Raw genomic sequence first — 72,089 nt, forward strand, 5'->3', positions numbered from 1 at the left:
AGACAGGTGGCTGAAGATCAGGAACACCGGAGCCTACTTGAAGGTGAGACACTGATCACCAGACTAGGTCACTTGCAGAGTCAGGAACAGGCAGGAGTTGGCAACAGGCTGGCAGTGAAGTACACAATCGGAAAGCAGGCTTGTAGTCGGGGGCAGGCAGAGGTTGGCAACAGACTGGCAGCGGAGTACAAGATCGGGAGACAGAACCGTAGTCAGAAGTCCAAGACGCAGGCATAATCCAAGAGAGTGGTCAAAGGAAGCCAGGTGTTCAGGATCAATCAAGAAACACAGCAACAGGTACACAGGAACAAGCTGAAGACAATCCAGCACTGACATCAGGTAAGCTCTTCATTTAAATAGGGTTCTGTGTGCCATGATTCGTTGGCGTGTGCGCACACACTCCTGTTCGCTTGGGTGCGCCAGTGCGCATGCTTGGTCCGGGACTCGTTCGTTCTTGCCTACGAATTGACATGCGCACATTCGTATTGGAGGAACGAAGATTGACGGCTGGCATACAGGAATGATCGTTTGTTACGATGGTTCTCTGACAGTTGCCCAATTTCTCCAATTATGGCTAAAAAGCAAAGATCCATATAAATTAGCTTCAAAAGTTCCACCCCTAGCCTCATACTTATGAGATATTAGATTCATACAAAATCACAATGACTATAGCGCTTTCACAATATGGATCAATAAAAACATAACTACATTGAATCCCCTTATCATTAATTCAGGATTCCCATCCTTCCCCACTCTTCAAAAGAAATACAATTTACCCCATTCTAAACTCACCCATTATACCCAAATACAAATTTACCCCATTCTAAACTCACCCATTATACCCAAATCATTATACCCATTATTGTGAAAAAGCAATTGAACCTCAATTGCACAAACTCCGCGCCATGTGACAAAATGAAAAATAAAAATAAAAATTATAAAACGTAAAAAAGGCTGCACCCTATATAAGTGAGGTGAAAGGAAAACACCTTCTTAAATAGTGATTTAGGGGCGCTCTTAATAGATTACTCTAATAATGTAAATTACCTGCGACAAAACAATACTCAAGGTTAATACACAATAAAAGGTGATAACAATAATAAATATAACTTCTAATCGTGATCCGGTGACCATAGAAAAAAATATATATTACAACATGAACTAATTGAAATTCAATCAAAAAAAGTCCCAATATATGTGTCTTTGCAATTTCTTTGATGAATAATCTCAAATCCACCAAGTGAAAAAAATCTTGTAGACTGTGGTATAACAGCAGATCCAAAGGGCTTGCAAATACCTCCACCGAGAAACAGCACCACACCACTCGTGAAGATACAAATCCAAACTGCTTACCAGATTTGTTTGACCATTTTAATTAAAAAAGTACGTCAAACAGCGCCTGTACAGGTAGATGCCTGTTCATATGAATGCTGTTAAAAGTAACACAGGATAGTACGTCCCCCTTCACAAACTCAGGCGGTATATATAAAAGAGCACAAAAAGATCCATAGCGTAATACAGATTTTAATAAAAAAAAAAAAAAAAAAAAAAAACAGCCAAATGGCTTCTTACAATGTCATGTGCCTGACCCGGCACTGGGGCTGCTCACCTTCAAAATACACACTCCGATCGGTAAGTATATTCCTTCCGTAATGGTTGGTATGGCATGCGTTCCAGGCCGTCAGACCGACAACCAGATAGCCGAAAATGGCGTCAGAGGCGTGACCAGAGGCTGTAATTATTAGAGTAATCTATTAAGAGCGCCCCTAAATCATTGTTTTTCATTATACCCATTATACCCAAATATATTTTCAAAATACTACTCATTACAAATACACACACCAGACACTCCTTTTGAACAAATATGCTTAACCTCCTCAAGAGACAGAGGCCTTCTTTCACAACTATATAGACACTTGAATTCCCTTTCTTTGCCTGAATAATCAGCACCGATGATACACTGGGAGGCTGAATTGGATTCGTCTTATACCATGTGACACAGCCCCATTGTCACTATATAAGTGGCCGCGCAGCGCGGCCCTGGCATTCCGGCCGGAGAGATCGTCGAGGCAACATCTCCTGGAGAAGAAGAAGAAGAAGAAGAAGAAGAAGAACGGAAGGCGGCGGCGACAGCGGCTACAGAAGACCGGGCCACCGCCTGTAAAAGAGCTATAAGAAGGCGCGGTGGCCCGGCAGAAGAACCGAAGAGGGGGACAAGACCCCCGAAGTCGGGAGAAGAGGCCGGCGGCGGGGAGGAAGAAAGCCGGACTCCTCCGCTAGAAAAAGAGCTACAAGAAGATAGCGGAGGAGTCCGGCGAGAAGACCCCCGAAGACGGAAGACCCCCGGAGCTGTGCAATAAATTATTTTATCTCGTGTGTTGTGTTTTTTTTTGGTACTTTTATTTTACAGGTGAATGGGTAGGGGTACATTGTACCCCATACTCATTCACATAGGGTGGGGGGCCGGTATCCAGGGGCCCCCTTATTAAAGGGGGCTCCCGGATTCCAATAAGCCCCCCGCCCGCAGACCCCGACAATCAACGGCCAGGGTTGTCGGGAAGAGGCCCTTGTCCTCATCAACATGGGGACAAGGTGCTTCCCCAAGGCACCCCCCATGTTGAGGGCACGCGGCCTGGTACGGCTCAGGAGGGGGGAGGGCGCTCGCTCGCCCCCCTTTCCTGGTCGGCCGGGTAGCGTGCTCGGACAAGGGTCTGTTGTGGACTTGGGGGGCACCCCCACGCCGATTTTTTTCGGCGTTGGGGTTCCCCTTTAAGTCCATACCAGGCGGCGGGGCCCGCGACGTCTCTGTCGCGGGCCCCGCCTACCTGGATACCCGCTCAAAATGAGCAGACTTTTCTCCGGGTGGGAAAAGTCCGCTCATTTCGAAAGTACAGCGGACTGGCACACACACGGGCGGACTGTCCGCTCAAACCAAGTTTGGACGGACAATCTTACGGAAATTCCGTAAGACTTTGTTCGTCAGACTGTCCGCTGGAAAAGTCAGCTGAAGCCCACACACGAGCGGACTGTCCGCTCAAATGTGTTTCGGCGGACTAAGTTGGGCAGACAGTCCGCCCGTGTGTACGCGGCCTGAAACATTATGTGTATGGCCAGCATTAGGAGTTTCTGCCCCACTCATAATGTTGGGCATACATGTAATGGTATTTTTTTTTTGTTCAGCCTGTGGGCTGAATGAAAAAAAGAATCTCCCTTCATTCACCTCAATTGATGTGGATGAAGAAATCTCTGCCAGAAAAAGGTGTATGGCCAACATTGTAAGCTGAAAGTGTTTGTTACCCCAACACTTCATATTGCTGATATGTGCCTGCTGCACCATGTACTTGTATGAGAAAGTATATTGCTCTCTTTGTATTGCTTACTTTACGTGAAATCCCCGGTGTTCCTGCTAGTCCTCTTGCTTTCCTATTAAAAACTGATCACACTAAGCAGGATAGCTCATCGTGGTCAGTTCTCTAGCTGTTCTGGGAATTCAGTGTACTCTCCTGCAATGATCAGACTTGTTCTGACACCCCCCCCCCCCCCCTCCCACTGCACAGCCATTTACTGTCAAGCTCAGTGGGCTGCTGCTTCTCCTCCCTCAGCTCTTAGGCAGCTAAGAACAGAGGGGATGTGATCACTCATAAAAAGGGAAAAAGGTACTTATAACGTTTTCTATACAAAAATGTTTTGCCTTTCATTTCTATTTTAACCTAAATAGGTTGTTTTACAAGGTGATTGTTTACAATCACTTTAAAGCATAGCTCACTTTTGTTGATAAAAAAAACAACCCTCTGGGTGATCTATGATCTGGGTGATCTATATACAAGGATTATAACAACCTTTGTTGCAGATTCCTACCTTTTGTTGTTCTGAAGTAATCCATGTGTGTTTGTCTGTGCCCCTGTACCAAGTGGGTCTGATGGGAGTGGTTTCTTAATTAACTGTCAGGTGTGCAGCTGTAGGGCACTAATGAGGAAAATATTCTGGGCCTGTATCCCTTTAGATGTGCTCCTATTGGAATTATCTCTCCAAAAATTTAATTTTTGTTGCAGGGGATGCTTGAAATCTGACTTGTATCTTAGGGAGACTTCTGGGAAAAAGTGAGCCAATCACACAGGCAGGAAATTATGTTTCTAGTGAGTGGTCAGTACACACTCTGTGTACAGAATTACTTCATGTAGCCATATTGCAATGCATTCTCAGAACATTACAGTGGCTTCAGATTGAAAAGGAAAGCAAATTTTTAATAACATTCCAATTACAATATGATAAGTCTTGCAATTATATGTGCTATATTATTTTTTCTTTATTTGCCATTTTTTTCCCCACGAAAGTGGAGTTACCCTTTAAGCCACACATCCACTCACTCTTTTAATGTCGGGCATACACAATGCCTATGGGCAGAACAAAAATAAAAACAGATTTCTCCATCTCCATTCACATTGATAAATGTGGGTATATAAATCTCTGTCAGAAAAATTTTTATGGTTTGTACAACATTAGAAGTTTCTGCCACACATCCAACCACTCTTCTAATGTTGGGCATACATGTAATGTTCTTTTTTTCTAGAACCTAAAGAACCTGAAGATTCCTCCATTCACATTGATCGACATGGGTAAAGACATCTCTGTCAGAAAAAAGTGAAAATGGTATATGCCAAAGCATAGGAGCTACCACCAACTGACCACCCAACACCCCTAATGCTGGGCATATATGTTTGTTTTTAACTGCAGATGGAGAAATCTCCCCCTGCAGTGCTGCAGGCACTGAAGTATGTATTCTGAGAGCAGCACACTGCTGCTCTCAGGATACACAGATCAGTGCTGCAGCTGACTAGTGTTCCTGCAAAGTAAACAACAACAGTTGACAATTACACACTGTAACAATATAAAATTAACTCAATAAAACAACACCTTTTTTAACCTATTTTCTAAACATTTTTTGCAATTTAACTTTTCAGAATAAACTTTCCGGCTTTTGATTATAGGGTCTCTCAAAATGTGATAGTCCCTTCTTTTGCAGAATTGTATGGGCCCCTGTACTGTGCTGTTCCCTAGACTAATAGCCCATTATGACATGATAGTGACAGAGGCAGTTCTTAAGGCAGACGCCAAGTTGGCCAGGACAGAAGAGACAAACAAATGGTGTAACGCCTTACTCCGAGTTTACCACAGACACAACATCTATTTGGGGTGTCTTTTTGTGTTGGGGTAGGTGGGAGGACAGATGGAAAATGCCTTCCATGTAGCTGCATCTGGATTTGGGCTTTGGGCCACAGTGCCTTCTAGATACAAAAGGGCACACTTGCAAAACAGTTGTCCACATACAAATGGTACCCCATATTGAACAAGATTGACAACAAATCCCACACTATCCTACCACTGCTCCCCATGTAGTCCGGCTATCCAGGGGGGTTCCACTTTTCTTTTCCCTCATTAATTCTAAAGCTGTATGTATAGTTTGTGTCCTTCTGAGCAGAAATAATACTTTGGTCCACAATCAAATTTATAGTGGTCTTTGGTGAAAAACATCTGGGGGCATCAAATTAGGATTTACAAGCACCTCTGGGGGCTATCATGGGTTCTATGGGCTTGAATTCTTGGTGGCTGTTATTATTCTATCAATGCTAGCCACCTCACAAGCTTGTACTGCACTGTTGGTGCTCGTTGATTCTCTATGAAATACTGCAGTTCTGGTGTCTAAAAGGTCAGGATGTACTACACTGCTGGTGCCTGCCATATCACCAAAAAGTAGTGCAGCATTAGTACTTGTGCCTTGCCACATTAGAGCATAATTATGCATTTATATCACTTCAGCAACTATTTTCAGTGAACATCAACCCTCCCAATGACCCCCATGATCTTGATGAAACAGGGAATGGTTGGAGTAACCCCAAAGGAAAAGAAAGGGGTGTCTTACTGCATGCACAGGTCAGACACAAGGCCACATAGCCTTTGACATCTTTCTTGTAACTAGGTCACCAAAAGGAACAAGGTAAAAGTTCTTCTGTCTTGGAAACACCAAAAAGGCCAGAAAGTTTAGAGTTATGAACCAACCTGAGGACTTCTACCTGTACCAATACAGATACATAGAGATGATGTGCATGAGCCCAAAAGCTATTCCTATACTTAAGGTTAATGTCCTTAAGAGGATGATGGAGGAGTGGGTCATTCGCCTACCCCTCTTTGAGGAAACTCAATAATGTTTTGGAGCTTGGGGCCCTTAGGAAGTTCTTTTGAAGCAGGATTGTATATTCAGAGTTGCCTTCCTGGAGAGGTTCAGACAACATCGGCCTTACCATACCTTGACCTTGGTATTAGATAATAAAACTGAACCTGGAAAAGAATAGAGACCAACGTGCTTGTCTAAAAGACAATCTCTTGGTAGAATGAATGAATTCCAAATGTTTATGATCAGTGAGAACATTAACAGTATGATTAGCCCCTTCCAGCAGATGCCTCTATTTGGAAAAGGTTTCCTTAATTGCCAGAAACTATTTATTCCCAGTGTCATAATTCCTTCCAGCTGAAGACATTACACGGGAGAAATAAGCTCAAGGTTGAAAATCCATCTTTTCTCCTCTTTTCTAAGGAAGCATAGCTCCTATGGCAGAGTCTGAATTATCCACTTCCAGCTCAGCATCGGAATATACCAATATTGGTGCAGAGGTGAAAAGAGTCTTTATGTAAGGGCTTACCTAGGTTGGAGTCAATTGGCACTCACCCTTGCAAATAAACACAGCCCATGCAAACAAAGAGATAAGCTACCTGGGCTGTGAATCTGTGCACGGGGGCTTGAATAGTCAAGGGATAGTCGAGGTAAAGCTACAGTCAGGGATTCCAGAAGTCAGGATAACAATAAAAAAGCCTGGATCTGAAGCTGGGATCAGTCTTGGAACACTGGAAAAGAAGACAGGAACACTTGGAAAACATGAGAAAATGAACTGACCAAGCCCTTAGAGTGAGACAGGGTTTTATACCCAGCTAATTAGGTAACCTGCCTCAGCTGATCCAGGAGTGACAGGTACAGAGTATCGTCCACAGTACTTCATACTAAACTAGGCATGGCTGGAAAGCAGACCAAATAGAACTTAGGTGTGGCTCAGAGGTAAAGAAGCAGGAGCAAGAACAAACAGTCACAAGTTCAATAGAACCCAGAGCCACTTGGGTGTGACCATGCAAGGCACAGTAGGGACTATGACAGTTCCCTCCCCTTAGGAATGCCCTCGGAGCATGGAACAGCCTTATTTCCTTTGGGCTTTCTTTGTTTTAGAAGTTCCAGCTGGGGAGACTTTTGTCGCTCGCAAGGCTCTTTTAAAAATCTTCAGGTCCTGCTTATGGACTATGGTGCCATTCGAGGCATATGTACAGTCAGGAGGTAGAGGGGACCGCAGGTACCGGAACATCAGACTGGGTAGCAGGCACTGGGACGTCAGACTGGGGCACAGGAACTTCAAGCTGGACAGCAAGCAAAGATTCAGGGGTGGCAGGAAGGATCCTAATCCTACCCATTTGCTGAAGCTTTGGCCAAGGTGGACAAGTTGGGCAGAGAAAGATAAGGTTCCCTCTTACTCCAGAATAGAAACAGAGTCCACAGCCTCTCCTCCGCTCTCTCTCTCCCTTAGACAGCTTGGACCAGATGGACCTGATCTCCATTGGTTCCACATCAGCCAGAGTAGGAGTGGGTAAAACCTCGGGAGCGTCTAGGCTTTGAGGGGTTAGAGCTTCATAACTTGGCACAGACTGGGATGGCTTGGAGTCGTATTTGTACAGGGTATTCCTGTCCCTGGGTCCCTGTAGGCCACGTGAACTACGAGCAGACTTGGTAACACTGTTTTTCTTAGAAACTGTAATATAAGAGTCCAGAGCAAACATGGAAGTTTCCCAGCTGTCCAAGACTAGACTCTTCTCCTGTAATAACTGAAAAGCCCACATCTTGATTAGCCCAGTGAGTAGATGGATGCGCAAACCTTTATAAAGTCAGAGGCATAGGTCCTAGGCTTAAGAGAAAACAACAGCTTGCAATTCATCCTAAAGTTCAAGAATGAAGCACAATTCCCATCAAACTTCTCGGGCATCACAACAAACGGTTCAGAACATGCAGGTTCCAGGGTTGGGCATACTGTGCCTTTAAACAAGCGGACTTCTTGCTGCAACTCAGCAACGGTCTGGCCCAGGCTGGAGACTTGCAGAGCAAGGGAGGTGAGCATCCTTACATCTCTGCAGACTTCTTGTTGATAAGTTCATTATGTAAGGGCTTACCTAGGTTGGAGTCTATGGCGGAGAGATGTACGCTCACTGAGGATGAGCTCAGGCGTGTTCACATGGTCCATGTGTAGAGCCCGCCAGGCAGTCGGAGCAGCACTGCACTAATCACAGGCAGTGAGACATTGCCCCGATGCGCGGCTGCAGAGATCAGGCAATGTCTCACTGCCTGTGATTAGCGATGCGCCGACTTCCTGGCAGGCTCTGCATGTGGACCATGCTCTTTCCTAATGCTCACCCTTGCAAATAAACAGAGCCCACAGTAACTAAGAGATAAGTTACCTGGGCTGTGAATCTGTGCACGGGGGCTTGACAGGAATAGCCAAGGGATAGTCGAGGTAAAGCCGCAGTCAGGGATTCTAGAAGTTAGGATAACGATAAACAAAGCCAGGGTCTGAAGCTGGGGTCAGTCTTGACACCAGCTGAAATAGAAGAGAGGAACACATGGCAAACATGAGAAAATGAACTGACCAAGCCCTCAGAGTGAGACAGGGTTTAATACCCAGCTAATTAGGTAACCTGCCTCAGCTGATCCAGGAGTGACAGGTACAGAATATTACTAACAGTACTTCATGCTAAACTAGGCATGGCTGGAAAGCAGGCTGAATATAACTGAGGTGTGGCTCAGAGGTAAAGAAACAGGAGCAAGAACAGACAGTCGTGAGATACCACCCTGAGCCACTTGGGGTGTGACCAAGCCTGGCCTTCTGCAAGACACGGTAGGGAACGTAACACTTTAGCTTACTAACGGCATTCTGTGCCTCAAATAAACACTTTCATGTGTAGAGAATTTTGATCGAACCAAGTGCCACGCGTGCTCAGATCAAATTCCTACATCAAAGCTATTGGCTACTAGCCTGAATGTAGTCCCATCGTAACGAAATTATGTCATCACGTTCTGAAAGATCGGATTTTTCGCCAACTTTGGCCGACCGTGTGTATGCAACAGTTTCGGACAAGATCCGACGGACAAAATCCGACGGGCAAACTCCGACGGATTTGGTTGTGGAAATCTCCGACCGTGTGTACAGGGGCTTACATAACACATATATATATACCAGATATGAATGCATAAAAACTAAAAAAGAAAAGAAAAATATATACAACATGCAGATTGAAGATTATACAGCAAATTCACTTAGTATACATTCTGGAAAGATCTCTAGCTCAATTGGACCCTCTTCAGGAAAGATATACCTTATCAATGACCCAAAACGGTAAACTAGAGGGATACTTTGCATGAGATTGCCTAAAATGTAGTGACACACTATGATATTTATAGTTTTTAAAGATGTTTTTGCACATGCTCAGCTGAGTAACTTGTGAGGTAATGTTATTCTCTTTTGTATGGGGTATTTCGTCCCACATAAATTAAGACGCATGGACATTGTAGTAAGTAGACAACATGTGTGGTATTACATAGTTACATATGGTTACATAGTTACATAGTTGGTAAGGTTGAATAAAGACAACAGTTCATCCAGTTCAACCTGTGTAGGTTACATGTTATGAATTCTGAGATTTCATATTAAAGCTGAGTAACTTGTGAGGTAATGTTACTTTGATTCCTTAAATTATATTTGGTAAGTTTACATGCCTTTTTGCATGCAAATAAACCTTTTCTATTAAAAGCTCTACTTATCTTTGCGTCATCTGCAAAAATGGACATCGAGCTATTTATCCCATCCCCTATATCATGTATGAATAAATTAAACTGAATTGGTCCCAAGACAAAGCCCTGGGTTACCCCACTTACCACTCCAGACCAGTCTGAGTACATGTTATTTATCACCACCCTTTGGACACACCCCTGTAACCAGTTTTCTATCCAAGAACAGACCTTATGGTCCATGCCTACAGATCTCAGCTTGTAGATTAAGCATTTGTGGGGAACTGTATCAAATGCTTTTGCAAAATCCAGGTACACCACATACACAGGTCTCCCCCTATCTAGATGGCAGCTCACTTCCTCGTAGAATGGCAGGAACAACCCTTCGTAAACCCTTGCTGATTACTACTAATGATACTGTTTTGACAGTAATGATGTTGACATAAGGTCAACATTTGCATATCAGTAACAGTACTGTATGCTTAATTCACATGTTTTTTGGCAAACAAGGATTGTGAGGAAAACTAATGGAGAGAAATAATGAAGGTTCACTTTAAAATATCCAAAGCCAGAAATCATAACATAAAGAGAATAAGACTTGTTATATTTTACTGTGGAATAAAAGCTGGAAAAGAACCCCACTGAACTGAGATGTTATCAAGGAAAATATTTGCCTGCATAAACGACAACCAATAAATATGATAAGATGCAGACCCTGCATAAAAAGGCATTTTGTTTTTGTCAGTAAATTGTCAGGCCTTAAAGTTGGACATGTTGCATGGGCATCATCAAATCCTGCCAGCCAACCGTCATATCACTAAGCCATTTTCCAAAACACGTTTGGTTTCTTGAAATTGTTCTCAACACCAAAATAGGTCAAGACTGAAGAAAATCATTCCAATACTGGTTATAGTCACTCATGTGTGAATAATATGGATGAGATTAAGTTATAGCACAGATATTTAAGAATCAGATATGTAGAACAAAGGAGCAATATTTATAGAAATCTAATTTTTTAGTGTGTGTTTACAAAAATTTTGATTAAAAGGCTACAGAATAACTTGTGGATGCTTCTAAAGTGTCAGACTTTAAAAAAATGAAAAAATGAGGCAGTAATACAGCTCTTCCATGAAAATTCAAGGTCTGCTATAATGACAGCTCCCCTCCCCCACCCCCTTAAAGAAAAACTCAAAAGATTTCCAAAATGCAGGCATTGTATAAAAAAGGAAAATACTTACCTGGATTCTGGCTTCCACTCCTCTGTGTTTTTAACATACCCCACTGCTGCCTCCCAGAGAAATTGCACTTGCAACCCAGCACATTTTTAGGAGATTTTGAATGCTGACTTTCCCATGAGGCATGAGTGAGTCACAGAGTATGTCACTGGGGCCCCAGGATGTGGATGGAACCTGGGGTTAACATTTTGGAAGACCATCAATCTCCCTTTAATACCTAATTCTTATTCTATCGAGAAATGAAACCTCTTAGGCCATTATGCGGCCCACCCCCTGACAGAGGTTGGGCAGATGTCTCATTGTTTATTGTCTTTGGAGAGATATCAGTCTATATACTGTATAGCAAACTTTCTAACGTGAAAAGCGTCAACATCTGATCAATTTGTGCTTTTTTGTGCTATGATGTTTTTAACTTTGGTATTCATCAATAAAGTAATTGACGTCCTTACAGAGTGTGTGGCCATCAATCTCCTTTTTGTTTTTGCTGTTCTCGGAAGCAAGCCTGGCTACTGGACGTGTCATATGGGCTTTATGCCCACATACCTTGAGTGGTGTTTACTCTTGTTGAACTGCTTTATTCCAGTCCAGTATGACTTTTCCATATATTCAGGCCTGGCAGGAGAGCTGTTATCATTGCCCATATAAATAATGTTACTGTCTTTTAGTTCTGTATAGTTATCTTCAAAAGGCTGTTCTAATTTTCCAATAACATTGGTTACTGGTAATTCAAACCATAAAATACAAAAATAGCTACTTGATTCCTCTAAAATTCTAAATGGAAAAAAATCTGATGAAAACCTTGTTTACCTTAATAGGAAAAATCAGCATCTTGCTCCCGAACATTCCAGCACCCAGGCTTATGGACTGAATTCCAAGCAACGATATGATCAGTCAGCAAATCATTACTTTTTAACTCATTCTAGGGTGATAATAATATTTCCTTCATCTTATTAAGCAAATATTTTTTGCGAATCTGTTGTAAAGCTATTTGCCTGGAGATCCTAACATTAATAGCCTTTCCTGTTTCAGTCTGACTACAGTAAGCCACTGCTTTGCAATTAGCAGCAGCGAGGTCAGTTTTCTGTGTACTCTCCTTTAGTTGCCCATTGAGCTGTGCATGCCTCCTGGCGAAGAAACTTTACAATTCACAAAAAAATTGCTTCTTAGAAAAACTGTAGGGCATGATGCCAAACATATAAAAATAGATATTTGGTTTACATACACTTTAACTTAGGCAAAGCAGTTATGGAGAAGTAAATCAAATACACAATTGTCATTCACTTTCCTAACATTGTCTCTGTCAATGTCTCATGATGCTCACAGGCTATATTATCAGACGATCATCTCAAATATGGTGGTGTAAAGGCCCTGTTTACAGCCATGATCCCTACTTGCATATGTTTTTTTAGGTGAGCCTTTATCAATGTGTATCCCCCATCAAAAAACGCACAGCAACATACTGTATACACCTTTGGGCACCTGCAATTACCCTGTGATGAAAAAAAGGGTCACATGTAATGTTTGATCATTAAAGGGGTTGTAAACCTTGATGTTTTTTCACCTTAATGCATCCTATGCATTAAGGTGAAAAAACACATGGCAGTGACTGGCCCCCCAGCATTTTAAATAACCTGAGCCCTGGAACTTGACCCAAGTGGGGACGTGCTGTCTCTCTGCCCGGCTCTTGGTTGGATAGATTGATAGCAGTGCAGCGATTGTCTGCCGCTGCTGTCAATCAAATCCATTGACGCGGGCGCTGGGGGTGGAGCCGAGTCATACATTTGGTGGCTATGGATGCGAATGCTGGACTCAGGAGTGTGCCCTCAAGGTAATCCCCTCGGGTGAGCCCTTCTCTTAGGGGATTATCTGATGTGGGAAGGAGCCACAAGAGCCGCCGGGGGACCCCAGAAGAAGATGTTCGGGGCCACAGTGGAGGTAAGTATGACATGTTTGTTAATAAAAAAAAAGAACCCTAATGCCTCGTACACACTATCTGACTTTCCGCCAACAAAACCATGGAATTTTGTCTGAAGGGTGTTGGCTCAAACTTGTCTTGCATACACACGGTCACACAAATGTTGGCCAACAATTACGAACGTAATGACACCCTAGACATACTATGTGTTTGTTCAGCTTTTTAGCACCACCCTTTGGGCTCCTTCTGCTAATTTCGGGTTAGTAGAAGTTTGGTGAGTGTAGATTCGTGTTTTTCTTTTCGTGTTTTTCATTTAGTGCTTTTCAGTTTGTTTCTGAAAGGCCGTTCGTCGACCAGACATGTTGCGGAATCACTGTAATTATTTTTTGATTATGCTGTTGCCTTGTGACCATTACTGGTATTACTTGCAATATTCAGAGAGAAAAAAAGGGGGTTAAGAGGGTGGGACTTTACATGAGCCACGTAGTAGCAATTGAATAAATAGGTGGATATGTGGAAAAAAATATTTATTGGTACACAACATAGGTTTACTTCCAATCTTACCCATATTATGTACCATATTTATCGGCATATAACACACACTTTTTTCCCCTTAAAATCAGGGGAAAATCGTGGGTGCGTGTTATACGTCGATTCCCCGGCGATTGTGAGCTGCTCTGTGGCTTTCGACCATTCTCTGCGGCTTTCGGCTTTCCGACTGAGTGCGGCCGAAAGCAGCCAAGAGCGGCCAAGTGCAGCCGCCGAGAACGGCCAAGAGCTACCGAGTGCCACCGAGATACACAGGACATCCGCTCTGTATTTTGGCAGGGCCATTTTTAAACGGCAAGCCTGCAACGACACTGACAAGGCTGCAAATGACTGACAAGGCTGCAATGCAAGGCTGCAAATGACTGACAAGGCTGCAAATGACTGACAAGGCTGCAGATGGACACTGATAAGGCTGCAATGCAAGGCTGCAAATGACAATGATAAGGCTGCATTGATGGGCATTTAAATGTTAATTTTTTTTGCTTAAACTTCCCTCCTAAAAGTTTTTTTCCTTAAAATTCCCTCCTAAACTTGGGATGCGTGTTATACGCCGATAAATATGGTATATCTACCTATGTTGTGTACCAATAAATATTTTTTTTCCACATATCCACCTATTTATTCAATTGCTACTACATGGTTCATGTAAAGTCCCACCCTCTTGCCCCCATTTTTTTCTCACAATATATTGATAGGGATGGAATCACAGGACCTTACCAGGCCCTGGCTTCATTTACAGTCCCAGAATACCTCCTTCTCCTTGTATTACTTGCAATATTCATTTATAGAGCTGGAGGAAATGTTAGTGAACTACAAATGCAGAAATCACCTAATTTGTGTTCCATTAATAACTACAAGTCTGCCAAGTTGGACGTTGGTACTTATAGTTTATTAATTCATGGTTATCTCCGAATGAATGCCATAGCTCCGTAAGATGAACTACACACAGCTGCTACTGTGGGAAAGAGCCATTGCTTGCTGTCAGAGTTGGTTTGAGGGAAGAGTCCGTTTGGCACTATGTTGCATGTTACATCCTAGATATACCGGTAAGTGTACATGTAAAATGTTCTAAAGGGTGGAGTTAGCCTTCAAGAAATGGAAAAGTGCACAGAGAACTGCATGCAAACCGAGAGTTGTCTCCTCATGAAGATGCCCACTGTACCACTCACTGTAATGCATTCTCAGATGTTAATGCCCCCTAAGTTTGCATTTACCTTAAGCTTGACAACTGCACTAATAAAATCATACAAATAAAGGTTCGCTCTATTTCCAAAATCAGCTTTGTTAGTGTAGCACTGACCCCCAAAGGAGCGGCTGATTTTGTTGGGCTTACCGTTACCTTCTTGACCTTGTGGTTGTCTAAGCCCTTGTACACACGGTCGGACATTCTGACAACCAAATCCGTTGGATTTTGTCCGACGGATTTTGTCCGACGGATTTTGTCCGACGGATTTTGTCCGAAACTGTTGCATACACATGGTCGGACAAAGTTGTCGGAAAATCCAATTGTACATAACGTGATGACGTTATTTCGTTACAACGGGACTACGTTCAGGCTAGTAGCCAAAAGCTTAGTAAAAATGATTTGACTCATGAGCTATGGCATGTTATTGCCATCATCCCGGAAATGATACATATAATTGGATAACACCTCAAATTTATTGGGATTTTTAAGGCAATATAGAAAAAAATAATACTAAAATATATATGAAAAAATATATAAATTTTTATTACAACTATCAAAAGATATTACAAAACCACAATGATCCATAAAATAACAGTGTTGTGCTAACATATGTATATGGCATAGAATGTTACTACATGCGTAGACTCTATCCAGCAAAACAGGCTTTTTTCCTATGCGTTTCGAAAAATGTGCATTAACAATTTCTTCTTCAGGGAAGCCAATGCTATTTCTGTACCAAAAGTAGGCACTATCTCCTCTTTAGGCGACCGTTCCAGAAACGGAAAGACAGGCCAAGAGAGGAGGGGATTGAGCCACAAACGTGGAGACGGTATGGATAATGGTAATATGGATCTGTTTGCAAGGTCACCGCATTCAAAGCCCTGGAGTCCAAATGAACTCAACAAAGGATGGGAATAAAAGATTCCTTTGCACAAATGTCCAATGGCCCATCAAATAGGAAGATATTATGTTGTATAAACCTCAATCTTGTCTAAAAGACCGCCATAACGAGGTTCAATCGTTTCCTAGTTTTATACGAATATCACCGAATCTGGGGCATCCAAAGGACATAGGAGAAATTCCCACGGTCCTTTGGATGCCCCAGATTTTTGTTAATGCACATTTTTCGAAACGCGTAGGAAAAGAGCTGCCTGTTTTGATAGAGTCTACGCATGTAGTAACATTCTATGCCATATACATATGTTAGCACAACACTGTTATATTATGGATCATTGTGGTTTTGTAATATCTTTTGATAGTTGTAATAAAAATTTATATATTTTTTCATATATATTTTAGTATTATTTTTTTCTATATTGCCTTAAAAATCCCAATAAATTTGAGGTGTTATCCAATTATAAGTAGCCAAAAGCTTTGGTCTAGGAATTTGGTCTGAGCATGCGTGGCACTTTGTCTGTCGGAGTAGGCTACACATGATCGGAGTATGTCCGATCGGAGCATTTTGTCGGAAAATTTTACGGACAAGTTGGAAAAGTTGGTGCGTCGGATACTCCGACGGAAACAGTCCGATGGAGACCACACACAGTCGGATTATCCGACAAAACGGTCCGATAGTCTCCGACCGTGTGTACAAAGGGCTTATGCTTTCCCGAGGAAGATGGCCCAAAGAATTGTAGAAACTGACACTGGATCCACTTTAAGGATTTTTATTTGCAAAAAAGGTAGACAAAACACAGTCTCCCAATGAGGGTTAGAGGGTTTTAGGTAGAAAATTTAGGTACTCTTGGAACTACTCAAAATAGGAAGTCTCTCACTATAGAAATCCAGAGAATAGCCACTCACAGCTGGATCCTCACAACTACCCGATAGACCTCCTCTCACTAGGCCTAGCAGCCAATATAGTGTTTCGATAAAGTGAAGCCTCTGCCACAGACTTGCATATACAGTGGGGATCGAAAGTTTGGGCATCCCAGGTAAAAATGTGTATTAATGTGCATAACGAAGCCAAGGAAAGATGGAAAAATCTCCAAATGGCATCAAATTACAGATTAGACATTCTTATAATATGTAAAAAAAAGTTAGATTTTATTTCCATCATTTACACTTTCAAAATTACAGAAAACAAAAAAATGGCGCCTGCAAAAGTTTGGGCACCCTGCAGAATTTATAGCATGCACTGCCCCCTTTGCACTCTCAAAGGTTTTAAATGGCCAGACTCATCTGACCTTGCCCCAACAATCAGCACCATGGGTTCGTCTAAGCAGTTGTCTAGAAAACTGAAACTGAAAATAGTTGACGCTCACAAAGCTGGAGAAGGCTATAAGAAGATAGCAAAGCGTTTTCAGATGTCAATATCCTCTGTTCAGAATGTAATTAAGAAATGGCAGTCATCAGAAACAGTGGAAGTTAAAGCAAGATCTGGAAGACCAAGAAAAATATCAGACAGAACAGCTCGCAGAATTGTGAGAAAAGCAATTCAAAACCCACATTTGACTGTACGATCCTTCCAGAAAGATCTGGCAGACACTGGAGTTGTAGTACACTATTCCACTATAAAGAGATACTTGTACAAATATGGTCTTCATGGAAGAGTCATCAGAAGAAAACCTCTTCTACATCCTCACCACAAAAATCAGCATTTGAACTTTGCAAATGAACATATAGACAAGCCTGAGGCATTTTGGAAACAAGTTCTGTGGACCAATGAGGTTAAAATAGAACTTTTTGGCCGGAATGAGCAAAGGTACGTTTGGAGACGAAAGGGCGCAGAATTTAATGAAAAGAACCTCTGTCCAACTGTTAAGCATGGGGGTGGATCAATCATGCTTTGGGGTTGTATTGCAGCCAGTGGCACAGGGAACATTTCACGAGTAGAAGGAAAAATGGATTCAATAAAATTTCAGCAAATTTTGGATGGTAACTTGATGCCATCTGTGAAAAAGCTGAAGTTAAAGAGAGGATGGCTTCTACAAATGGATAATGATCCTAAACACACCTCAAAATCCACGGGGGATTACATCAAGAGGCGTAAACTGAAGGTTTTGCCATGGCCTTCACAATTTCCTGACCTCAACATTATTGAAAATCTATGGATAAAAGAGCAGTGCATGACAGACAGCCCAGAAATCTCAAAGAACTGGAACACTTTTGTAAGGAAGAATGGGCAAAGATACCTCAAACAAGAATTGAAAGACTCTTGGCTGGCTACAAAAAGCGTTTACAAGCTGTGATACTTACCAAAGGGGGCAGTACAAGATATTAACTCTGCAGGGTGCCCAAACTTTTGCAGACGCCATTTTCTTGCTTTCTGTAATTTTGAAAGTGTAAATGATGGAAATAAAATCTAACTTTTTTTGACATATTATAAGAATATCTAATCTGTAATTTGATGCCATTTGGAGATTTTTCCATCTTTCCTTGGCTTCGTTATGCACATTAATACACATTTTTACCTAGGGTGCCCAAACTTTCGATCCCCACTGTAGAACGTTTGAATAAAGTCTCTGCCACAGACTTGTTGTAGAACACTTGTAGCAAAGTCTCTGCCACAGACTTGTTGTAGAACACTTCTAGTAAACTGAAGGATGTAGACAAATTTAGAGAGCCCTCATACGGTACCAGTATGAGTGTAGATTCACTTCACTCTTGCAACTAAGCCTCCAGGCTCTTTCTGAGAAGCCAGTCTTCAGCGTAGCCTTCTCCCGAAGAGTCCTCCCCTGGTTGCTTCCTCAGTTGCTGGGCCTCTGCACAGATGAGACGGCACCGGACCACCTCCGAATCCTCCCTCCAGTTACTTTGCCTTGGGCTAGCCAGCCCTGAGACTCGGAATTGGATGGATCCGCACACCAGGCCATGAGAGCCATGGGGGCTGGTCAGGAGGACCAGGATCAAACAGACAGAAAGATCTTCTGAACCGGAACCCAGAAGCACGTGATGTCAGTACCTTAAGTACCTTCCCTCAGAATGCACAGCAGAATGACACTCCCACTGGGCTGGTTCAGAGAAAAAGTGGCATTCAATGTACCCAGCTGAACTGCATTTTCACACTTGCCAGTGATGACAGTGCCACCTGTGGCCAAGCAGAACACAGTGCAATCCAGCTAGATTGGTACTGAAACCATAATTTGGTATAATTAAACCCAAAACCAAACTGCGGTTCTAGGAACTTTAAATAAAAAAAAAAAAACACATAGCGTGTGCTCTTCAGGAGCCGGTGCTACATTAGGAATCATAAAAACGTCCTGTAACTTTGAAGGTTACTATAAATATACAGTATTTCATTGCAAAAATGCAATTACAGACTTTTATTGCGTAATTCAGTAAACATATTGGATTTTATAAATTCAGCGGTATTGGAAAAAAAGAGCAAAAAGCCAGCGCACTGTAAAACACAACTGCTTTCCAAAGTGTGGGAATAAATGCTTTTCAACTAATTGAACAGTGATGAGTGTGTGGGCTTTGAACTGTACAAATTACCAACGACCTCTGTTTGGGATAACATTTTCCAGCCTGTACACAAAAGAATAAATATACATAGCAAGGAACACTTAGAGAGGAGAAACCGTCTATCTGCACGAGTATTTCGGGGAAAAATATAATAACATCTGTGGCCTGTTGTGTAACTTGGCTTGTCACAGCAATGTAGGGGTAATGGAGAGTGTTATAGTATTATATTATTAATGATTTGCATTGATGATTCTAACTATTTTCAGTTGCATGCTTCACAAATGGAAACCGCTCCCATCTCCTCAAACATTTAGACAAACATTCATTATAACTTGCCCCCTACTGAATTTTACTGTGATGGCTTAATGCTGAACACTAAGCAGGCATAAAAACACAATTTAAAGAAATCATGTATTCATTAGAATAATGAAATATAATTTTAACCACAGCTAGTGAAAGTGCCTGTATTTAAATTGGTATCATTCTCTTGTAATCCAGCACTGAGAGATGGAGGGACAGTGAAAGTGACACATTTAGTAGGATAGAGCAGCCTTTTTTAACCAGGGTGCCTTCAGGTTTCTTCAGGGGTGTCTTGGCAAAATGCCTAAAATTGTCCAAAAATTGTATACATACCAACGGGTGGATCAAGCCCTCCTTTTAGTTACATAAAGCCACAGGTTTTCATTGTGCACCATTATAAAGTTCTAACAACCAATATCAATCAACATCATCTGTTGATAAGGAGTAGGGAGGAGGCCGATCTGGGGTGTTTGCGGCAAATTCAAAAGCCATGGTACACCCTTTAAAAGTCTATGGGAGAGATCAAAAGTGCTAAAAAAAAAGTTTTAAAAAATGCTGTTTTTTCAGGAGCAGTGATTTTAATAATGCTTAACCACCTCGCGCCTGCCCTATAGCCGAATGACGGCCGTAGAGCAGGCGCTTTCGCCCGGGTGGCCGTCCCTGGACGTCCTGTTGTTTACTTCTGCAATGTGTGCCGCCGCAGGCGTGCATCGGGGAAATTCTGTGTTTGCTGTGTCCCCCGGGGACAGGCAAACACAGATCGCTGTAAACGGCCAATCACAACGGCCGTTTACAGCGCGATCGGCGTGTCCAATGGGAGATGATCTCATATGTGAACATACGAGATCATCTCTCAGTGCCACTCTCCCTCCTCACACAGACAGAGTGTGAGAGGGGAGAGATGAACGGCTGCAGCAGCCGTCAGTGTAAAAAAAAAAAAAAAAAGTTAAAAAAAAGTGGTCAACAAGTTAGATGTGTAATTTATGCTCCTAGAACACGTGACGGCGCTCCCTGCATGTTGGGCCTCTCTATGTGGCCAGGCTGTGAAAAAGTCCCACACATGTGGTATTGTAATACTCAGGAGGAGTAGCAGAATTTTTTTGGGGGTGTCATTTGTGGTATACACATGCCATGTGAGAGAAATAACCTATTACAATGACAATTTTGGGGAGAAAAATAAAAAAAATGAAAAATCTTAATTTTGCAAAGAATTGTGGGAAAAAAATGACAACATCAAAAAGCTCACAATGCCTCTTACTAAATACCTTGGAATGTCTACTTTGCAAAAAGGGGTAATTTGTGGGGTATTTGTACTTTCCTGGCTTGTTCGGGTCACAAGAATTGAGATAGGCCACCAGTACATCAGATGTGATCAATTTTGTGCGATTCGAACCACAGCTTGTAGACTCTCTAACTTTCACAAAGACCAAATAATATCCACTAATTTGGGTTATTTTTACCAAAGATATGTAGCAGTATAAATTGTGGCCAAAATTTATGAAGAGAAATTAATAATTTGCATAATTCTGTCACAGAAACAAAGAAATATGCATTTTTTTTCAAAATTTTCGGTCTTTTTTCATTTATAGCGCAAAAAATAAAAACCCCAGAGGTGATCAAATACCACCAAAAGAAAGCTCTATTTGTGGGAAAAAAAGGACAAAAAATTAATTTGGGTACAGTGTTGCATGACTGAGTAATTGTCATTCAAAATGTGAGAGCACCGAAAGCTGAAAATTGGTCTGGGCAGGAAGGGTGTTTAAGTGCCCAGTAAGCAAGTGGTTAAAGTGAAACAATAAAAGTGAAATATTCCTTTAAATTTCATACCTGGGGGTGTCTATAGTATGCCTGTAAAGTGGCACATTTTTCCCATGTTTACAACAGTCCCTGCACAAAAGGACATTTCTAAAGTAAAAAAAGTCATTTAAAACTACTCATGGCTATAATGAATTGTCGGATCCCGGCAATACAGATAAAAGTCATTGAAAAAACAGCATGGGATCTCCCCGCAGTCCATTACCAGGCGCCACCCGGGTACGTAAACAGGTGGCCACGCCCCCCTCTGACGCTACGGGGAAGCAATTGGGAAGTCCCCGTTCATCAGAAGGGGGAGTCACCCAGGTACATCACCGCGTGGCCCCACCATCACTTATAAAAGAACTGTCATCCACGCGGAAATGTCATAAGATCTTATTTATTTTATGTTTCTGGCCGTTAGCAGAGCCATAGAAGAAGATGAATGGACTGGTGGGGATTTTTTTTTTTTAATAAAGGACTTGTCATAAGGTGTGTCTTGTTTTTTTTTTTTTACATTTTGACACTTTTTTTGTGAAATGGTATAGGTACAATGTACCCGTTAACATTTCAAATGGGGGCGGGATCTGGGGGTCCCCTTGTTAAAGGGAGCTTCCAGATTCTGATAAGACCCGCACCCAGAGACTCCCACAACCACCGGGCAAGGGTTGTGGGAATGAGGCCCTTGTCCCCATCAACATGGGGACAAGGTGCTTTGGGGGTGCTACCCCAAAGCACCCTCCCAATGTTGAGGGCATGTTGCCTGGTACGGTTCAGGAGGGGGGCTCTCTCTTGGTCCCCCTCTTCTCTTACGGCCTGCCAGGTTGCATGCTCAGATAAGGGTCTGGTATGGATTTTTGGGGGGACACCTATGCCATTTTTTAGAAAAAAATTGGCGCAGGGTTCCCCTTAATATCCATACCAGACCTGAAGGGCCTGGTAATGGACTGGGAGACCCCCATGCCATTTTTTCAATGACTTTTATCTGTATTGCCAGGACCCAACAATTCATTATAGCCGTGAGTAGTTTTAAATTACTTTTTTTTCTTTCGAAATGTCATTTTCTGCAGGGACTGTTCTAAACACGGAAAAATGTGTCACTTTACAGGCATACTATAGAAACGCCTCAGGTACCAAATTTAAAGGAGTATTTCACTTTTATTGTTTCACTTTAAGCATTATTAAAATCACTGCTCCCAAAAAAAGTCTTTTTTTGCATTAATACATGTCCCTTTTCTGCATTAATACATGTCCCTTGGGGCAGGACCCAGGTCCCCAAACACTTTTTATGACAATAACGTGCATATTAACCCTTAAAATTAGCACTTTTGATTTTAAAGGGTAGCTCGACTAAAAGGTTGAGAAACACTGGGAAAGAGCACTGTGAGAATAGGGGGTGCTGCTGTTACTTCAGAAAGAAATCTTCAGAAAGTTTAGTATCAGATGAGTATCTCTAAAGCCTGGTACACGTTGCAAGTTTTTTTCATTCAACCCAGTGGGTTGAACAGAAAAAAAAAACCTGATGGATCAGCATACCAACACAAGCAATGTGTTGGTCAATTCTGACAGGGGCACCCCGTCACCCCCGCCAGAATACACTAATCAGAGCTCACAGCCATTGGTTTTTCAGCATGTTTTTTCACCAAAAGCCAGTCATTAGACCAGACTCTGTAAACATGCAGTATATATACAGTTGTGTGAAAAAGTATTTGTCCCCTTTCTGATTTTTTTTTTGGCCTATTTGCCACACTTAAATGACTCAGATCATCAAACACATTTATTATTACACAAAGATAACCCCAGTAAATACAAAATGCAGCTTTTAAAGTGGATGTAACACCCAAGTTCATCCTTTCTGAACTACTGCCATAGGGGTTATCTGTAAGGATACACATGCCTCCTGCATGTATCTTTACCTGTCTCTTAGGCTAGTGCACAAGATATGTAAATCACCTGTCACTCACAGCAAGGGGGAGGATTTGACAAAGTTTTTCTCTGTTTGTCAAGATTTATCTCACTGAACAATAAAAGAGGATTTCTCAGAGATGGAATAACTCTTTGTGGCAAGACTAGGCTCAAATGATAGGAAATCTTATACTCTACATTATGACATAACAAAAAAAAAATACATTTGGAGGTGGACTTGCTGTTGTGTTTCGGATCATTGTTCTGCTGCATAACCCTTGTGCACTTGAGCTTGATGTCATGAACTGATGGCTGGACATTCTCCTTTAGAATTTTCTGGTAGAGCTCAGAATTCATGGTTCCATCAATTATGGTAAGTAGTCCAGGTCCTGAAGCTACAAAGCAGCCCCAGACCATCACGCTTCCACCACCACGTCTGACTGTTGGTATGATGTTCTTGTTATGAAATGCTGTATTTATTGGTTTTATGCCAGATGTAACGGGACACACACCTTCCAAAAAGTTCAATTTATGTCTCAGTCCACAGAATATTTGTCTAAACATCTTGGGTATAATCAGCATGCTTTTTGGTAAATGTAAGATGAGCCTTTGTGTTCTTTTTGGTCAGCAGTGGCTTTGGCCTTGGAACTCTCCCATGGATGCCATTTTTGCCCAGTCTCTTTCTTATTGTTGAATCATGAACACTGTTATTATCTGAGGCAAGTGAGGCCTGCAGTTCTTTAGACATTGTTCTGGGTTCTTTTATGACCTCCTGGATGAATCATTGTCATCTTCTTGGATTAATATTTGTAGGCCGGCCACTTCTAGTAAGGTTCACCACTGTTCCGAGTTATCTCCATTTGTGGATAATGGCTCTCCCTGTGGTTCACTTGAGTTCCAAAGCCTTAGAAATGGCTTTGAAACCCTTCCTAGACAGATACATGTACATTACTTTATTTCTAATCTGTTCTTGATTTTTTTGTTTTTATCGTGGCATGATATGTGGCTTTTTGTGATCTGTTAGCTTAACTGACTTTGTCAGATAGCTTCTATTTATGTGATTTCTTGATTCAACAGGTCTGGCAGTAATCAGGATTGGCTGTGGCAAGTGCAATTTTACTCAGCTTTCCAAAAAATTGTGGTTAATCACAGTTCAATCATGATTCAGCATGGGAGGGGGCAATTACATTTTCACATAAGGCCAGGCAGGTTTGAACAGCTTTTTTGCCTTAATAAATGAAATAATAATTTAAAAACTGAATCTTGGATTTACTCTGATTATCTTTGTGTAATATTAAAATTTGTTTGATGATCTGAATCATTTAAGTGTGAGAAATATGCAAAAAATAAAATAAAATCAGGGGCAAATACCAAACATATATATATATATATATATATATATATATATATATATATATATATATATATATATATATATATATATACATAATGTTTGTGTGTGTGTATTTATTTATTTCCATTCTTCTTATCCCAATATATTTTTTTATAATTTTTATAATATTGCTGAAGGAAGCTTGTTTGTCCATTACAGAGACCCTGGGAATGCTGAGCCGCAAAGGAGCGGTTGGATGAACAGTGTTCAAACTGTGCTGGCTCTGTTGTATGCTCTGGGCCAGCGATTCCCAATGGTTCCACAATTGTCAATTTCTTATATGAATTTCTTATGTTATAACACACTGTATATTTGTTTATACTGTAGGTGTTTGTAATATATTACATTTTATTTCATTGCATGGGATTCTATCTGATTATAAGAATCTGTTTTGGTGAATTCTATTTGTTTTTTATTGGTGGTTATACCCTTGCACTGTTAGCTTATGGCTGGAGTACCTGTAAAGCCCAATCAACCTGCCCACCCAACACCAATTGGAGGTGAAGCTAAGAGATTTAGAGTTTGGGGTGCAGCAGACATTAAGCTCCAAGGAAGCAGGGACACCCTCAAAATGCATCAGCTTCTGCAGGCATCTGTTGCATCATCATAAGCCCACCTGGGGGCAAAAACAGTTTTTTTTTCTGATATATGTGGTTTATTTTATACGGTATAGTTTTTGGGACTACCCACCTAATTGTAACCTTTGAATAAATGATGCTTTTGAATAAACAAAACTAGCTTGGTACACTAACTTTAAAAATAAACTAGCTTGGTACACCCTCTGAACCTTTCTGTAAGACATAAGGCCACAAGAGCCTTATGCAAAATGTTCTTTTGCAGAACACAATATAGTAGAGTCCCATTCAAGCTTGGATACGAGTACTCTGTATACTAGCAGCACTAACAATGCAGTTCTCATTTCTGTAAAATATAATAAATCCAAAAGGGAGCAAAAGAGCCCAAGTAATGACCATGACTGGTGGGAGGAACTGGGAACTCAATTTAACCTACCAACATCTACTAATACAGGTCTGAAATTTCAGACAAACTGACATATAAAAATGTTCATAAAACAATAATATTTAAAATAAAAACAATTACTCATAGTAACATTTTTACCACTTACTATTTTGGGATTTGCTGACTGCCACGGCTTCGGGGTCTGTTGTCAAAAGAGAAGGGTTATTTGGGTAAAGAGGAAAATAATTTGAGAAGAAGAAAAAATGATAACATTCCTGTAATATTTTCAGCAAGATGTTGGTTTATATCTATCAAACAATCTCCTTGCAGCAGTACCACAATATTTATATGGGAAATAATTCAAAGGGCCAGTATTTTAAACTACTTTCAAACAGTGCATTTCTGGCCATAATATCTTGGTGTATTTTTAGGTCTATATTTATGAAAAAATATTAAGTTGTGCTAAGGTCAGATCCTATGCGTTAGTTACACGTTTTCCTAAGATAATGTAATCACTCAGGGAGTATCTTTAGCAAACTCTACATCATTGGACTTGAAACATAATCTGTACAAATAAGAACATGTTTGCTTTTTTTGTTTTAAAAAAGAATTCATTTAATTCTGTCACTTTCTCATGAACAGGGATGCGACGCACAGTGTGTATTGTAGCACCCGCTACCTTTCCCCCAGATTACGGTATGTTAACTAAGGTTTCAGACTGTAGCTGATAGGATATTTGGGCATTATTTTGCTGAAAAATAGATTTTACTATATGGTGTGCATAATACATAAACTGTATGTGGCAGGGACTTTTACCTGCCTGCCAGGGGGTTATATTGTATATTTCCATTCAAAAAAATATATAAATCTGTGTGACTTCTACCAGAAATATTGTGGGTTTAGGCTATTAAAGCGGTATTAAACCTCAAAACAAAAATGTATTATATTGTAGCTTACCAGTTCTTAAAGAGGATCTGCTGTCTGCTCAGATAATTTGTAATAAAAACATCTTTGCCATACTGAAGCTTCCCTCCAACCACTTTGCATATTATTTTATATTATAATTAATTTATATTTTTTTATTTCTGCTGAATATTTGGTAAGTACAGTATGACAATATATATATATATATATATATATATATATATATATATATATATATATATATATATATACTCTGATACTGTACTTACCAAATATTCAGCAGAAATCTCCCTCCACTAAAGCCTCGTACACACAGTACGATTGTTCGCAGGGGATTACCTGTTGACAGACTGTTGTCTAAAAATCTTACCGTTAGTACACTCGTTTTGACAATTGTTGTCAAACTTTCGGCCAACAAATGAAGGATTACAGGCTAGTATATTTTCGGCAGACAACGGTTTGACGGCAAATTTTCATATGGTCAGTACACAAATCCGTCACACAAAATTTAAAAAGTACAAACACGCATGCTCGGAATCAATGCTCACCCAACACAAAATTAGCAAAAGGGGCCCAAAGGGTGGCGCTCAGGAGCTGAAATTCCTCGTAGTACGTCACTACATTCGTGTTTGTTGCATTACAATTGTGTACTGTTAGTATGCAAGACAAGATCCTGGCACACGCCCTTTTGACAAAAATCAGATGCTCGGTTGGCCAGTCTGGCTGCAATAATTTTAAATGTGGGCAGCTGAAGCTGCTATTGCCTCTGAAGACGTTTATGACGAAACGCGCACGACGGAACCACGCACACGCCGTCACTTCCAGGAACTCGATTGAGTGGAACGCAGTTGGAGCGCACACTGCTCGTTCACCGATCGGTGTCCCGTTTTTGGAAATATTGATCCGAACCCGGATGGGTGCTTGCTACAGTTGACCTGGAGCCTTTTATCTTTAATGTTTCAATATATGTTTTATCGGCTGGTATAGTGTCTCGCGGCACATCTAGCTGGATGGTGTTTGTGTAATTGGTTTTTATATTTTTTTAATAAACGTAAACTGTTTTTTGAACTTATTACACTATGGGAGCCATCCTTTGTGTCTTATGAGGACTATGCATGTACACATCTGGTATACATATAAAAACGGGACGCCTTGCATGCTGTATAAGTGTATAATCCCTGGAACTGTTCAGAGCGGAGCTTGAAGCAGGGGGAGCCGGCTTGGTCCAATCAGAGGGAGTGGAATTACATGCACGATACCCCCGTAGGGGTGCAAGGAGTTGGTGAGTAGGGACCTTTGAGGGGGAGCACTGAAGTCACTTGGAGACTCCACGAGCACAAAAGTCATTGAATTTATTTGGACACTTGTACATCAACGTATAAATATTTTGTATGGACTACATATATTTGCCAGCATATATTAAGTGTTTACTTACACTTTATTAGCGTTTTGGATGTGGGCAATTATTTAGGCCACTGTATAATTTTGACCATATTATATACAGCTTTGCGTCATACAGAGCTGGTCATGATTTATGGTGGGATTTTTGTTTCTTTTCTCTCTTTTTTGGCCTCTTTGTGTTTTGTTTTTGTTTTTTGCTATTTGTAAAAAAAAAAAAATGTTAAGGTTCTTTTAGGGTTTTTTTGCTTGAGGTGTTTTTGCTTGAGTTATCTTTCATGGAATGTCACTCATTATATCACATATATTGCTGCACTTTTAGGATACTGGATATAGTACCATTATTAAGTCTATATATATATATATATTTAGTATACATCACTTTAGTCATTTTCAATAGGTAAGAGTTGGATGGCACTGAGTGTTTAGGTGGCATCATCACACATATATACATAATTATAATTATTCTTTTTTGTTACCCCTATCTGAATTAACACATGGGTGTCTTTTGCATGTAAACCCTAGGTATGCCTGGAGAAAACTAACTCACATTATTGGTAGCACCACTGACCCCACTTTCACGTTTTTCAGCTGAGGCTGCTGCCTGTTCACTTCCTGGATTTACACAGACACACACATACTGTATATAAAGAAAGACAGACATACTCATACCACTGCTCTGCAGCTTTCCTTGGCTCTCCTATGACTCATCCCTCCTCCACTCTCCTACCCCTCTCCCTTGCTGGCAAACTCTCAGAGAGAGAGAGAGAGCTGTGCATGATGTCATAAGCCTAGGCTAATTACAAAACAAGAAACAGGAAGTGTGCTGCATAAGGTATTTACTGGCAGAAAAAAAAATGTTTTAGTATCCAAAGTTAAAACAACAAGGGCAGAAGATTTAATAGATGGAAAGATGAAAACATTACTGAAGGTCCGCTTTAAATATGGTCACTGCAACAGTCTTCCGTTTTTATTTTATTTTTTTATCTTATTTTCACCTGATGAGTAAGTCTGTAATTGATCAGCTTCCTTTAATAGACCAAGCTGTAAAGACAAAGTGGCAGTTAGAAAGTTGAAAATAAACAATTTACCACTGACAGGTGTGCTTACACTGGTCAGCTTTTATGAATTTTTGTAAAAACCTTTATCACAAAACAAAAACCGTTTTTCTGTAAGGCTCCATTCACATTAGCGCATCTCCAATTTTCATGTGACTTTGGTCCAGAGAATGTAAAGTAGGATCAAAGTCACACCACAAGTTGCTTCAGAGTCACACTGGAAATCGTGCGACTTTGATCCTACTTTACATTCTCTGGACCAAAGTCACATGAAAAGTCGCACCAAAGTAGTGCAGGAACCTTTTCAAAGTCGCTGTGACTTTGAGTCGCACTGATTTGAATGGGTGCCATTTAAAAGAATGGGCTATGACTTGTCATGCGATTTTGATGTCGAAAGTCACACAAGTGTGAATGCAACCTAGTTGCTTAAAAAGTGTTAGCTGGAGTTTAGTTTTTGTGTGTTAGTCAAGTCCATATAAATCTGCTACTGCATCTTATGCCGCGTATACACGATCAAACAATCGGGTGGAAAAGTCCGGCAAACTCAAGTCCGCTGGACAATCCCCCCGTGTGTAGCCTCCGGCAGACTTTTTTGACCCGAAAGTACGGCGGACTTAGAAAGTAGTTTTGCACTCCAATCTTCCCGCCGGACTCGCATTTCGGTCGGACAATCCGGCCGTGCGTATGCCAGTCCGCCGTACGTTTTGAAATGAACGGAGAAAAGTCCGCTCATTTCGAGTGGGTCTCCAGGTAGGCGGGGCCCGCGAAGGAGACGTCGCTGGCCCCGCCACCTGGTATGGACTTTAATGGAAAAAATCGGCGTGGGGGTTGCCCCCAGGTCCACATCAGACCCTTGTCCGAGCACGCTACCCGGCCGGCCAGAAAAGGGGGGGACGAGCGAGCGACCCCCCCCTCCTGAGCCGTACCAGGCCGCGTGCCCTCAACATGGGGATGCTGTGGGGAAGGGGGCACCCCCCCACCCCAAAGCACCATGTTGATGAGGACAAGGGCCTCTTCCCGACAACCCTGGCCATTGGTGGGGGGCCGCGTGGCCCCCCTTCCCCAAGGCGCCCCCCATGTTGAGGGCACGCGGCCTGGTAAGGCTCAGGAGGGGGGGCGCTCACTCGTCCCCCCCTTTCCTGGCCGGCCGGGTAGCGTGCCAATGGTTCCTACTGCTGCCTCTCTGTCCTGTGTGGAGAGAAACAGACGAGCACTGCTAGTGATCTAGGGATTCTTTTAGGGTTTCTGTTGGCACAATGAACTTGGATAGGGGTAGGGAGCATGAGATACCCCGATAAACTGAAAGTGAACAATTTGAGAACTCCTTAACTCCTGGCTGCATATCTGCCCACTGAATATCCAACGGGATTCCTATGCTGTTAGTGAATTTGAAAGCTACACACAATCACTTTCCTTCAGCATTTGGAAGTCATTTACTCTGGTTGGAGTTGGGGTCACTGGTTGTCTCCTGCTGATATCCACCAGGCTCTTCCTAGTAAGGAAGATGTAGACTTGCATCACCACAGGACCACAGCTATCTAATGATCAAAGTGGATCCTTGGACAATTGAGCTGCAGATAGGCCCCCAACTAAGTGTAGCTGGGACCTTGGGGTCTTCTTCAGAACTTCCTTAAGGATCCTGCATCAGGGACCCACTACTGCAGGACTGGACCCAGGAACACTGCACCTTGCTGCTCAGGCCTCAGACTATTTATGGGCTATCCCTCCACCTTCTGGGCGCATCTCCCCAGGGATTGGCTGGAGTTCCATAAATTTCTGGGCTGCCTATTCTGCTCCCCCTCCCACTATACTTGTGGAAGCCTCCAGAGGACGGGGGGGAGCAGCAAAACAGCAGCCTGCAAAACACTGGGCAGCCAGGAGCAATAAACCCTTGCTCCATGGATTACAGAAGAGCTGAACAAGATTTACCCAGCAGCCTACTCTAGCCAGAAGGGTGCTACACATGCTTGATACAGTGCCTTGAAAAACTATTCACACCTCTTGAAATTTTCCACATTTGGTCATGTTACAACCAAAAACATAAATGTGTTTTGTTGGGATTTTAGGTGATAGACCAACACAAAGTGGAACATAATTGTAAAGTGGAAGGAAAATGATAATTGGTTTTAAATTTGTTTTACAAATAAATATCTGAAAAGTGTGGCGTACATTTGTATTCAGCCCCTTTACTCTGATACCCCTAACTTAAATCTAGTGGAACCAATGGCCTTCAGAAGTCACCTAATTAGTAAATAGAGCACACCTGTGTGTGATTTAACCACTTCAGTTCCGGACCAATAAACACCTTAAGGACCAGAGGTCTTTTTGCAATTTCGCACTGCGCTGCTTTAACTGGTAATTGCGCGGTCATGCAATATTGCACCCAAACGAAATTTGCGTCCTTTTCTTCCCACAAATAGAGCTTTCTTTTGATGGTATTTGATTGCCTCTGCGATTTTTTTTTTTTGCGATATAAATGGAAAAAGAGCGAAAATTTTGAAAAAAAAAGATATTTTCTTCTTTTTGTTATAAGAAAAATCGAATAAACTAAATTTTAGTCATACATTGAGGGCAAAATTTATTCAGCCACATGTCTTTAGTAAAAAAAATGTCAATAAGCGTATATTTTTTGGTTTGCGCAAAAGTTATAGCGTCTACAAACTAGAGTACATTTTCTGGAATTTACACAGCTTTTAATTTATGACTGCCGATCTCATTTCTTGAGGTGCTAAAATGGCAGGGCAGTACAAATCCCCCCCAAATGACCCCATTTTGGAAAGTAGACACCCCAAGGAAATTGCTGATGGGTATGTTGAGCCCATTGAATATTTATTTTTTTTGTCCTAAGGGATTGAATAATGACAAAAAAAAAAAAAAAAATTTTTTTTACAAAAAGTTGTCACTAAATGATATATTGCTCACACATGCCATGGTTATATGTGAAATGACACCCCAAAATACATTCTGCTGCTTCTCCCGAGTACGGGGATACCACATGTGTGGGACTTTTTGGGAGTCTAGTCGCGCACGGCACCCCGAAAACCAATCACCACCTTCAGGATTTCTAAGGGTGCAAATTTTTGATTTAACTCCTCACTACCTATCACAGTTTCGAAGGCCATAAAATGCCAAAATAGCACAAAACCCCCCCAAATGACCCCATTTTGGAAAGTAGACACCCCAAGCTATTTACTGAGAGGCATGTTGAGTCCATGGAATATTTTATATTTTGCCAAAAGTTGCGGGAATATTACAAACTTTTTTTTTTTTGCACAAAGTTGTCACTAAATGATATATTGCTCACACATGCTATGGGCAGAAGTCAAATTACACCCCAAAATAAATTCTGCTGCTTCTCCCGAGTACGGGGATACCACATGTGGGGGACTTTTTGGGAGCCTAGTTAACTAGCTACCTAGCGACACTAGCGACACTGATGCAGCGTTCAGAAAAATTATCGCTTAGTGACACTGGCAAAAGGGGGTGAAAGGGTTAACTAGCGGCAATCAGGGGGTTAAAAACATTATTGGGTAGTATATCGGGGTACCTAGCGATATAAAAACCTGGCGGTGAACCTAAAAAAATAACTAGCTACCTAGCGACTGTAGCGACACTAATGCAGCGATCAGAAAAATGATCGCTTAGTGACACTGGCAAAAGGGGGTGAAAGGGTTAACTAGCGGCAATCAGGGGGTTAAAAACATTATTGGGTAGTATATCGGGGTACCTAGCGATATAAAAACCTGGCGGTGAACCTAAAAAAATAACTAGCTACCTAGCGACACTAGCGACACATGCAGCGATCAGAAAAATGATCGCTTAGTGACACTGGCAAAAGGGGGTGAAAGGGTTAACTCTAGGGGCAATCAGGGGGTTAAATCTTTATTGGGGGGTGATAGGGGGCTACCCTGGACCTAACACTAACTGTCCTGACAGTTTTTACTGTCACAACTGACACTGAATGCATTGATCAGTAAAGAAATGATCAATGCAATCAGTGACACTGTGACTGGGGGGGGAGGGGGGGCGGGGGGGGGATCGGGGGGCGATCGGGGGGGGGATCGGGGGGGGTTTGTGTGCCTGTGTGTACCTACATGTCAGTGTAGTGTTCGTGCAGACTTACTTTTACTCTTCTCCTCGTAGTCCGGTCAAAAAGACCGCCCCGAGGAGAATGACATCACTTCCTCCTTCCTGTGTAAACAATACACAGGGGAGGAAGCTTCTCATTGGCCAGGAGCGATCCAGAGGGGGTGGCCGAAAACGAACGGCCATCCCCTCATCACGGAGCGCTCCTGGACCGAATCGGACCGCCGTAACCAGCGGGAGGGGGTCCGATGGGACCCCCCACCCGCTGGAAGGCAATCACGTAGATGTACGTGATTATGCCTGCCTGTGCCATTGTGCTGACGTACAATGGCAATACGGCGGTCCTCAAGTGGTTAATCTCAGTATAAATATAGCTGTTCTGCGAAGTCCTCAGAGGTTTGTTAGGGAATCTTAGTGAATAAACATGCTGGCCAAGGAACACACCAGGTCAGGGATAAAGTTGTGGAGAATTTAAAAGCAGGGTTAGGGTGTAAAAAAAAATCCCAAGCTTTGAACATCTCACGGATCACTGTTTAATCCATCATCCAAAAATGGAAAGAGTATGGCACAACTGAAAACCTACCAAAACATAGCCGTCCACCTAATCTGACAGGCCAGGCAAGGAGAGCATTAATCAGAGAAGCAGCCAAGAGGCCCATGGTAACTCTGGAGCAGCTGCAGAGATCCACAGCTCAGGTGGGAGAATATGTCCACAGGACAACTATTAGGCCACGTACACACGGGCGGACTGTTCGCCCAACTTTGTCCGCTGAACAGTGTTTGGGCGGACAGTCCGCTCGTGTGTGGGCTTTCAGCGGACAGTTTCAGCGGACAGTTGGACGGACAAGGTTTTTCGGAAATTCCGAAAAACTGTCCGCTGAAACCTTGTTTCAGCGGACAGTCCGCCCGTGTGTAGGCTTGTTCGACAAACTAAGTTCCGCGCATACTCAGAAAGAATTTACAGGGCGGAAGCGCTCGGTCTTGTAAAACTAGTGTTCGTATTGAAGCTAGCATATTCGTCATGCTGCTAATTTTGTGTTTTTTTTTAATATAGCCCGTTCTTTTCTTCTTCGTAATGCAAGAAAAGTGAAGTAGCTTTGCTGCTTATATTCACACAGAGTTATACTACATGTTTTTATTCATCCTCATCCTATGATTAATCTTCCAATTATATCAAAAATATATTCCCAATTTATCTAAAAAGAAAAAAAAATATATATATTATATATATATATATATATATATATATATATATATATATATATATATATATATATATATATATTATATATATTATATATTTTTTTATTTTTATATATATATTTATTTATTTATTTCAGAAAAAAAAAAATCTATTACTATATATTTTTGGAACTACTATTGTTTTTTTTTTTTTTTTTTTTTGGGTGGGGGGTTTGAAACAAGATGGACTTGCATTTTTTTGGGACAAGCAGGACTATGCAAGTAGAGATAGATAGATAGATAGATAGATAGATAGATAGATACCCAAACCATCGTTTTAGCCTACACATGATTGCATGTTCAAAATCAGCAGAGCTTCCCCTCATTTCAAATGTTAAGCCTCAAATTTACAGCAACTGCACTTCCAAGTGCACTTGCAGTGCTTTAAAAATTGCACTTGAAGTTAGCATATTTACATGAACATGTGTTTTGTAAATAACCCCCAGAGTTTTTTGACATGTATCTGCCTACTCACAAATAAACTTTGTTTTTTTTAACCCAAAATTATACAAAAATATTGATAAAAAAAAATAAAAGAAAACATACAATTTTTTTTTTAAATCAAAATTTTTTCTTTTTCCTCATAACCAAAATAAATCAAGAGGGAGGCAACACTGGAGACAATTTTGACGTTTGTGAAGCCTTTTGTCCCCCAGGCACACATCAAGTGAGTGGACACCAAAATTCCGAACCTGCGTAGCATGTACATAGGGAGCACAACCAGGTCCTAGAATCCCAAAGACCAGGAACAGCAGCAGATGAGATCTATGTCCCCAGACTGTGGTACTACAACAGCCTGCGTCTTCTTTCAGAGCAGACTGAAGCCAGGCAGTCACTTGTGACTCTTCCGTCTAGCCTTCCCTCTACGCGTCGCTGGAGGCTGTGCCTCTGGTGGTGGAGTTGTGGTAGGAAGGAGGAGGAGGAGGAGGGAGGAGGAGGAGGAAGGAGGATGAGGAGCAGTAGGGTCTGTTTTGTAGAGCTTCGTGGTGGGTGTGAGCTCACCCTTCAGACCCAGTTGTATGGCATCAAAGAAGATTGCCTCACACATGTCTCTTTGGGGTTTGTCCATTTCTTGGAGCTTGCTAGCCAGATAAGTGGCATAGGCCTCCTGCGGATTGGGGGGTTTGGTCAAAATCTGGGTGGCTTGCCGTATCAGCACCAAGGACTCCTCCTCTGCACGGCCCATCCTCCTGGGCCTTTTGCTGGCTAGGCGGAGGGGAGGGACCTGGCTCTCAGTCCTACTCCTGCTGGGCCCAGCTAGCTCCTGCGTGTGGCTGGTCCCGGCCTCCTCCTCCATACCACTGGTCCCGGCCTCCTCCTGGGTGAGCTCATCCTGTGTAAAAAAAACAAAGCAATCAATAACTAAAATATGTCTATATTTAGAAATCATCAATCACTAACAATTTTACAGTTCTCACTTGCAAATACATTTGTCTTGAAATACAAAAGGCTATCATTTTGACACCATCATTTTTCCATCAGTTCATTAAGATTTGAGCCACATTTGTGGAAACTACTGTATCCTTCTATCTAATTTAATTTGTGATGAAATCCTAGATTTGGAAGCAATTCAAACATTGAACTTGACATCATTAATATTTGAGCAATCAAACGTTAGAAACTAAAATATACCTGGCTCCAGCTGGGCGCATCAACCTCGTCCAGCAAGGAAGGGTCTGGATCTTCCAGGGATGGCTCACCTGAGGCGGAGGGAAGGGTGGAGGGACGGGTAGACGGAAGAGTCGAAAGTGACTGCCTGGCTTCTGACGTGTCATCCAGAAAACGCAGCCTGTCATAATACCACAGCTTAGGTACATAGACCTGACCTGCTGCTGATCCTGATGTTTGGGACTCTAGGATCTTTCGTTGCTCCCGCCTATACGCGCTACGCAGGTTCTGAATTTTGTTGCTCACAAAGGTAGTGTCTGCCTGGGGGAGTCGGGTTTTCACAAACGCCAAAACTGTCTCCAGTGTCTTCTTCCGGGCAGCACGGATTGGGTATTGGGGGTGTTTTGTATCCCACAGATTGCTGTGGGACTCCACTAGATCTATAAAGGTGGAGAGGAAGGCCTCCTCTTTAAAGGGGTCTGCACTATACTTTTGCATTTTCTGAAAAGAAAAAAAAAAAAAAAAAAAAAGTCAGACCAAATGCACACTATATTGTGACAATGTAGGCGAGACACACACTACTACACACGCTACCCCCCCCCCCCACACACACACACACACACACACACACACCCACACACACACACACACACTCTACACACACTACTGCCCCCCCCCCACACAAACACCCCCCCCCACACACACACACAAACACTCCCACACACACACACACACACACAAACACTCCCACACACACCCCCCACACACACACCACACACACACACACACACACACACACACACACACACTAGCCCCACCCCCTAAACACCCACCCCCACACTACCACACAAAACACCAAGCCCACTCAACCACCACCCACATAGAAATCAATTAAACATCAATAAAAATAAAATTAAATATGCATATCCCTAACACAGGCTTTAAATTAACCGAAAATAAAATGATAACTATCTTACCGTCGCGTGTAGCACTCGCTGCTCCCGTTCGGACAAGCGTACGGCCTCGTGGTACCGCTTTATACACGGCGCATGCGCTCAGGCTCCGCCTGCGTCGCCCGCCCCTGACGTTCCTTGCGACCGTGTTTCCCCGCCCCTTTTACCCTCCTTCCGCTGTGGGTGTATGAGAGTGGAAAATGGCGGATGCAAGCTCAATTAGCAGCGTGAGCAGCGCGGAGGAAAGCCGTGGGCCCCAAGCAAGGAGGAGATATAAGGCCACCAATATGGCGTTCGAAGAGATGGTGGAGATGGTAGCTATCCTTCAAAGGGAGGATTATGATGGGGAACATGGCCCTTACCCAAAACCAAACATAAGAAAAAGCGCCATCTTGGACGAGGTGGTCACAGTCTTGGAGTCAAAATTCGGGGTACGGAGAGGAAAGGACCAGCTGCGGAAAAGATGGTCGGACATCAAGTCCAGGGAGCCGGACCAATATGACCGCATCAAAAAGGTCCTGAAAAAAAGTGAGTAAACTCCGTGTTTCTCGTGACTGTCGGACATAATCGTTTGATTTGATCGTAATCGTTCGTGTAGATAGTGTATGCAAAACTGGCGGATTTGATCGTAAGCGTTCGTGTAGATAGTGTATGTAAGGCCCCTTTCACACTAACGTCCCGTTCAGGCCCGCCTGTCAGTTTTTCAGGCGGACCTGAACGGGTGCTCCATAGAGCTCTATGGAGCGTCGGATGTCAGCGGTGACATGTCCGCTAACATCCGACCCGCTCCGATCCGAAAAAGTGTGACGGAGGAAAAAGCTATTTTTCCATCCGTCTGCGGATCGGATCGGATGACGACGGGCACTGCGGTCCGTCGTCATCCGATCTCCCATAGGGGAGAGCGGCGCTGTGACAGGTCCGTCCCTGCACAGTGTGCGGAGACAGACCTGTCATCTCCCTGCTCAGCGGGGATCGGCGGAGTGATCCCCGCTGAGCAAACGGACATCCACGGGGCGGATCAGAACTGATCCGCCCCGTGTGAAAGGACCCTAAAACTGGCGGATTTTATCATAATCGTGCGTATAGATAGTGTGTGAAACAGGCGGCTTTATATTAATCGTTCGTGTAGGCGAAGTAAATCTGGCGGATTAGATCGTAATCGTTCGTGTAGGTAGTTTATGAAAATATGGCGCATATGGTTGTTCGTATGTGTGGGCGTAAATAGTATGAATTTGTGTATGGTGTAAATTTAGCTGGTGTTGGATTAGATTTTAATTATTTTTTTTTTTTTTTTTTTTGTATTGTTCATGATAAACTGAATTGTCACGCTCAGTTTATAGGATATAAATTTTTAATAAAGTTTCATAAATTTATTCAGTGCAATGTAGACTCAATTAAAAAAATGAGATAGATAGATAGATAGATAAAATGCTGGTTCAACATCTGGACTAGGAAACTTTTATAAGTGTAGTTTGGGCCTTCATAGAACATTTTTGACATAATCACACACAGGTACTCCAGGCGTTGATTCGAGTGTGTCCGTCTGTGAAACTTGGACAAAAGATATACAGTATCACAGTTTGGTTAAAGGCTAGGTTCACATTGCTGCAATGTACGAGATCAAATGTGATTTGCACCGCACTGCAGTGCAAATCACATGTGATCTCTGTGTGATGCGATTTCAGCCATGCATATAGTATGGCTGAATTTACATCGCATCCGGACCAAACTTGTACATGGCCCTTTTTTTAGTCCACAGCCAAATCGGATCACATGGGTGTTCACACCATGTGGTCCGATTCCTGTCCGAGTTTAAAGATTGCACTGTGAAGTGATAACTAATTTGGAGGTGTCAATAAAACTTTACACTGATACTCCCAGCAGGTCACATAGGGCAGTGCGAACTCCGCATGCGATGCATGAAACCACAGTAGATTTGCAGCGTTCACACATCGCAGCAGTCTGAACACAGCCTAACTAAAAAAAAGTCATTTTAAGGATGTATTAAACTAGGATCTTGTAATAACCAGCTAATAATTTTACACCACTTCAAACCAATGTTTCACATTCAAATTTCTGTACTCAAATATCACTATGCTTAAAAGTATTTTTTTTTTTTTATTTTTTTTTTTCATTCTCATAGGAAAACAAAGACTCAGACAAGAGGCGGAGCAGCCCAGGACCCCCCAACCTCGCCAGCCTGATTGGGCAATTAGCCCCAGCCCCAGCCCCAACCCCAGCCCTGCGTCGGTATTGGAGCTGCCCAGTCCTGTATCTGCGAGGGAGCTACGGAGCTCGGTATCCTCCGCTGGACCAAGCTCCGTAGCTCCACTGGATGAGCCGAGCCCAGGGCTAGATGTGGAGGAGGAAGAGCAAGTGGAGTTACACACCCCACAAAGTGAAAGTGAGTGTCTGACAACCCAGCTTAAGGTAAACAATTAATGGCTGTATATTTTAACCAATTTTTTATCTACACATGTTTTTAGGTGATCTGGTTGTGGTAGAACAAGTGGCGGACCCATTTACCAGTGATAGTGCCCAGAGGATGATCGGTGACATCATGGCCTGGAATGGGCAGATTGATCGGATAGAGAACCAAATTATAAACATCCAAAGAGAACTGGTCACTATGAGGCAGGGAATGAAGAACATGATCGATGTTTTAGGGAGAATCTAAGCCCCTTTTCCCTAAAACCCAATCGATCATGTTCTTCATTCCCTTGGAACAACGTTTTTAATGTTTTAAAAACATAGTTTTTAGAGGCCAAATTTTGAAGATGCACACAGTGTGTCAACATGTGCTATGTGCCATCAGAGGATCGCAATGGACGCATTTGGTGTTTGCAAACCCTTCCTCATTCTAGTATGTGAGAGGAAGGGATTGCACACACCAAACACGTCCATTGATCACTCATGATGGTACATAGCACATGTTGACATTACCAATTTTTGGTGTGCATCTTCAAAATTTGGCTTTACCCCTTGTTTGATGTAAATAGTTCAAAATCTGATTTTATTATTTTAAATTTTAGTGATAGTTGTATTTTTGATATATTTATATATTTCTATGTTTACCAAAAAAAAAAAAAAAAAATAATAATAATAATAATAATTTAAAAAAAAAATAAAATATATAAAAAAAAAAGATTTTTTTAAAAACAATTTCACAAAAAAAAAAAAAAAATAATTAAAAAAAAAAACACCAAAAAAAAAAAAAATGATCTAAATAAGAGGCACTGGTTGCAATGTGCACTATTAAAAAATCAAAAAAAAAAAAATGTGTGTGTCTAATTCTTTCAATACTCAATACCAGTTTGTAAAGTCATTTTGTGTTTTCTGTCACAAAGGGCCTTATTTCCTATTGTCAAAAACCACTTTGCTATACAAATGCACTAGGACAGGAATATGCAATTAGTGGAAATCCAGCTGTTGCAGAACTACAAGTCCCATGAAGCATAGCAAGACTGGCAGCCACAAGCATGAGACCCAGAGGCATGATTGACTTGTAGTTTTGCACCAGCCGGAGGTTGGCCAATTGCATATCCCTGAATTAGGACAATGTAGGATACAAGCAACGTGAAAAGCAAACAAGAACCAAACTTAAAAATTTGAACAGACAAGACATATCTCAAGAAAAAGATTTTTTTTTATTGGTCAGCTGGCATTGGAATAGCCCCCCTACCATTAAAATAGGTGACATAGCGGTCACGCACCTCACGTGCTGTTTGGGGGGCTAAGCCAGGAAGGGCATGATCCAGCCCTGTCAGTTCTGGAAGCCTGAGTCCGGCCTCAGGCCCAATAGGCTGCAGGTACTGGTTACCAGAAAATTTCCTTAAAAAATTATGAAGAATGCAGCAGCACAGAACAACATAGTTGAGTTTATATTCTGCCAGGTTGATGGCTGTCAGCAACAGATGGAACCGGCTGGCCATAATGCCAAAGGCACTCTCCACAACCCTTCTTGCTCTGGCCAGCCGGTAATTAAAAATCCTCCTCTCCGGGGTGAGGGTCCTTTGGGGGAAGGGTCTCATGAGATGTTCGCTCAGACCAAACGCTTCGTCAGCCAGAAAAACAAATGGGAGCCCATCCACATTTTCGGCATCTGGTGGCAAGTCCAGGCCACCAGTGGTAAGACGGTGGCAGAACTCGGTCTGCCTAAAGACTCCTCCGTCAGACATCCGGCCGTTCTTCCCCACATCCACATAAAGGAAGTCACATTGTGCCGACACCACCGCCATTAGCACCACACTATGGAACCCCTTATAATTCCAATAGTAGGACCCCGAATGGGGTGGGGGCACAATCCTCACATGTTTCCCGTCGATGGCCCCTCCGCAGTTGGGGAAGTCCCAACGGGCAGCGAACTGGGAAGCCACAGTCTGCCATTCCTGTGGCGTTGAAGGAAGCTGAAACAAAAAAAAAAACAAAAAAAATTAGTCATTAAATAAAAACAATTCATAACAAAGAAAATTCAAAAACATTTTGGAACAACAGTTAAACAGAAATCTTGCTAATTTGTTTTCTGCCAAGAAAAAAAAAAAAGTAGGCGGACCAATTCACAGATTAATCAGCCCTCTGATGGACCAGGGGACATAAATTAGGTGGGTAAGTGGGGTGGGGTGGGGACTAATTACTAAGTCTACAACACATGAACATAATTTGAGTGGGGTGGGGACTAATTACTAAGTCTACAACACATGAACATAATTTGAGTGGGGTGGGGACTAATTACTAAGTCTACAACACATGAACATAATTTGAGTGGGGGGGAATAATTAATGAGTTGACAATCCATATCTCTCTCTATATATCTCTCTCTATATATCTCTCTCTATATATCTCTCTCTATATCTCTCTCTATATCTCTCTCTCTCTCTCCACACAGGATGTATACACAAAAAATGTAAAAAGCTAAAAAAAAATAAAAAATAAAAAACACATTTAAAGAAAAAAAAAGTGACACAAAACAAAAAAACATTTAAAGAAAAAAATAAAGACAACAAAAAAAAATATATATATATATAAATAGGCGGACCAATTCACAGATTAATCAGCCCTCTGATGGACCAGGGGACATAAATTAGGTGGGTAAGTGGGGTGGGGGGGACTAATTACTAAGTATACAACACATGAAACAAATTTGAGTGGGGGGAATAATTAAATTAATGAGTTGACAATCCATATTTCTATCTCTCTATATCTATCTATCTATCTATCTATCTATCTATCTATCTATATCTATCTATATCTATCTATCTATATCTATCTATCTATCTATCTATCTATCTATCTATCTATCTCTCTCTCTATATCTATCTATCTATCTCTCTCTCTATATCTATCTATCTATCTATCTATCTATCTATCTCTCTCTCTATATCTATCTATCTCTCTCTCTATATCTATCTATCTATCTATCTATCTATCTATCTATCTATCTATCTATCTATCTATCTCTCTCTCTATATCTATCTATCTATCTATCTATCTCTCTCTCTATATCTATCTATCTATCTATCTATCTATCTATCTCTCTCTCTATATCTATCTATCTATCTATCTATCTATCTATCTATCTATCTATCTATCTATCTATCTCTCTCTATATCTTTATCTATCTATCTCTCTCTCTATATCTATCTATCTATCTATCTATCTCTATCTATATCTATCTATCTATCTATCTCTCTCTCTCTATATCTATCTATCTATCTATCTATCTATCTATCTATCTATCTATCTATCTATCTATCTATCTCTCTATATCTATCTATCTATCTATCTATCTATCTATCTATCTATCTATCTATCTATCTCTCTATATCTATCTATCTATCTATCTATCTATCTCTCTCTCTCTATATCTATCTATCTATCTCTCTCTCTATATCTATCTATCTATCTATCTATCTCTCTATATCTATCTATCTATCTATCTATCTATCTATCTATCTATCTATCTATCTATCTATCTATCTCTCTCTCTATATCTCTCTCTCTATCTATCTCTCTCTCTATATCTCTCTCTCTATATCTATCTATCTCTCTCTCTATATCTATCTATCTCTCTCTCTATATCTATCTATCTCTCTATATCTATCTATCTATCTATCTATCTATCTATCTATCTATCTATCTATCTATCTATATCTATCTCTCTCTCCACACACAGGATGTATACACAAAAAAAGGTAAAATGCTAAAAAAATTACACAAAAAAAAAACATTTAAAGAAAAAAAAAAAAAAAAAAAAACATTTAAAGGAAAAAAAAAAATGACACCAAAAAAAAAAAAAATATAAAAAAAAGTGCATGCATTCATATAAAGGGGACATTCACATCATATTCCTGTCATGGATATTAAAAGTCATGATGAAATTAATACAAACATACAATGCAATATTAAAATAACAAACTTACCTTAATATAGTCCTTCTGCAGGACCCGAATAATGGCAGAACAGGTCTCTGGAATAATGATCCCCAGAGCCTGGGGGGAGATGCCTGTCGAGAACTTGAGGTCCTGAAGGCTTCTCCCTGTCGCCAAGTAGCGCAACGTGGCGACGAGCCTCTGCTCCGGAGTGATGGCTTGCCGCATACAGGTATCCTGCCTGCTGATATAAGGGGTCAGCAAAGCCAGCAGACGGTGAAAAACGGGGTCCGTCATCCTGAGATAATTCCTGAAATCATCAGGATTATTCTCACGGATCTCACGGAGTAAAGACATATGAGAGAATTGGTCACGCTGGCGCAACCAATTCTTTGTCCATGAACTCCTCCTCACCCTGTTCACAGACTGGGCTCGGGTCAAAGTATTAACCCCAACACCAAGCCCCCATATAGCACGAACTCGTTCCCGAGTACGTCCACACTCCATGGCTTTGAAACGGTCGGCTGGACAGACAAGCTCAACTGAACGCACTGAAGAACAGCCAGACCTATGAAGAACGACCTGAAACCCAGAAACGAGCGGACCAGAAGCGCCTAATAACAGGTACAACTGATCCACGCGTACCGAAAGACAGATACAAACCTCACAGGTAGACTGCGCCGCAGTGAACGGACAAATTAAGCTGAAGTCTGAAAAGCGCGAATCGTCTCTAACCAAACTTCTACTAACGCAAAGTCAGCAGAAGGAGCCCAAAGGGTGCTTTGCTGTGTCTTGGACCTCCTATTTCTAGTCCCGTCGTACGTGACATACGTCATCGCGCACGGTTTCAGCAAACTGTTCGTTCGTCGTGTGTGGCCATGTCCGTCCATGCTAATTTTGAGCGGACTGTTTGCCGAAACTGTTGGACGGACAAAGTTGGGCGAACAGTCCGCGCGTGTGTACGCGGCCTTAGTCGTGCACTCCACAAATCTGGCCTTTATGGAAGAGTGGCAAGAAGAAAGATATTGTAGAAAGAACGCCATAAGAAGTCCCGTTTGCAGTGTGTGAGAAGCCATGTGGGGGACGCAGCAAACATGTGGAAGAAAGTGCTATGGTCAGATGAGACCAAAAGTGAACTTTTTGGCCTAAAAGCAAAACGCTATATGTGGTGGAAAACTAATACTGCACATCACCCTGACCACCCCATCCCCACCGTGAAACATGGTGGTGGCAGCATCATGTTGTGGGATGCTTTTTTTCAGCAGGGACAGGTAAGCTGGTCAGAATTGATGGGAAGAAGGATGGAGCCAAATACAGGGCAATCTTATGCCGCGTACACACGATCAAACAAGCGGGTGGAAAAGTCCGGCAAACTCAAGTCTGCCAGACAATCCCCCCGTGTGTAGCCTCCGGCATATTTTTTGACCCGAAAGTACGGCGGACTTAGAAAGAAGTTTTGCACTCCAATCTTCCCGCCGGACTCGCATTTCGGCGGATATTCCGGCCGTGTGTATGCCAGTCCGCCGTACTTTTGAAATGAGCGGACTTTTCCCGCCCGGAGAAAAGTCTGCTCATTTCGAGCGGGTCTGCAGGTAGGCGGGGCCCGCGAGGGAGACGCCGCTGGCCCCGCCACCTGGTATGGACTTAAAGGGGAACCCCAACGCCGAAAAATCGGCGTGGGGGTCCCCCCAAAGTCCACAACAGACCCTTGTCCGAGCACGCTACCCGGCCGGCCAGGAAAGGAGGGGCGAGCGAGCGCCCCCTCCCTCCTGAGCCGTACCAGGCCGCGTGCCCTCAACATGGGGGTGCCTTGGGGAAGGGGGGGCCGCCAGGGTTGTCGGGAAGAGGCCCTTGTCCTCATCAACATGGGGACAAGGTGCTTTGGGGTGGGGGGGGGTGCCCCCTTCCCCACGGCATCCCCATGTTGAGGGCACGCGGCCTGGTACGGCTCAGGAGGGGGGGGGGGGCGCTCGTTCGGCCAGGAAAGGGGGGAACGAGCGAGCACCCCCCTCCTGAGCCGTACCAGGCCACGTGCCCTCAACATGGTGGGTGCCGCGCGGCCCCCCCACCCCAAGCACCTTGTCCCCATGTTGATGAGGACTAGGGCCTCTTCCCGACAACCCTGGCCGTTGGTTGTCGGGGTCTGCGGGCGAGGGGCTTATCGGAATCCGGGAGCCCCCTTTAATAAGGGGGCCCCCGGATACTGGACCCCCACCCTATGTGAATGAGTATGGGGTACAATGTACCCCTACCCATTCACCTGTCAAATAAAGTACAAAAAAAAACACAACACACAAGATAAAATAATTTATTGCACAGCTGCGGGGGTCTTCCGTCTTCGGGGGTCTTCTCGCCGGACTCCTCTGCTATCTTCTTGTAGCTCTTTTACTAGCGGAGGAGCACGGCATTCTTCTTCGTCGCCGCGGCCTCTTCTTCTGACTTCGGGGGTCTTGTCCCCCTCTTCGGGTTCTTCTGCCGGGCCACCGCGCCTTCTTCTAGCTCTTTTACAGGCGGTGGACCGGTCTTCTATCGCCGCCGCTGTCGCCGCCGCCTTCCGTTCTTCCGTTCTTCCGTTCTTCCGTTCTTCTGTTCTTCTCTTCTTCTTCTTCAGATGTTGCCTCGCCGAGTCCTCCGCTCACAATGACGGGGACCGGGCATGCGGCGACTTATATAGGGACAAGGGGCGGGGTCTTCGGTGGATGTCACATGGGTTCATGTCACATGGGTTGATGTCACATGGTGACCCCGCCCCCTTACGATGTCACAGTCCCGGAGGATGCTGGGACTGTCGCCATGTGACATGAACCCATGTGACATCCACCGAAGACCCCGCCCCTTGTCCCTATATAAGTCACCGCGTGCCCGGTCCCCGTCATTGTGAGCGGAGGACTCGGCGAGGCAACATCTGAAGAAGAAGAAGAGAAGAACAGAAGAACGGAAGAACGGAAGAACGGAAGGCGGCGGCGACAGCGGCGGCGATAGAAGACCGGTCCACCGCCTGTAAAAGAGCTAGAAGAAGGCGCGGTGGCCCGGCAGAAGAACCGAAGAGGGGGGACAAGACCCCCGAAGTCGGAAGAAGAGGCCGCGGCGACGAAGAAGAATGCCGTGCTCCTCCGCTAGTAAAAGAGCTACAAGAAGACAGCGGAGGAGTCCGGCGAGAAGACCCCCGAAGACGGAAGACCCCCGGAGCTGTGCAATAAATTATTTTATCTCGTGTGTTGTGTTTTTTTTTTGTACTTTATTTGACAGGTGAATGGGTACATTGTACCCCATACTCATTCACATAGGGTGGGGGGCTGGTATCTCCCGGATTCCGATAAGCCCCCCGCCCGCAGACCCCGACAACCACCGGCCAGGGTTGTCGGGAAGAGGCCCTTGTCCTCATCAACATGGGGACAAGGTGCTTTGGGGTGGGGGGGCCGCGCGGCCCCCCCTTCCCCAAGGCACCCCCCATGTTGAGGGCATGCGGCCTGGTACGGCTCAGGAGGGGGGGGGGGCGCTCGCTCGCCCCTCCTTTCCTGGCTGGCCGGGTAGCGTGCTCGGACAAGGGTCTGTTATGGACTTTGGGGGAACCCCCACGCCGATTTTTTTCGGCGTTGGGGTTCCCTTTAAGTCCATACCAGGCGGCGGGGCCAGCGGCGTCTCCTTCGCGGGCCCTGGAGACGCGCTCGAAATGAGTGGACTTTCCTCCGCGTGTGTGGGCGAGTCCGTTCATTTCAAAAGTAGGGCAGATAGTACGGCGGATTTAGTACGCCGTATTAGTCCGCTGAAAAAGTGCCGTGTGTGGGCAAGTAGCCCGTTCGGAAAGTCCGACGGACAGTCTGGCGGGAAGTCCGCCAGACTAAGTACATCGGACAAACGGCTACGTGTGTACGCGGCTTTAGAAGAAAACCTGTCAGAGTCTGCAAAAGACTTGCAAGTGGGGCGGAGATTCACCATCCAGCAGGACAACAACCCTAAACATACAGCCAGAGCTACAATGGAATGGTTTAGATCAAATCAAATTTCTTGTGTAATGCCCCATACAGACCGTCAGACATTCCAACCACAAAATCCGTCTGATTTTTTCAGACGAATTTTGGCCGAAATTTGTGTTGCATACACACGGTCGCACAAAATTGTTGGAAAATCCAATAGTTCTAAACGAGGTGATGTACAACACGTACGTCGGGACTATAAACGGGCCAGCAGCCAATATCTTTTGTCTCTTAGTTTATTCTGAGCATGCAGGGCACTTTGTCCATTGGAATTGTCTACACACAATTGGTATTTATGCGATCGGATTTTGTGCGTGGGAAAATACGACGGAAAAAGTCAGATGGAGCCCACACACGGTCGGGTTTTCCGACAACATGATCCGATCGCACATTTTTGGTCGGAAAATCCGACTATGTGTATGGGGCATTAGAATGGCCCGGTCAAAGTCTGGACCTAAATCCAATAGAGAATTTGTAGAAAGACTTGAAAATTGCTGTTCACAAGCGCTCTCCATCCAATCTGACAGAGCTTGAGCTATTTTGCAAAGAAGAATGGACAACAGTTTTTCACTCTCTAGATGTGCAATGCCTGTAGAGACATCCCCAAAAAGACTTGCAGCTGTAATTGCAGCAAAAAGTGGTTCTACAAAGTATTGACTGATATTTTTTTTATACCCTAACCCTGCTTTAAACTTCTCCACAACTTTATCCCTGACCTGTCTGGTGTGTTCCTTGAGCCTTCATGATGCTGTTTGTTCACAAAGGTTCTCTAACAAACCTCTAAGGGATTCACAGAACAGCTATATTTATACTGAGATAAAATCACACACAGGTGGACTCTATTTACTAATTAGGTGACTTCTGAAAGCAATTGGTTCCACTAGATTTTAGTTAGGGGTATCAGAGGAAAGGGGGCTGAATACAAATGCATGCTACACTTTTCAGATATTTATTTGTGAAACATTTTGAAAAACATTTATAATTTTCCTTGCACTTCACAATTATGTGCTACTTTGTTTTGATCTATCACAGTGATGGCGAACCTTGGCACTCCAGATGTTTTGGAACTACATTTCCCATGATGCTCTACTACACTGCAGAGTGCATGAGCATCATGGGAAATGTAGTTCCAAAACATCTGGGGTACCAAGGTTCGCCATCACTGGTCACATAAAATCCCAATAAAATACATTTACGTTTTTGGTTGTAACATGACAAAATGTGGAAAATTTCAAGGAGTATGAATATTTTTTCAAAGCACTGTATTATAATAGTAATTTACTGTGGCATTTATTATCTGAGATCAGCTAAATTCTTAGTGATTCATACTGTACATCCTAACTGATGTCCCATGGGATTATTATCCCTGAAACATTGCAGGTAAGTAAAGATCCAGTCTGGGAACATGGCCAAAATAGGTGAAGATCATACAGTGTATATATAGACACAAAATGTATCTATTTAATCTGTGTGTTTATATAAGGCTGAGCATTTCTAGTCTTGTAAAGATAATATATCATTCTGGAATGATAGGTATGATCATGGAGAGCTCAGAAATCATAGTGTTCATTGGAATGTATAGAGAATACATCTAACACAAAATACAAATACACGATTCTGTGCAGAAATAAAGCAGGATAGATATGATTTGTCCAGCTACCTTACATTAGACATATCTACACAGGCTAGCCCTCCTTCAGTCTATTATAAATGTTGTTGCTAGACTAATACACCTTACTAACCGATCTGTGACTGCTGCCCCTCTGCCAATCCCTTCACTGGCTTCCCCTACCCCACCATATAAAATTCGAAATACTTACCACAACATACAAGGCTATCCACAACAACAGCTACATCAGCAACCGCATCTGCAGATATCGTCCAAATCCTCTTCTCGGCCCCACCCAGGACCTCCTGCTCTCTAGCTCCCTTGTTACCTCCTCCCATGCTGGCCTCCAGGACTTCTACAGAGCCTCTCCCATCCTCTGAAACTCCCTTCCCCAGTATGTCCATTCAGCCCCTACCCTTTTCACCTTTAGGTGAGCCCTGAAAACTCACTTATTTAGGGAAGCCTATCCCACCTCCACCTGAGAACCATACCTGAGCCACCTCCATCAGATCATGCCCCATAGCTATTACCTTTTGTACCACTACCCCCTCCCTATAGATTGTAAACGCCATGAGCAGGGCCCTCCCATCCCTTCTGTATTGAGCTGTTTTGTAATTGAACTGTCCTCCCTCTACATTGTAAAGCACTGCGCAAACTGTTGGTGCTATATAAATCCTGTATAATAATAATATTAATAATAGACAAGGAATAAAAAACCAAGGGAGAGGAAATAAAGGTGTTGTCCATAATGAGTTGCTATACGCTTATCTTATTTAGCTCCTTCAAGCATTAGTCCTTCTGACAGTGTAAAGAAAATTTTCGTATTAACATATATATATATATATATATATATTTATATATGTAGCAGCGGGCTCCTGAAGAGCACGCGCTATGTTTTTCAAAGTTTAAGCTTTACCCAAACTACAGTTTGGTTTGGGCCTATTTGACTAAATTTGGCTTCTGTGTCAGTCTGACTGGACTGTGAGATGTTCAGCCTGGCCACTGGAGGCACTGTCTCTGGTGGCAGACATGGAACTATGGTCTGGTTAGGCGCTTGAATTATTCCCTCTCGGAGTCAGGTCAGTGGGAGTGGCCCTCCTGCTGTGCCCTCTGGGAGAGGGTATTTAAGACACGGACGTCACGTGGTTCTGGGTTCTGGTCCAGTATGATGTGCTGAGTATATGATCCTGGTCCTCCTGAACAGCCCCCGGGAAGACTATGGCCTGGGGTGAATTTGATTCCTCGGGGCTGGCTAGCCCAAGGCAAGGGAACCAAGGAAGGATTCTGAGGTGGATGGTTGCTGTCACCAGTCCGGGAGAGATCCAGTGTACATCGAGTATTCCAGGGGAGGACTATTTAGAAGAATACCATGCAAGGTTGGTTTTCTTAACAAGAGCCTGGAAGGGCTGAAGTAACCGAGAGAATACGGTCTTGGGGATATCGCCAAGTGGGCTGAAAGATCCAGGTATAATACAAGTGTTCTACAGCTTAGTTTCCCTACATGTTCTGCAACAACGTCTGTGATAAAGACTTTGTTCCTGAGTAAGCACCTTGTTGGCTGCTAGGCCTTGTGAGAGAGGGACTGTCCAACCTGAGTGCTCATCCAGCTGCAAATGGCTATTCTCTGGATGCAGTAAGCAAGTTCCTTAATGTTTATAGACTTTGACATTGAGAGTACCTGAACCTCCTTCCCAACCCTCTGATGCCAAGTTAAAAGACTGTCCAATGGTTGACATTTTCAAATAAAATCCATTAAACTGGATCTATTGTCAGTCTCAAGTTACTGGGCCATCTGCCACGGGACATCCCCTAGACGCAGGGGCGTACCTAGAGCATTTGGCACCCGGGGCGGATCCTATATCTGGCACACCCCCCCACCATAAAATGTAAAAACACCCACCGTGTCCCCTGCATACCTCTGCATCCTTCAATATCTTTTTGTCACTACTGTGTACCCCTCCTCTCCACAACTGCACCTCTGGACCCCTTTAAATTACACAGCACCCTGCACCTCTGGACCCCTTTACATTACACAGGACCTTGCACCTAAGGACCTCTTTACATTACACAGCAGCCTACACCTCTGGACCCCTTTACATTACACAGCAGCCTACACCTCTGGACCCCTTTACATTACACAGCAGCCTGCACCTCTGGACCCCTTTACATTACACAGCAGCCTGCACCTCTGGACCCCTTTACATTACACAGCAGCCTGCACCTCTGGATCCCTTTACATTACACAGCTCTTGTACCTCTGGACCCCTTTACATAACATAGCACCCTGAACCTCCTGACCCCTTTACATTACACAGCGCCCTGCACCTCTGGACCCCTTTACATTACACAGCACCCTGTACCTCTGGACCCCTTTACATTACACAGGACCTTGCACCTAAGGACCTCTTTACATTACACAGCAGCCTGCACCTCTGGACCCCTTTACATTACACAGCTCTTGTACCTCTGGACCCCTTTACATAACATAGCACCCTGAACCTCCTGACCCCTTTACATTACACAGCCCTTGTACCTATGGATCTCTTTACATTACACAGCACCCTGAACCTCTGGACCCCTTTACATTACACAGCCCTTGTACCTCTGGACCCCTTTACATTACACAGCACCCTGCACCTCTGCACTCCTTTACATTACACAGCCCCTCACAGCTCTGGACCCTCTGCATGTTACACAGATCCCCTACAGTGCAGACCCCCCTCCCTACCATACAGACCCCCATCTACAGTGTAGACCCCCCTACAGTACAGAATCCTCCCCTACAGTGCAGACCCTTCTACAGTACAGACCCCTCCACCCTATAGCGCCGACCCCCCCCCCACAGTGCAGACCCTCCTACAGTACAGACGCCTCCCCCTACAGCGCAGACCCCCCTACAGTACAGACTCCCCTACAGACCCCCCTACAGTGCCGAATCTTCCCCTACAGTACAGACCCCCCCTACAGTGCAGGACCCCTTCTACAGTGCAGGACCCCCCTACAGTGCAGGACCCCTACAGTGCAGGACCCCCCTACAGTAAAGGACCCCCCTACAGTGCAGGACCCCTTCTACAGTGCAGGACCCCCCTACAGTGCAGAACCCCCCTACAGTGCAGGACCCCTTCTACAGTGCAGGACCTCCCTACAGTGCAGGACCCCCCCTACAGTGCAGGACCCCTTCTACAATGCAGACCCCCTACAGTGCAGGACCCCCTACAGTGCAGGACCCCCCCTACAGTGCAGACCCCCTAAAGTGCAGGACCCCCTACAGTGCAGGACCCCCCTACAGTGCAGAACCCCCCTACAGTGCAGGACCCCTTCTACAGTGCAGGACCTCCCTACAGTGCAGGACCCCCCTACAGTGCAGGACCCCCCCCCCCACAGTGCAGGACCCCCCCTACAGTGCAGGACCCCTTCTACAGTGCAGGACCACCTACAGTGCAGGACCCCCTACAGTGCAGACCCCCCTACAGTGCAGGACCCACCACAGTAAAGAACCCCCCTACAGTGCACAGCCTCCCCTAAGGACCCATAGTGTACCTCGAGCCCAAGGCAGCGGCATTGCAGGTGGGAGGTGTGGGCAGCACCCGAGTGAAGTGTCACCTGTCGGCTCAGTGATCCGGGACCCGGCGCAATAATCCCCGTCTCTCTGTGGTCGCGTGACTCACGTCGCGCCGTTCTGATCAGTCTCGGGCAGCGGCTGTCACTCACAGCCGAGCAGAGTGAAGCCGCCTCCCCCTCCTTGTCTACACAGTGCTGTGCATGGAGGAGGGGGAGGCAGCTTCACTCTGCTCGGCTGTGAGTGACAGCCGCTGCCCGAGACTGATCAGAACGGCCGCGCGACGCGACCACAGAGAGAAGGGGATTATTGTGCCGGGTCACTGAGCCAGCTGATGTCACTCCACTCGGGTGCTGCTCGCACCCCCCCCCCTGCAATGCCGCCCACTGCCAGTGCCTCGGGCTCTCTCTGTGTGGGCTGCGAACCAGAGGCACGGCGCTGTCTGACACTTCAGTTGCGGGGGGGGGCGCTGGCCTGACACCCCCCCCAGTGTGTGGCACCCAGGGCGGCACGCCCCCCCGCCCCCCCGCTTAGTACGCCCCTGCCTAGACGTGTCACAAGGGGAACGGAAGGTAACGGTAAGCCCAAAAATAACCAGCAGCTCCTTCGGGGGTTAGTGCTACACATATATATATTGTATATAAAATAAAATGAATACAATGAGCGCAAAGAGAAATATGAAAGGGGTAAAATACAGCTGAACACTGAAAGATTTTTCACATAATCAAAAGGTCAAATAGTATACAAAGAAGTGCAGTGCATGTCAGAGTTCAGTAAGAAATCTCAAATGTAATAAAAAAGTCCATAAACTTCAAAGTAAAAAGTAAATAGAAGGTGGACTAACAGTCCCAGCAAGCAGAGAGTCTGCATGAATAAATTAAATGCATGAGTGACTTTCCCTCCACCTCCAGCACACTCGCTTCGTTCACCTCTAGATGTGGCCCACTGAACAAACAGATGGTCAACAACGCGTGTCCCTTATGGGTATAACCTCCAGGCAAGATCCAAATCCACCGACCAGTATCCTCAGGACTATAATAGTGAGAGAGAAGCAGATCTAATGCCGCGTACACACGATCAAACAATCGGGTGGAAAAGTCCGGGAAACTCAAGTCCGCCGGACAATCCCCTCGTGTGTAGCCTCCAGCAGACTTTTTTTACCCGAAAGTACGGCGGACTTAGAAAGTAGTTTTGCACTCCAATCTTCCCGCCGGACTTGCATTTCGGCGGACTGGCATACACACGGCCGGATTGTGTGTATGCCAGTCCGCCGTACTTTTGAAATGAATGGACTTTTCCCGCCCGGAGAAAAGTCCGCTCATTTTGAGCACGCCTCCAGGTAGATGGGGCCAGCGAAGGATGCGTCGCTGGCCCCGCCACCTGGTATGGACTTAAAGGGGAACCCCAACGCCGAAAAAATCGGCGTGGGGGTCCCCCCCAGGTCCACATCAGACCCTTGTCCGAGCACGCTACCCGGCCGGCCAGGAAAGGGGGAACGAGCGAGCACCCCCCTCCCGAGCCGTACCAGGCCGTGTGCCCTGAACATGGGGGGTGCCTTGGGGAAGGGGGGACGCGCGGCCCCCCCCACCCCAAAGCACCTTGTCCCCATGTTGATGAGGACAAGGGCCTCTTCCCGACAACCCTGGCCGGCCAGGAAAGGGGGGAACGAGCGAGCACCCCCCTCCTGAGCCATACCGGGCCGCGTGCCCTCATCATATTGGTGACATATATATGGACTTTGTGGGCTATTAGCCTTTGCATTTTTTGTGTATTAGGATCGTACCATTTGGGTTGGTGCCAGTCACTTCACTAGTTTCTTCATTGTCATTATCAATACTCTTTTTTTAGCGCTACATTTTTGTTTTTCTTTGTATATGAATTTTTGTCACGTTCATGTGTAGCAGCTTGGTTCACTTTCTTTTTTATATATAGGTTAGCGCAATAATATTATTTGCATTTTCTACTCTATTTAAACTAATGACAGGCTGACAGCTGCCACTGCTGTTCCCATGTAGCCGCACACAGAGCAGTAATGGAGGGCTTCAGTAACCCAAACTGCAATGTTTATCCTCATGATACGTCACAGGAAGCACCCCCATAATTAACAGAGGATAAAATCAAAAACAGAGTCGAAAAACTTAACATAAATAAGTCACCGGGACCAGATGGCTTGCACCCGAGGGTCCTTAACCACTTGCCGACCAGCGCACGACGATGTACGTCGACAGATTGGCACGGGCAGGCAAATGGGCGTACATGTACGTCCCTTTAAATTTGCCGCCCTGCCATCGGGAGCGCTCCGCCGCCGGCGCGCTCCCGCGCTGGTCGGGACCCCCGTGAGTCCGGTCGCGGGACCCGCGGACTCGATCGCCGCGGGCATCCCCGCGATCGTCTCACGGAGCGGCCGAATGGAGAAGTGCTGTTGTAAACATCATTTCTCCATTCTGCCTAGCAACTAGTGACGCTGATCTCTGCTCCATGTGATTGGAGCAGAGATCAGTGTTCACTAAATGAAAGCCCAACCCCCCCACAGTTAGTAACACGCCCCTAGGAACACTTAACCCCTACACTGCCACCCACTGGTTAACCCCTTCACTGCCAGTGTCATTTACACAGGAATCACTGCATTTATATAGCAGTGATTACTGTATAAATGACAATGGTCCCAAAAATGTGTCAAAAATGTCAGATGGGTCCCCCACAATGTCGCAGTCACAATAAAAATCGCTGATCGCCGCCATTACTAGTAAAAACAAAAATAATAATAAATTATTAATAAAAATGCTATAAAACTATCCCTATTTTGTAAACGCTATAACTTTTGCGCAAACCAATCAATAATCGCTTATTGCGATTTTTTTTACCAAAAATATGTAGAAGAATACGTATCGGCCAAAACTGAGGGAAAAAAATGTTTTTTTATATATTTTTGGGGATATTTATTATAACAAAAAGTAAAAAATAATGCGTTTTTTTTCAAAATTGTCGCTCTATTTTTGTTTATAGCGCAAAAAATAAAAACCGCAGGGGTGATCAAATACCACCAAAAGAAAGCTCTATTTGTGGGAAAAAAAGGACGTCAATTTTGTTTGGGAGCCACGTCGCACGACCGCGCAATTGTCAGTTAAAGCGACGCAGTGCCGAATCGCAAAAAGTGGTCTGGTCTTTGACCAGCAAATTGGTCCGGTCTGAAAGTGGTTAAGGAGCTCAGTCAAGTAATTGCCAGACCGTTGTTCGAAAATTTTTACGAACAGTCTAGAAAAATGTAAAATAATGCATTTAGGTGGCAAAAACATGAATGCAATCTACTCACTAGTGGGAGAACCTCTGGGGGAATCTAGAATGGAAAATGCAATGCCAAACTGCTGTAAGCAAAGCCAATAAGAATATTGGAATGCATTAAAGGGAAATAACTCCAGAGATAAAACAATAATTCTCCCACTCTACAAGACTCTGGTCCAGCCGCACCTGGAGTATGCTGTCCAGTTCTCGGCTCCAGTCCTCAGGAAGGATGTGCTGGAAATGGAGCGAGTACAGAGAAGGTCAACTGGAAGATCTTAGTTATAAGGAAAGATTACAAGCACTGAACTTATTATCTCTGGAGAAGAGATGCTTGAGAGGGGATATGATTTCAATGTACAAATACCGTACTGGTGACCCCACAATAGGGATAAAACTTTTCCACGAAAGGGCATTTAAAAAGACTGGCAGCCATTAACAAAATTTTGAGGAAAAGTGATTTAACCAGAAACTGCGTAGAGGGTTCTTTATGGTAAGAGCGTTAAGAATGTGGAATTCTCTTCCACAAGCAGTGGTTTCAGCAGGAAACATAGATAATTTCAAAAAACTATTAGATAGGCACCTAAACAACCACAACATACAGGGATATACAATGTAATATTGATATAAAAGCTCACACACAGGTTAGACTTGATGGACTTGTGTCTTTTTTCAAACTTACCAACTATGTAACTATGTAACTATGTAGTTAGCTGTGGTTATGGATGGATGCCCACACCTGGACGCAGTTTGCTGCTTTTCACATGTCATTCCAGCCACAAGAATATACTGTTTCTTGCTGCTGGAGTCTGGTGGCTGCATGTACCCGGTCGTGTGAAAGAGGCCTCATGGTTAAATTCATAATGAGCGGCATTAAATATAAAAATCAAATGAATACTAAAAATAAAAATGATAGTGTGTCTTCCTGCTCTAAGTGACAAAAGAATCTATTTTTGCTATGGTAATTGCAAACAAGGACAGAACATTCAGTGGCTTAATGCTTTCTACAACATGACTCAATTAAAAGAACATTAATATAAAACATAACCTTTGCAATGATTTATGCCAAATTTAAGCAATGTTACAAAGAGATCCATGTTTTCTGGTCATCGTTTGTGTCACTTGATTTTGGCTTTAACGCAAAACTTCAGCCAAAAATAACAATGTAAAAAAAGAAAAGCCCATTAAATGATAATATCATAACACCAGATTTGACTGCAGTATAAACCTTCAATCCTGAGCTTTCCTCCAGAGTACTTTTTTCTGCTGTTAGATGTACTCTAGTCTAATGACTAGCAGTGGCGGCTGGTGGAAATCTTTTTTGGGAGGGGGGGGGAACAGTATGCCACCTCAACCCCCCGATTGGTTGGTAGCACTTACCCCATCATCGGCGGCTTTCCCTGCTCGGTGGCAGCAACCTTCCATTCTCCTGCTCTCCACGAAACATCACGGCTGTGGCTTCTGTTTCATCCCTCCTTCTCGGCAGTCAATCGCGAGTCTTCTTTTTTCGGCCAATTAGAAAACGGGTCTCAAACCCACTTCTGATTGGCCGGATTGAGGATCAGTGTTTTAACAGTGAATATTAATTCACTGTTGTTATACACCTAGGTGGGCTCCGGTCGCATTCTCTGTGACCTGAGCCCACCCTATTTTGAAGCCTGTTAGAGCCCCTGGCTCTAATCAGGTGATTTGAAAAAAAACCTGGCCACTGTAATTCATGCGCCCGGTGCACATGAATAGGGCGGCTGTGGATAGATTCATGCTATGAATAAATCTATCCATTGCATATATAGGGTGGCCTGGAAAGAGGGGGCGGCGTCCTAATCGAAGGTCCACCACTGATGACCAGCATCATTCTTCCAACTTCCTCTAAGCCCCGATTGTCCTGGAGCTGCCCTAGTCTGGGACTGGAGAGTGAAAGGAGAAGCAGCACAGTGATGTTCCCATATCTCTGTCACTCTGCTTTCTCCTATCAACAAGCTTCTTGTCAGCAAATCAGCTGATTGGCGCCTTGTGATGATTCTTCCTCTCACACTTCAGCCTTGCTGTATGTGACCTGCAAGAGGGTTGTGATGGGAGACACTTTGGGGCAGGGGACTTGTGGAACCCAGCTTACCTGGGAGAGCACTGGAATCTCCTTGTTCAGCTCCCCTAGCCCCTCCTATGTGTAAGTTACCCTGTGTCTATTAGGGGCACAGGGTGAGAGAGAATCCCAGTCTGATCTACACTAGTCAGACACTGTACAACCACACTGGAATATTGTGTATGTATATATATATTTATATTTTGTATATTGTCTCATATATAGTTGTAGATTGTTTGAGGTGTGGCTGTATCCCATTGTTCTATTGTTTGTGTTTGCCTTGGGAGCAACCTATTATGGGATGTACATGTCTCTGAATTAGCTGTGGGGGGGGGGGATTTCTCCATAAGCCCCTCCCAAAGACAGTCTACTGATGAGTTTGGAGTTTGAATTCACCTGTGTCATGCTACTGGTGGAGGTAAAGTCTACCTGGCCTTGTGTCATTATGCAAATGAGGGGGATTGTCCCCCGAGTGTATATCTGTGTACCTTTGTTTAAATAAACATTTCATGTTCCAGCTTTGCAGCCTAACGAATCCTGCCTAGTTCTTGGTTGTATTATGTGGCAATAATATCTAAGATCTATATTCAGACTGGAGGAAGTGGTATAGGATGGAAGCACTCACCGTTACATTGGTGGCAAACAGTGGGACACTTTCTGCAGTCTGGGACATCCAAACCTTCACCTGGATCCAAGGTCCGGATAGCAGCAGAGGAGAGGTGCAGATACCAGCCGCCATGGAAGAGAAATTCAGAAGGAAGTTGTGAGAGATGTGGATACAGCAAAGGGGACCAGTGTCAGAGCAGGTCGAGCTGGGATGGTATGATTCTGTCCGCTGGGAACTCTGGAAGGAAGTGCTAGCCCATGAGCAGCGACACGAGGGAAAAAATCTCTACTTCTTCCAGGAAAGGCACTGGTCGCAGTACGAAGTGTGAATGCTGTTTTTGGGGAGACAACCGCACAAGGAAGGGAAAGCTGAGTTAACCAGGCTGGTCAAGGCAGGGATGCAGTTGAATGAGAGCTACAGAGCCCTCCGCTGGTATGTAGCCCAAGTGTGCCCGTGGACAGAGGATGACACCCCAACAGAAGGCTTTGGCTATGGAGGCTGGTGGCTGTTATTAGAGAGGCTGTCTGAGGACCCTGACTTTAGGAGTGATTTGGAGTGGCGTTTGGAAGAAATCTTGGAATACAGAGAACGCCTGCTGACTGAAGCTCTCTGGGCACGGGAAGATTTGGAGTTTCTAGCCAATCAGCAGGAGCTGGAGATCGCTTACAGACGGCCGCTAGATTCTGCTCAGCAGCCTATCTGGGCTCCCTTTGCCCGAGACTATCAGAAAATACCAGCTGACAACTTTGAAATCCTGGCTGAAGAGTCTGCAATATGGCAGAGTAACAGTGTGCTTTATCCATCTCCGCTCGCATCCTGTTTCTGCACGGGATGATCTTGGATGGGGTAATGCGTCTGTTCAGCAGCTGGATGGGGGTATGGGAGATGGAGCAGTCGGCTCATCTCTTCAGCCACAGATCACAGAATGTATGGATTTACTTGACTTTTCATTGGACCATGTTGTGGATGATGAGTCACCTGCCCAGGTGTTGGTACTGGACCCTAAGGGCCACCAGCCCATACCCTGGACTGTTAGCAATTCCAGATACTGGGGATTTAATATACTTTCCTGTAGAGGAGGAACCACTTAGTGAACACCCAGCAGACATGCTGGCAGCAGGACAAAGTACTGCAGACCCCTGCTCCACACCTGTGGCAATTTCGTAGGCCTGAAGTGAGAAGGTGGTAGTTGTTCTTCCCCAGTGGATTTCAGAGATGCACGGAGGGGAAGCAGCCATTCCCCCTCCCCAACAAGGATTTGTACACCTGGGAGACAGTACCAGAGAAAGGGCATCCCAGCAGCAGATGGCGCCCCAGAATGATAGTTACATAGTTACATAGTAGGCGAGGTTAAAAAAAGACACAAGTCCATCAAATCCAACCTACAGGATGTGTGTGATTTTATGTCAGTATTACATTGTATATCCCTGTATGTTGTGGTCATTCAGGTGCTTATCTAATAGTTTTTTGAAATTATCAAAACCACTTCCTGCGGAAGAGAATTCCACATCCTAACCGCTCTTATAGTGAAGATCCCTATACGTATTTTAAAGGTTAAACTGCTTTTCTTCAAATTTTAGTGAATGACCACGTGTCTTATTAAATTCCCTTTCGCTGAAATGTTTTATCCCTATTGTGGAGTCACCAGTATGGTACTTGTACATTGAAATCATATCCCCTCTCAAGCGTCTCCTCTCCAGAGAGAACAAGTTCAATGCTTGTAACCTTTCCTCATAACTAAGGTCCTCCAGTCCCTTTATTACTTTTGTTGCCCTTCTCTGGACTCTCTCCAGTTCCAGCACATCCTTTCTGAGGACTGGTGCCCAGAACTGGACAGCATACTCCAGGTGTGGCCAGACCAGAGTCTTGTAGAGTTGGAGAATTATAGTTTTATCTCTGGAGTTATCCCTTTTTTAATGCATGCCATTATTCTGTTTGTTTGCTTTGCTTGCAGCAGCTTGGTGAGCATTGCTGAGCCTGTCATCTACTTGGACCCCCAGGTTTTTTTTCCATCCTAGATTCCCCCAGAGGTTCTCCCCCTAGTGAGCAGATTGCATTCATATTTTTGCCTCCCAAATGCATTATTTTACATTTTTCTACATTAAACCTCATTTGCCACATAGTTGCCCACCCCATTAATTTGTTCAAATCTTCTTGCAAGGTTTCCACATCCTGTGGTGAAGTTATTGCCCTGCTTAGCTTAGTATTGTCCACAAATACAGAGATTGAGCAGTTTATCCCATTCTCCAGGTCGTTTAGAAATAAATTAAATAGGATTGGTCCCAGGACAGAACCCCGGGGGACCCCATTTTCCACCCAGACCATTCTGAGTACTCAACAAAAAATGTGTGAAAAAGTTGCGCTACTAGTGAAACAAAATGAATTCAAGTGCAAATCAGCAGCTGGCATCAACAACATGATAGGTTGCTTATGAAGGATAAAAAATGTAAAATGCAGTGCTCAAGGAACACTATATGGGAGCAGGCATTCAACTAGTGAATCAAAAATGGTGAAAAAAGTGGTATGCAAATAAACACTGAGAGTAATATGTGCATAAATAATAGCAAAGAGACTCACACATATATGACATAAACGAATGAGGAAACTGCATGTGAAGGTGATATACAAACTAAAACTAAAAATAGTGATAAGTCTGTCATAAACAAAGAGCACATCTAGGAGCTCCTATTTATGGTGCTGTATAGTCTATTTGGAAAAAATTGGAAGATATTTCTTCTGATGTTGATGAATATTAGGAAGCAGGCTTCTCCATGCAGTAATCACAGGTGTGTATATGGGACAACAGAGGGAATGGATACTCTTACCCCAAAACGTGGACATACACACCGTACAGCGGTGGGTCAAACAGGCATCAAACAGTCATCTCCAACAGGCTCTCCAACCAGGACCTTTGTGGTACGATGGTGTATACCGGCATCTGCATCAGACAAAATGTATGTTGGATTCCTCACCCCGGGGACAACCGCTGGTAGGTATCCTCAAACTGGATTAGGCTGACAAGTGTTTCTAGTCCTCACACTGACATCCCACCGACGTCCAATCAGCAGTTCAAATCATGAGGGAAAAAAAACGGAAAGAACAGGGCCTCCACAGTGCAGGTGAATCCAAGATAAAAAATATTTAATCAATAAAAGAAAAAAGATAAAACCATACAGACAATGAATCACGATGCGTACACACAGTGATCACAGAGAATGAAAAGAACGGTGTGGTAGAAAAAGCACAACAGGCTATAAACCTGACATGTTTCGAAGAAGAGTTCTTCTACTGGGGCATAAAACCTGTTACTGAATGCTAGGGATGAGCCGAACACCCCCCGGTTCGGTTCGCACCAGAACTTTCGAACGGACCCCAAATTCGAACGAACTTTAGAACCCCATTGAAGTCTATGGGACTCGAACGTTCGAAATGAAAAGTGCTAATTTTAACGGCTAATATGCAAGATACTGTCCTAAAAAGGGTTTGGGGACCTGGCTCCTGCCCCAGGGGACATGGGTCAATGCCTAAAATGTTTTTAAAAATGGCCGTTTTGGCGGGAGCACTGATTTTAATGACGATTAAAGTGAAAAAAAAAAGTGAAATATTCCTTTAAATATGGTGCCTGGGGGGTGTCTGTAGTATGCCTGTGAAGTGCCACGTGTTTCCTGTGTTTAGAACAGTCCCTGCACAAAATGACATTAAACGGAAATAACACCATTTAAAACTGCTTGCGGTTTTAATGTTATATCTGGTTCCTGCAATATGGTTGAAAATCATTGAGAAAAATGGCATGGGTAGCCCTCCCTGCCCATTACCAGCCCCTTTAGGTCTTGTACGCATATTAAGGGGAACCCCGTACCCATATTAAAAAAAGGAAATGCGTGTGGCCCCCAGGCCCTATATACTCAGAACAGCAGTATACAGGCGGTGCAAACAAGACAGGGACTGTGTAGGTTTGTTGTGTTAAGTTGAATCTGTTTGTAATTTTCAACTGGTACATTTTTAAAGTGTAGCTCCAGTCAAAAAAACTATTTTTAAGCTTTTTGGAAAACATAGGGAAGGGTTATCACCCCTGTATAATTTGTTTTGTCGTCCATCTTTTTTCATCTCACTTGCTGTTGTCTCCTTCCGTTTGCAAGTAGGAGATGTTTGTAAATTGGATGTTTGAAAGTAGGGGCCTGCTCTATATGCTCTGCAGAAATGGCGGAACAAGGTGTTGGTTTTGCCACAACATTGTAAGCCCTCAAAGTGACTCTTGGTGGGCGCTGGAGCGCCCTGCTGTGAACGATTATATCAAGAATTGTAATTACATGCCATTGTTGAACAGTGGTAGAAAAATTGACCTTTGGTGGTTGTGGTGCTGGTGCCACAACACTATAAGTCCTCACCGTTACTCTGGGTGGGCACAGGAAGGGGCCCTCCTGTGAAATATTATATCAAGAATTGTAATTACATGTCCCTGTTAAACAGGGGCAGAAAAATTTGGCCTTAGGCACTGCTGCTGGTGCCACCACACTGCAACCTCTCCCATATACTCTAGTTTTATTGCAGGAATTAGCCCTGCTGCAAAGCATTGCATCAAAAATTGTACTTAAACTCCCCTGTTAAACAGGGGCAGAAAAATTGGGCCTTAGGCACTGGTGCTGGTGCCACCACACTGCAACCTCTGCCATATACTCTAGTTTTATTGCAGGAATTAGCCCTGCTGCAAAGCATTGCATCAAAAATTGTACTTAAACGCCCCTGTTAAACAGGGGCAGAAAAATTGGGCCTTAGGCACTGGTGCTGGTGCCACCACACTGCAACCTCTGCCATATACTCTAGTTTTATTGCAGGAATTAGCCCTGCTGCAATGCATTGCATCAAAAATTGTAATTAAACGCCCCTGTTAAACAGGGGCAGAAAAATTGGGCCTTAGGCACTGGTGCTGGTGCCACCACACTGCAACCTCTGCCATATACTCTAGTTTTATTGCAGGAATTAGCCCTGCTGCAAAGCATTGCATCAAAAATTGTAATTAAACGCCCCTGTTAAACAGGGGCAGAAAAATTGGGCCTTAGGCACTGGTGCTGGTGCCACCACACTGCAACCTCTGCCATATACTCTTGTTTGATTGCAGGAATTAGCCCTGCTGCAAAGCATTGCATCAAAAATTGTACTTAAACGCCCCTGTTAAACAGGGGCAGAAAAATTGGGCTGATGGCTTCAACCAGAACCAGAAATGTTCTTCCAACATATCAGCGGAGGAGGAAGAGGATAGACAATCAACATAACAGGACAGTCACTCAGCATCAGCATAGGCAGTCTTGAAGGGATGTGATATTTCAAAAAAAATTATTCTGTTACATCAGCTTCAGGTGCTTGGTAGCTGTGGGTGATTCAAGACTGATTCATCTTGATGAAGGTCAGTCGATCAACTGATTCGGTGGACAGGCGCACCCTGTGATCGGTAACAAAGCCACCAGCAGGACTGAAGGTGCGTTCCGAAAGAACGCTGGATGCAGGACAGGCCAGTAGCTCAATTGCATACTGTGCAAGCTCTGGCCAGTGATCCATCCTCAAGACCCAGTAAGCCAGAGGATTTTCGGTGGGAAAGGTGTCCAAGTCTGACCTTGCCCCTAGGTATTCCTGCACCATGTAAATCAGACGCTGGCGATGGGTGCTGGAACTGATCATACCTTGGGGCTGCGGACTAAAAAATTGTCTGAAAGCATCAGTCAGAAGGCCACCTTCTCCACCGCTCCTTCTGACTGATGCCTCAGCAACACGTTGTCCAGGACCAGGAGTTTGTAACCTCCCAGTCTCTGGGAACGCGTTGCACAGACCTTTCTGCAAGGCCTCCCGGAGATGTCTCATCCTCTGCTCCCTCTGCGATGGCAAGATAAGGTCGGCAACCTTACCCTTGTACCGTGGATCAAGGAGAGTGGCCAGCCAGTAATGGTCCCTCTCCTTGATCCGAAGAATACGAGGATCCTTCCGCAGGCTTTGCAGGATCAGGGAGGCCATGCAGCGTAGGTTAGCTGAGGCATTCGGTCCGGAGTCCTCTGGGTCACTAAGGACAACATGATCCGCAGCTACCTCCTCCCAGCCACGTACAAGTCCACGTGTTTCTTGGGACTGTAAATCATCCCTACAAGACTGCTGCTGCTGCTGCTGCTGCTGCTGATGCTGATGCTAAGTGCCAGCCTCCACCTCCATGCTGACACAATCATCCTCCTCCTCCTCTTCCTCCTCCTCATCCTCTTCCTGTGTGATGGGTGGCACAGCAGGAACACTGTCTGGATAAAGGGGGCCTTGAGAGGCAAGGAAGTCCTCCTCTTCCTGCCTCTGTTCTGCCTCAAGTGCCCTGTCCATTATTCCACGCAGCGTATGCTCCAAGAGGTGGACAAGAGGTACAGTGTCACTGATGCATGCACTGTCACTGCTCACCATCCTTGTGGCCTCCTCAAACGGTGACAGGACAGTGCATGCATCCCTGATCATGCCCCACTGGCGTGGTGAGAAAAAACCAAGCTCCCCTGACCCTGTCCTGGTGCCGTAGTCGCACAGGTACTCATTGATGGCCCTCTGCTGCGTGTGCAGCCACTGCAGCATGGCCAATGTTGAGTTCCATCTGGTGGGCATGTCACATATAAGGCGGTTCTTGGGCAGGTTCAACTCCTTTTGGAGCTCAGCCAGCCGAGCACAGGCATTAAATGATCGGCGGAAATGCACACAGACTTTCGTGGCCTGCTTCAGGACATCCTGTAAGCCGGGGTACCTGCCCAAGAACCGCTGCACCACCAGGTTAAGGACGTGAGCTACACAGGGCACATGGGTCAGTTGTCCCTGTCGGAGGGCGGAGAGGAGGTTGGTGCCATTGTCGCAAACCACCATTCCTGGCTTAAGCTGACATGGCGTCAACCACCTCTCGGCCTGCCCCTGCAGAGCTGACAAAACATCCGCCCCAGTGTGGCTCCTGTCCCCCAAACAAACCAGCGCAAGCACGGCATAGCATCGTTTTGCCTGCGTACTTGCGTAGCCCCTGGAACGCCTACGGAGCACCGCTGGTTCTGAGGACAGAGCACTGGAAGAGGCCATGGAGGAAGAAGAAGAGGAGGGGGTGGAGGAGAGAGGTGTGTCACAACCAATAGTAGCATTTTGGAGGCGTGGTGGCGGAACAACCTCCAACACTACTGCACCTTGTCCTGCATCCTTCCCAGCTGCCAGAAGAGTGACCCAATGGGCCGTGAAAGACAGGTAACGTCCCTGTCCATGCCTGCTGGACCATGAGTCAGCGGTAATATGCACCTTACCGCTGACCGCCCTGTCCAGCGAGGCAAGGACATTGCCTTCCACGTGCCGGTAGAGAGCCGGAATCGCCTTCCGTGAGAAAAAGTGATGTTTGGGGACCTGCCACTGAGGAACCGCACATTGTACAAACTCACGGAAGGGGGCCGAGTCTACCAACTGAAAAGGCAGCAGTTGAAGTGCTAGCAATTTAGCCAAGCTAGCATTCAACCGCTGGGCATGTGGATGGCTGGGAGTGAACTTCTTTCGCCGGTCCAGCAGCTGGGACAGGGACATTTGCCTGCTATAATCGGACGTTGGTGTACGGCTAGCAGAGTTCCCGGAAGCACTTGGCTGTGACACACCTAATTCTACACCTTCATTCCTCTCAGAGCAGGTTTCAGAGAGGACTGAAGGTCTAGTGGGGTTGGAGATGCCAGCTGATGAGGAGCAAGGAGAGGTCCGCTTTGTTCTTTGGTGTGGGTCTTTGAGGTACGCTTGCCAAAGAGCTGCATGGCAGGTCAACATATGTCTGGTCAAGCATGTGGTGCCCAAGCGGCTGATGTTTGTTTTGGCCACGTGAGATACGCTTGAGACATATGTTGCAAATAGCAGCGGTGCGATCTGATGCACTCGTCTCAAAAAAGGCCCACACCAAAGAACTTTTAGAATAACGCGCAGAGGCAGCGCTCTGCACAGGCGGAGCTCTGCGGTGTGATTCAGTCGGTGTGCTGCCCCTAAGCTGGCCCCCGGAGGGCATGCTGCCTCATTGGACATGTGCCTCCTCCTCCTCCTCCTCCTCTCTCCTTCCAGGCACCCACGTGGAGTCAGTGCCCTCATCATCCCCTCCCTCTTCATCGCTGTAGCAAACCTGGCAGTATGCTGCAGCTTGTGGAACATGACTGCCAGATTGCTGTCCTTCTTGAGCATCCCCTCTCTCTGCGCTCACGCTACTGCCTTCCTCTAGCTGAGTGTCATCATCAGAGCCCACAAAACACTGGGCATCCTCCTGGAGCATGTACCCAACACTGTGCTCAAAGAGTTCAGGAGACTCCTCAGGAGGACGTGGTGGGTCTAGGGAAGGAGTCACTGATGATGACATTGAGAGGAGGGAAGACGATGCATTGGCAGCTGCTTTGCTAGTACCCTGAGACTGGGTGAGAGAGGATGAGGAGGATGTAGAGGGCTTGGTCATCCACTCTACCAAGTCGTTGGCATGTTGCGGTTCAACATGTCCAGCTGACGAAAAGAAGGACAAGCGTGTCCCATGGCCACGTGCTGATGACAATGCACCGCGTCCACGAACAGCACTGTTGTCTCTAGACACAGAGCCTACTTGCCCTCTTTTATCGGCTCGCGCCTGTCTGCCTCTCCTTGCTGGCCTTCCAGACATGGTAATGGCCTGAAGGGAGTTGGGTAAAAAAGCAGTTGGGTAGTGTATATTGTGCTAGAGGCACACAACACCCACTAACTCCTGCAGATGCCTTTATTATAGAACACCAGAGATAAAGGGGTATATACAGATGTATACTGTGCTGTGCTGGAGGCACACACAACTTCCAATAACTCCTGCAGATGGCAAGTGGGCTCAAATAGAGAACAGCTATGTAGGTGGATATAGCGGTATGTACTGGGTACAGAGCACGCAGACAGCACGCACTATCTCCTAACACTATTGACTGCAAGCTCTATTATAAAAGATAGATCACTATATAGGTGAGGTGAATATAGCGGTGTATACTGCGGTCAGGGCACGCAGACAACAACCACTACACAACAGCAAGATCGAAAATCGTCCGAAAACGATCGGTGTGTACTGTGTTGAAGGTACACAGAACACCCACTGCTTCAGACGCCAACACACTACACAAGGCCGCCGCGCTGGCGGCCTTATATAGTGTGGGGCGTGCACTACACAGCCTGAGCTATGATTGGCCACAGGCATCCTGCCTGTGGCCAATCATGGCTCTCCTCGCTGCTGGCGCTGCGATTGGCCAAGCATGCGGGGTCACAGTGCATGCTTGGCCAATCATGAGCCAGCAATGCACTGCGCCATCGCAGTGTATTGTGGGCCGTGAGCGCCACACGAATTTGGCGCGAACGGACCAAAATGTTCGGACTTCGCCGAACGGACGAACAGCCAATGTTCGAGTCGAACGTATGTTCGACTCGAACACGAAGCTCATCCCTACTGAATGCCACTATAATATATGGAGTAATGTGCCTCATATGATAATCACTTAAAGCATAACAGCTGGTGCTTGCTGACACTGAGAACTCCAATGTCCAATTACAAGTCCTCAGTTAGCACCAGCAATTGGTGCTACATTTTCTCCAATCAGCTGGTACCATCCCAGTCAGTAAACTGTTCGTAAAAATTAGGAACAATGATCTGGCTGGCAATTACTTGACTGAGTTCCTTAAGGACCCTCAGGTGCAAGCCATCTGGTCCTGGTGACTTATTAATGTTACGTTTTTCAAGTCTATTTCTAATTCTGTCCTTTGTTAATCCTGCTGAAGTGCTGGCAACCAGACAGAGCATCCAAGACCTCTACCCCACAACTGCGGAAGTTCGGGAGGCCAAGGTTGAGGAGGTGGCGGTCCCTCCCAAGCAGCAGATCAGGATCCAGAGGGAGAAGGAGAAGAGGCTGTAGTCTTCCCTTCCCAACAGTCAGACGCAGTGGAGGAAATTGTCTTCACTCACCAGACAGGATCCATGAACTTGGTAGACAGTGACAGAGAAATGTCATCCCAGCAGCTAGATGAGGGAATGGAAGAGGAAGTCGTCATCTTGTCCCAATGGTTAGCCAGAGTGGATGATGTGGAGTCCCCAGCAGAAGCACTGGCAACAGAGCAGAGTGCTGCTGCCCTCTACCCTCAACTAACAGAAGATGGAATTCCTGTGGTAGTGGATGGGACTTCGGTCTCCACTGATACAACCCCAGAAAAAGGTTCGGCATTGGAACAGGAGGATGTCAGCCTTGCTATTACTGTTCATCTAGTAACAGTGAAGGGGACTTCAGTCTCCCCCTGTATACCCCAGGGATGCTGGGCAGACGGCCCAGATCCCCAACATCCTAATGGGGTGAGCCCAATCACCCTGTCTTCTCTCCAGCAGCTGAAAGGACTCCAGGGGGAAGGACCACCCTGCACTTCTCCCCAGCAGCGGGCATGTTTTACGAGAGAGGCAGAGGTTGGCTGGGTGAGAAACGCTCTGTTTGGGACAATGTGTTTGGGGTACTGTGTGGTTATGGGCATTAGGGGACTGGAACTACGGACTAAGTTTGAAGTCAACCCATTTGGGGTCTCTTTCTCTTTCTCTTGTATATTGTATATATATTGTATATTGTCTCATATACTGTTGTTGACTCTTTACTAGATCGTTTGAGGTGTGGCTATATCCCATTTTTCTATGGATTGTGCCTGACTTGGGAGCAACCTATTATGGGATGTATATGTCTCTGTGGATTAGCTGTGAGAGGGGAGGGGGGCATTTCTCCAGCAGCCTGTCCCAAAGACAGTCTACTGATGAAAAATTTGAATACACCTGTGTCATGCTACTGGTGGAGGTAAAGTCTACCCGGCCCTGTTTCATTATGCAAAGGAGGGGGATTGTCCCGAGTGTATATCTGTGTGCCTTTGTTAAATTAAACATTTCATGTTCCAGCTTTGCAACCAAACGAGTCCTTCCTAGTTCTGGTTGTAATATGTGGCAATAATATCTAATATCTATATTCAGACTGGAGGAAGCGGTATATGACGGAAGCGGAGTGTGGGATGTTCAGTTACAAGGGTAATATCAGGTTAAAGTGCTATATTCCATTCAGTGAATGATTGCTTTGAAGGCCCAGACAGACATACTGTATGTGAGAATTAAATGCCATTAAAGTTATTGTAAAATCTCTTTTTTTCCTCTAAAAATAACAAACATGCTATAATTGGATGTGGATTTGCACAGAGCAGCCCAGATCCTCCTCTTCTCGGGTGCCTCTTCTGTGCTCCTGGCCCCTCCCTCCTGTTCAGTGCCCCCAGAGCAAGCAGCTTCCTATGGGGGCACCCGAGCTGAGTCACAGTGCCCTGTGTCCATTCAGACACAGAGCTCTGACCCGTCCCCTCTCTCCCCTGATTGGCTAGCTCGGACGGCTGAGGGTCGAGGAAAGGCTGCTGCACACAGAAAGCTTTTAATCTTAATGCATAGAATGCATTACGATAAAAAACCTTCTGCCTTTACAACCCCTTTAACAAAGTTAAAGATGAATATCATTGCTAGGTTGTGGCAAGTTAAAGTGTTTGTTACTCCAACATTTCATATTCCTGATATGTGACTACTGTACCATTTACATGTATGAGGACGTATTCTTTACTTTTTGTATTGCTTCCTTTGTGTGCAATCCCTGGTCTTCCTGTCAGTCCCTCTGCTTTCCTAATAAAAACTGACCACACTAAGCGGGAGAGTTCACTGTGGTCAGTTCGCTAGCTGTGCTGGGAACACAATGTGCTCTCTTACAATGATGAGGCTTGTTCTGACATGCCCCCACTGCACAGCCATGCACTGGGAAGCTCAGTGTGCTGCTGTTGCTTCTCCTCCTCCCAGCTTGTATGCAGCTGAGAAGAGAGGGTTGGTGATCACTTAAAAAAAGGGAAAAAGGCATTTATAATGTTTTTTTTATATCTATACCCAAATGTTTTGAATTCATTTCTATTTTAAACTGAATGTGTTGTTTTACAAGGTGATCGTTTACAACCACTTTAAAATCTCTGTTTGGTATTTATTGCTGCCTATGTTTCCTCAAGATTGAAATTTTCCTCCACTTCCTGTCCAAGAGAAATTATAGAAAGTGAGCGAGAATCTCCCATAAATGATGGAAAATACCCCTTTTGGCAGTTGTACCCATTGGGAGATTTCACCTCTACTCCAGTATCCTGACAATTATATTATTTTGTATTTAATTTTTGGTGTTGCCCATGTCAAGTAATCTTTAGTTAATATCAGAATTTTTGATGCGTTTTTGTTAAAACTTTCTAACTTTCGGGTTAAAATTTCTATAGCTGCATGGTGACAAGTTCCAGTTAAACAATGCTATATTAAGAACATTAATTCATTTTCACTTGGATGTTTCTAGACAAGAATAAACACTTCTGCTCATAAGGTATACATTAAAACCTGCTAACAGAAATATATCCTTAGATAAAGCCAATTCAAAGCAGACATTTGTAGAGCTTTACTACTGCATGGTATAACAATAAAATAGATATCGGACCTTCACTGCCCTCTGGTGACGTAAAGAGGAACTTCACTGGGGAATGGGAAAATTGAGCCTGTATGGGACACTGCATGTAATTTGTACAGAAATCGCAGCACATTCCTGTGCGAATTACATGCGGGGTCTCTGAGGCGCGATTTAAGCCATGGGTTTGTATGCTTCAAATCGCACCGCAGGACCCTTTTTTTTGTCTGCACCAGAATCAGATGTGTACACCAATGCGATCCGATTCTGCAAATCGCACGTTTTGCAAACCGATTAAGGGGTGTCATTAACTTAACATACACTCTACAATGGGTTTGCATGAACGAGTTGGGATTTTGATGTTGTGCGGAATCCACAGCGAATTTGCTGTGAGTTTGCACTGCATCTAGTGTGAACCGAGGCTAAAAGTCAGCAGCTGCTAAACACTAGCTGCTGACTTGAAACAGATACCAGTCCATGAAGTCCAGCCCTGACTTCCACACAGCTAATTCTTCTCAGGGCTTTATGAACCAGCTGTGACTTCCTGATGTCTCACAGCTAACCCCATACTGTGCATGCGTGAGACCATGGCATACAGTGGGACTGGTCCTGCAGCAAAAGAGCCCTATGTCATCATGCTTTCTCAATAATATTTGACAGCAGATGTCACACACTGAAGAACCATTGTTGTGCCTACCTGAGTGATGAAGGATTATTTTACATTTTGATTCATTGGTGCATAAGTCCTACTTCCAGTCTTCAATAGTAAAATGGCAGTAGTTCTTTTCAGGGATTCTGCTCCTTCGTGCCACCATCTTAGATTTGGGAACCAGCTGTGACTTTATGATGTCTCACAGCTGGCCCCCTACTGCACATCTGTGATGGAAAGGGGTCTGTGATAACGGGGGATCTCTGATGGGGGCAATCTGGGATGAGAGGGGGCTGGAGTGGGGGGGTGTCTGTGATGGGAGGGGGGATTTGTGATGGGATGGTCTGTAAAAGGGAGGGCCTGTGATGGGGGGATCTGTGATGGGATGATCTGTAAAAGGGGGGTCTGTAACGGGATGGTCTGTAAAAGGGCGGTCTATAATGGAATGGTCTGTAAAAGGGGGTCTGTGATGGGTCAGGCTGTGATGGGGGGGTCTGTGATGGATTTGTCTGTAATGGGGATGGTCTCTGATGGGTCTGTCTCTGATGGGGGGTCTGTAATGACATAGTCTGTGATGTAAAAGGGGGGGGGGGGGTGTGCTGTGAAGGGGGAATGAGGGCACTGATGTCAAAGGGGGCTCTGTAATGTAAAAGGGGTCTGTAATGTGAAGGGGG

The sequence above is a fragment of the Lithobates pipiens genome, unplaced genomic scaffold, assembly GCF_037356315.1.
Source record: "Lithobates pipiens isolate NorthernLeopardFrog02 unplaced genomic scaffold, aLitPip1_a1.2 Scaffold_18, whole genome shotgun sequence".
NCBI lineage: Eukaryota > Metazoa > Chordata > Amphibia > Anura > Ranidae > Lithobates > Lithobates pipiens.